General features: G+C 42.3%; 1 protein-coding gene across 1 annotated transcript; it reads left to right on the top strand.

Moving 5' to 3' along the window:
* The first annotated feature begins 30,037 nt into the window (after window positions 1–30,037).
* LOC139384652 (USP6 N-terminal-like protein) lies at window positions 30,038–68,412 on the top strand. The gene is made up of 15 exons (XM_071129466.1): window positions 30,038–30,247; window positions 36,811–36,884; window positions 37,501–37,588; window positions 51,277–51,362; window positions 51,458–51,497; window positions 52,163–52,243; window positions 52,439–52,546; window positions 56,276–56,385; window positions 60,378–60,426; window positions 60,648–60,768; window positions 61,033–61,127; window positions 61,556–61,621; window positions 62,438–62,537; window positions 62,713–62,865; window positions 63,185–68,412. The coding sequence occupies exons 2-15, from the start codon at window positions 36,877–36,879 to the stop codon at window positions 63,802–63,804; spliced, it is 1,725 nt and encodes a 574-aa protein (XP_070985567.1). The 5' UTR covers window positions 30,038–30,247; window positions 36,811–36,876; the 3' UTR covers window positions 63,805–68,412.
* The last annotated feature ends 3,677 nt before the right edge of the window (window positions 68,413–72,089 follow it).

Raw genomic sequence — 72,089 nt, 5'->3', positions numbered from 1 at the left:
TTTTAACAATCTTCTGCCATTATAATAAAGCTTCAGTGTGGGACAGGAACCCCCAATCAACCCTAAGGTCTTGACCAAATAAAACATTTTGTTTATGCTTAGAATTAAGACAGAGACTTCAGAATGGGACGGACACAGAGAATGAGTCTGGAGCTACCTGTCTGTTTTTAAGGATCAACAGTGTCCTGGCAACAAGCAGAGAGGTAAAATGCTGCTCAGGGTTAAGCGACCAACACAGCAGGGGAACACAACCGTCTGGGAGTGACGAACATCAAGGAACGGCTAGACCAAAGCCAAATTGGACCAATTCTACCAAACAGGCTGGGTGACTCAGCATGGAACAAAGAGATGGAAAGGTTGTCTACCTAAACAACAGAGAGGGACTCACAGGGCAAGCCTGTTGGGTGGGCGTATGTGTGTGTGTGTTCACGGGCCTGTACACGTGCCTGTGTGCAAGTGTGATGATGGTTCGGACACAACTAGAATAAAAAAAGGAGAAGACACACTTGGAGGCATTTAAAAACATTAAAACTGAGTGCGGGCAGCCGGGCAGACTCATAACCAACGAGTTCAGCCACTCAGTTTAATGTCAGGTCCTCTGGACCGACGCAATTGCTTGTAGAGTTTATTTTATTTCCGCTCTATCCAAGGTTTTTTGTTCCACGACAGCTTCCACGATCGCTTAATTTTTAAAAAACATTTTCCATCGCTCTTTATACAGTCAGAGTTCCAGGAATGAAAAGTGGCTAATTCGGTAAAAATAAAGTCAATAAAAGAAGAATCGTGTCAAGCATGGATGACTCTTACAAACAGGATCAATATACTCAAACTATAGGCTCTCGAATATAGATACAGGCACTCAGACCAAGAATTACAGGCCTGACAAAGGCAATGACATAAAACTATACAATCTGATACTTTCTAATTCTATCATCTTTCAAATATAGGTTAATCAACCTAACTAGGGTTTTCTGGGAACCTTACATAACCCAACACACTAAGCTACAATTTATTTGTATTTTTTTTACCTTTATTTAGCTAGGTAAGTCAGTTAAGAACAACTTCTTATTTTCCAATGACGGCCAAGGAACAGTGGGTTAACTGCCTGTTCAAGGGCAGAAGGGGATTTGAACTTGCAACCTTTCAGTTACTAGTCCAACGCTCTAACCACTAGGCTACCCTGCCGCCACTAAATGAGAAACCCTACAATGGAAAATGCACCAGGTGATACCCAATGAGGTCAACATAATGAGAATGGGATTGCAATAGAACATGGATCATAACCAGAGGAGGTTGGTGGGAGGAGTTATAGGAGGATGGGCTCATTGTAATGGCTGGAATAAATGGAACAGAGTCAAACACATTCCATTAATTCCATTGCAGGCATTACAATGAGCCCATCCTCCTATAACTCCTCCCACCAGCCTCCTCTGGTCATTACAGCTTTTGACAACTGACTTAATGCTGTCCTCATACTGTTGGCTTGTCTGAACATTGTTTAACCCCCCATGGTATCCTTAGGAAGGACAATCTGACCGCTATTGGGAACACTTTACCCCTTTCAGGAAAGATTTACCACTTTTGGTTTTGATTGAATGTACAACCCTGAATATAGCTTTAAAATGTGTCTGCACCCCACCAAGATATGACATAGAGCTAGGGGAAACACTGTGGTAACAAACTGTCATGACCCTTTCTGCACTTTTGTCTCCAACTCTGTCACTTCACTGAGCCTGTGCCAAAATTAAACCTAGTGTGTGTGGTATTCATGATGACGAACTCCCCCTGACCCCCCCGGCCCATCCCGCTAATGTGACAAAGTATATTAACATGTCCGACTCACTGGGGATGAGGAACTGAGATACACTGAGGGGATGAATCACACTAGAGCTGTTTCCCAAACCCCTGGTCGGGAGCCACTGGTGTATCACTCACAGCTAATTCCTACTGGCCCTGTGGCTTGCTGAAAGACTGTTTTGATTAACTGAACGGAGATAAGAAAACGTTAATGGCTTTAGGTTAGTCACAACATAAGAACATTAAAAGAGTTACATGCATGTGGGCAAAATGGACTGCTACGGATCGGGCTGTGAACAAACAACCAACCACAGTCACCAGAGATCAGGCATCGAATACCTCACAACCACCTAAAGAACACCCTCTGACAACATTAGCATAAACCTCAACACAAAGAGGGGGGTTAAGCATCAGAATATAATCAATCAGGTGGGGAGGTTTTTGTACAAGACAGTTTGTTCGGAATAACTTCCCTGGGTACACACGGGTTAAATGGATTTATTCTGACATCTCTGAATCCTCTGAATTGAAAATGCTCTGCATCTCCTATGCATGTTCCATTCGCAAGACAACACATACACACACAAACCACCAATATCAGCACAGGCCGACTACCATGGCTCAGACTTTACTTTTCAAATTACAGGGCATCAGAAAACATGGCAGAATCAAGTGATTTCCCCGAATGAACAAATGTCATACACCACTCTGGTTAAATAAACACATATACACACAGGGAGGGAAGGAAGGATGGTTGGTTGGAGAGGGAGGCAGGGCGGGATGGAGCACACAAGAAAGGGATGGAATACAGGAGTGAAGGTGAGAAAGAAGAAAATGGAGTTAGAGTAACAGAGAGAGGGAGAGAGAGAGAATGAGAAAGAGAGAAACAGAGACACAGAGGGAGAGAACGAGAGAGAGAGAACGAGCTAAACACAGCATTCTAAAAATGTACTTGAAATTGTCTCCCTGAGTCTTTGGGCTGGATGTGAATAAAGTAGTGTGATTTGAGCTTTGCCAGAGGAGATGACTATTTGAACATCCTGGCAGACATGCATTATAATGGAGCAGTTAGACCTCGGATCTGTCGCAGACAGCAACACACCCTTTATGTCCTGATAAACACACATCAAAATGCATCTGCAACAAACACTATGCATCTGCAACAAAACCCGCGATGGCTCAGTGGTTTGAATATTGCATTTATGGGTTTTATTCCCGCAAGGGCCACAAACTGAATGCTTTGTACAAAAGCTTTGTAATACATTGCCTGCTGGATGAGCATATGAATGTACAATACAACTAAATATCTAGTAAAAAAGAAAGGTCAAAATCTACATACGGCCATAGAAATGATTCAACTAAAGCAGTTTGCACACTGTTATTTTTGTGGAACTGTTACTGGGAGTGAAATTCCAGTTTTTAAAAAAAAAAGGTACACTACGCAGAAATCGCTCCGCCATTTCCTGGTTGCTAAAATTCTAATAGTTCATATTTCAGTTTATGACAAAACCAGCACGTGTAGTGTAGAGAATCATTGTACCATCTAAACCCCTGTGAAATATATTTTCCATAACCAAACATACTGTATTTTCAGCTGTTTGAAGCTGGTGTACAAAACCAAAAGTTTAAAAAAAAGACGCTAAAATATAGCCCACAAAGAACAGATTGACCGCTTCATAGACTTGCTTTCCAGCTCTTTATAACAGAGTTCTACATATATGAATTTGGTAGGGTCACCCAAAATGTTACATGTAGCAGCTTTAAGTGTCCCATTGAGTAATGCTCAAATGTTGTTGATTTGTACACTACCAATAATGAAGTCTTAAATAAGACTTAAATAAGTGCATGTGACATATGAGAAGATGAACAGTTTAGCAAAGGTGCTTCTGCACAATATTTTTGCCCACATTGAGCCCAAAAATCGTGTCATTGTGGGCATATTTACTGGGAAAAGATGGGCTCATTTCAGGCCATGTGAGGGCTGCCCTCTCCAGATATACTCTACCCTCAAAGGGGCACACTGGGCCTTAGGGGTCAACGTGGAGACGATGAGCAAAAGCGAAGTGGACTAATGTTGGCAGCCTCGATAGGGCCAATAATTTAGCCCACATCGTGCCAATGTGGGCATGTTTAATGGGTATAGAGCTATGTATGTTTGGTGCCTCATAGACCAGATTGTAGGAGCACGGTACTGGCAACACCATGGTGTAGTAGTACCTTGGTGTAGGACCATATGGAGCTATGGAGTGTTTAGTGCATCATAGATAAGTGCCCATATGGTTCAGTGGTTGGATTCCACTGGCATAACCATGGCAATGGGGAGAAGATATGCCCAGCAGAGCAGAATAAGCCATTGGCCAGGGATGGTGAAGGCAATAATGGATCAACTGAAACATGTACAGCTGATTAAACCTACATGGAGCTTATGGTCTATACCTGTGAAAGAGACATGGACAAGAGATTATGCGAGAGACAGGAGCAAGACACTGCCACTCAAAATGGCCGCCGGCCATTCACCTCGGAAGTGCCCAGATAATTAACCTGTGCTAGAGCACATGAGACACAAAACACACTACACATAATCTGGGTGGACCATTCAACACAGTGCTCACAACACTACACGGTAGTATACACCATCTGGATTGAAAATGTGTCTTAATATGGAAAACCTGGACAACTATGCATCATCTGGATTTACCAATGATCATATGACTGTATAAAGGACATAAAGCAAGAAAGAACTATCAAATATGCTAAATAGTTTGGGCAACTAACAAACTAACCTGCTTCTGGATAAACCCCACACAGACAGCATAGCTCAGATTAATCTCAGAAACACAAAACAAAAAATTGCTTAAAACCTCTTACTTCTACCCCCTCCTTTTTCGAACATTCTGTTAAAAATCGCGCAACTTTTCAGCGTCCTGCTACTCATGCCAGGAATATAGTATATGCATATGATTAGTATGTGTGGATAGAAAACACTCTGAAGTTTATAAAACTGGTTAAATCACGGCTGTGACTATAACAGATCGTGTGTTTCATTGAAAAACGCAAGAAAAACTGCTCTCTGAAAGCTAAAAATAATTTCCATAAGTCACTTCCACGAGTTGTTAAAAGTGAACAGAATTTAATATCGACCTGCCTGCAATTCATACAAATTCCACACGATGTCGCCATTGTCGTCATTTTCAATTGAATTAATTGTTGGAAAATCCATCTATCTGGCATCCATTTTCCCAGTCTTCACCCGGATGTAGTTGATGAAGACATTAGCAGCCATTGATTTGCAAGCGAAGACCTATTGAAAATACATCGCCCTGTAATCATTTTGATAGATTATAAATGTTTACTAATACCTAAAGTTGGATTACAAAAGGATTTCGAAGTGTTTTGTGAAAGTTTATCGTCGACTTTTTTAATTTAAAAAAATTACGCAGCGTTTAAAAACGATGTTTTTTTCTGAATGACACAGCTTCCATAGAAAGCTATTTTGGGTATATATGGACCGATTTAAACGAAAAAAAGACCCAATAGTGATGTTTATGGGGCATATAGGAGTGCCAAGAAAGAAGCTCGTCAAAGGTAATGAATGTTTTATATTTTATTTCTGCGTTTTGGGTAGCGCCGGCTACCGCAAAATCTGTTGTTTACGTGTCGTGCTGGCATTTTGGGGGGTGCATGCTATCAGATAATAGCTTCTCATGCTTTCGCCGAAAAGCATTTTAAAAATCTGACTTGCTGGCTAGGTTCACAACGAGTGTAGCTTTAATTCAATACCCTGCTTGTGAATTTTGATCAAAGATTGAGTTGTAACGAGTACATTTAGCATTTAGCGTAGCGCATTTGCATTTCCAGGGGCATACTTGAGACGTCTGCGTCTCAAGTATGGTCAAGAAGTTAATTGTGTCAGATACTCGATTAGGTTCTGGGAGATGTATGAGACAATATACTAACGAGACCACTCACCTAAACATAAATTGGTCCATGCTTAGGCTGAGAGTGTTCCCCGCTCCTTCTGAAATTCTAAAGATGCGAAACCTATTTTTCTCTCCCTGATCTGCTTTGGAGTTTGTGTTATTGAAGAATAACATCAACTGCTAACAAAATTATCAGTGACAAATTGCGACGCATCCCACTGTCTGTAGATGCTCTCTTGTTCACGAGAGGTGAATCTCTGAATGATTCCCTCCGCCCGATTGTATGATTCCCCCATACAGTTATGATTCAAGAACAGCAGGGGAAGGGTAGATCAGCCAATTACAGCTGGGCTCATGATGCCTCTCACATGTATTTTCCCACACACACACACACACACACACACAGGTAAAGCACCAAGAGTTGGCTGGCAAAGTTACATTGGCATGGTTAGGTTGGCATAGCCAAGTCTTCATTTTAACACTGGCAGGGGTATGCTGGCATGGTTGGCTGGCAGCTTGACACCTTTCAGTGTGCTGAGGAGTGAGAGTGTGTGAAGGCAGCAGTGTGGGCTCCTCACAGTGACCAATCATCTGTCACACGGTCACAATAACAGTCTGAGAAACACACAGACAGACACACACACAGCTTGTGTGTTGGTAGCAGGAAGGGTGTCCTGTTGTTGCTCCAGGTGGCTAGTGGAAAAAGCACAGACGCCTGGCTGACGCCATGGTAACACACAGACGTGGTTCATTGCCGTGCTACTGGTCATTTTTAGGTTGGTTAACATTTAGCACATAATGTCTGACTGAATCTGCAAAAGACAAGAGTCCATTTACAGAGACCCGTAGAGCACACGTGCACAGACTCATGCACGCGTACACACACACCCTTATATCATATTGATATTCTGGCTGGAGGGTGGTCGAATTCATCAAATAGTCAAAATAAACATTTTTCATTCTCCTGTGTTCAAGTATTATTTATTTGGCCAACATTAGTGGCCTGGCTATTTGGACAGGACAATTAGTCAGCGGGCTGTCAGATAAACGCAGCACAGCGAGCATAACCTTTAGCGCTGCTGTTGATTAAGAAGCTGGTCCACTGATGGGCTGCAGGAGGACCAGGGGGGAGACTTTTGTTTAGAATGTTTGCTCCTTTGTTTCCTCCTCATACCTTTTTAGTTACTGAAATATTTGACTATTTCAACATCAAAACCTGAAACACTGTTCACTTTAAAACTGCTCCGGGAGACTTCTCGGCTGCTCCTCGGAGAGTTGCGTGGCGTTAATTTCGGGACTATTTCTCTATGAATTTCAGAATGACATTTTTTAGTTCACTTCCTCAAGCGATTGAAATTAAAATGTTACAAAAATTTAATTGATCCCAACCAAGAAATATGGTCAGGACACTACCCTGTACCATTTGGAAAACCCTTTTTGGACACCACTCGCATTACAATAACATAGGGTGTCCACCAGAGTTTGGTGCTGGTCCCCTTACTGCTCATATATTATCGATTTCAATGTACACCACTGATCCGGTCTACATGCCACAGGTCCCTAGATCCTAACAGTGATGCGTGTTTCTCTGTTGCTATGGACACTGTGTTCAGACTAATGGGACATCGATATGAACAGCGGCAGAGGGCTTCCCACAAAATCAGAGAAATGCTAATGTTTTTCTGGGGGGGGTTCGGTGAGGGTATAGGGAGAGTTACATTATTTCGGAGAAAGCCTCTCCCCGTAGGAACAAGAGCGTTCCTGTTCTTCCATAATATGTTTTTCATGCAGGGAGCCTCATTAACAATGCAGATTCTTGTTTTGTCTTCCCTTTGTCTTCCCTCTGTTAGCAAAAGGCAAATTACTGGTGGACCTCAGAGCATGTGTCCTTACATGACTTTAGGATTTTAGAGGTACATCTGAAAACTTGGTTTTCCTCCCTTAAACCTTTGGACCACCATATATATAAAAAAAAAGGACTGAACTCTTACTTCCCTGTAAAGTTATTACCTCAGAGTTTCCTGTGCCTTAGAAACTAAGCATAGCATGTGAAGCCACTAGACACTAAAAGGATCGGAGGATCATTTAATCAGAGAAGGATCATTTGTCAAGCAGACTGACAAGCACACCTTAGTCAAAACCAACGACCAAATTACCATGTTTTCAATAGGCTGCCAGTCAGCTTAATACACGACACTCAGTTGGCACTTGCGTGGGGTTCCCAGCTCTATCTACTCAATTAGGAGACACACACACATACACTCGACACGGGCATGATTTAAGGCGCGCACACACAGACCCCAAATCAGGCCTGTCACACACACTCAGCTTCAGCACATCTATTTCGGTCCTGGACCAGGTGCGGAGAGAGGAGAGCAATTCTGTGGAATTGGTTTACGGAGATGCACTACAAAACACACACTCTTATACAGAAACACACACGTTGCACACACGGAGGCAAACAGAGGGGTACACACCCACTCACACAAACAGACAAATGTATGCATTCATACTAACACTGTCAAACACATCCACACAGAAGGAATGAGTAGGTGTGTTGGCCCCGGGCCCTTCCGTATCTATATCCATTTCCATTCTCATTATACTGGACTTGAAAAGAGAACAAGGAGAGTGGAGGCCTCCACGCTGGTACCAGTGAGAATGTGGAGGAGAAACATCCCTCAAGGGAGCCAACCACAGCCATAGTGTAACACAAAGGGAGAGAGAGACAGCTTTATATCAGTGAATTTCACCACAGAAACACAACAGCCATGCCAAGCCTACAGCCATGAGCCAAGATACAAAGAAGAAGCACACCAAGAAAAGACAAAAGATTTGACATTTCCCCTTTCTCTCAAAGACTGTCGCTTCAATGGCCAAACAAACGTACAATTTAAAAATAGACATCAGGCGAATGCTTGGCTCGCTCGGTTAATATTTTATCACTCCACTTAGATGAGCATCAATTATTCAGATAGAGGCGTTTACAATTAAAAGCTCTGCCAATCACAGCTGCCTCGTGGGATTCCGGTGTAGAGAGGAACCTCATTTTACACTACCACAGCTAGAGCTGATCGACACGATCACTTATCGCAGGCACTTTGCCGATGTCGTTCATTACGATAAGTAGCCTATGATAGAGAAACGTGAAATAAGTTTGCTAACATGGGTGATTCTTAATCCGGGGTCAATTCCACAGCAACAGGTGTTTCACTTTAAAAATGTATGCCAAACAAAAAAAAACATTGATTTCAAAGTTTAACAAACTCTATGCACAAGGACTACTTTGAAAAATGTACACAGATGCTAAATTTGGTATAAGAAATGCGGTTTGAGTTTTTTTTAATGGAGACCACGTTTTCCAAAAACTCTTAAAAAAATCTTCTCTGAATTAAGATTCAAATATGTCTGCAATGGGGTGTCAGCTATGACATGACACAACAAATAAGACATTTTTTATTTTGGTTATTGAAGTGGATTTACATCCGGTAACGGAATCACGGTCCCTGATCTGTATAGTACTACACAATTATGGATATTCATATCATTCTCTTCATGGCGATGTATCCTAAATAGGTACACAAAGGTAGAAATATGCAATATCCTTCTGTTGCATATTTGGCTATTATTCTACATATTGGCCATTATTCTAATGAGCTCTGCCCCCAAACGAGACCTCATTTGGTCCAGACCAGACCAAATCTGAACCAATCAGAGATGTCTATGTTTGGACATCACAGTACAGCAGAGCGGAGTTCAGTACAGTAGATATGTTCAGTACAGTATTATACATTATGCTGTACTTTACTCTAGGGTGCTCTACTGTACTCTACTGTGCTGTGCAAACTTGTGAAACAGACATCTATGATTAGTTCAGATTCGGTCCGACCAAATTTCAACTACTTTTCAACATCAGGTGTCAGTCGGTGGTCAGTGGGTGAGGATGCCTGTTACAGTAAACGGTAGGTGTCATGGTAGATGTCAGTAACATTAACTGGAGAGAAGGAGAGAGAGTGGCTGAGAGAGGGAGAGTGAGGGGAGGGGTATTCCAGACTTTTTTCACAGTCTTGCTTTGACCACCAGGGGGCAGAAAGAGAAAGTAAACAGTTACAAACTGAACATTAGTGGAAGGGAAGACAGAAGCAGGTGTCACATCGACTCCCGCTCCTCCCTCTTTGGCTCTTGACGTCGCTAGTCCACTAACCACCGGTCCTGGCAACCTTTGTTACGCACAGCTGCGCCTCATTAGGCACACCTGACTTCATCATCTCCCTGATTACTTCCCCTTTATATAGCACTCCATTGTTAATGTTTCCATGTTCAGACGCTTTTCTTGTTTTGTATCATTCATGTTCATCATTAAACTCACTAATTGCACTTGCTTGCTGACTCCCTGCGTCTACGTTACAGCGGGTGACCCAACTGTAGTTTATGACACCTACGATTTCCCATTGTAGCCAATTCAATTGCAGTAATTACGTTATAGATTTTTGGGGTAATTCCATTACCGATTTGGTAACAGAATTACACATTTTAATCACTTAATAATTCATAAACAAATTTGATATCAGTAAAAACACTTAGCAATGGTTACTGTAACTCTTCCTTTACTTGTTACTTCTGTGAACTATCATTATTCTCCCCCCTCGTGAAGGAGAGAAATGAGAAAATATCTTAAAGATGTGTTGCTTTTTGGTAATGGCATTACAAGGCATTGAATCATTTCTTAAATGAAATATGCTTTGATATTAGTTGGCAGGGATGTTCAACATTGTGTTTTGATGAATTTCTATTCCTTATGCCTTTTTCTGTTGGTTCAAAAAAAATCTAAGCCTTTTTTGTAGGATGGAAAATGGTTAAGTGTGTATATGCCTTAATCTAAAAAATGTTGACTCTAACAGTAGCTTTCATTTGACACTTGACATGCTCCTATGTACTTCCCATTCGTGCTCATGGGTCCATTTTGATGGAAATGCCCTGGGACAATTGATGGCGACAACAATCCAACTATACACTTTGCGCCGTTTTTACATTTCATTCATTGTTATGTTTAATGTGAACTATTTATGCGGTTTTCTTGGCCATGGTTCACTTGTAAATCTCAATGGTACTTCTCTGGTAAAAAAAATAAGTCAAATAAAAAAAAAGTCGTTTAAGGGTAATAAACACACTATGGTGCACATTAATGTTATAAACTTATCGTTATCGCATCAATTCAGGCAATTTATAGCGATATTGATTTTTGTCCGTATCGCCCAACTCTAACCACAGCAGAGGTCTGGGGAAAAAAAAATAAAAGGGGGGATCTTGGATGAGTTTATTCCTCCATTCATTTAGCACAGGCCTGGGCAATTAGTTGCCATGGAGGGCAACATTAGAATATATTTTTGCCATCGCGGGCCAGAGTCATATTATAGCTTTATACATGTGACTGTTGACAGAAATATCTACTAAATCATGTCCAGATATGCTACTTATTTGACTTTTTTAACATGCACAGAAATAAACCACATCCATGTTCTTCTTTTGGTAGGTATTTTCATTATTAAACATGCAATGAACTAAACGGAGGGAAAAGTACACTGTGCATTCAGCACCACGGACAGAACTCTTGTTAACGGGTATGCACAAAAACACGAGAGAGAGAGAGAGCTCAACATTACATTTATACTACTCAATCAGTGTGAGGAGTGAAGTCTGATGGGCATTGACTCGAGCGGTGAAGTCAGGCATAGTTTCTGATGTCGCTATGCACAGGATTGCTGAAAAGTTAGAGTCATTATTTTGACTAGTTCTCCAATCACTGCATCGGACTGAAGATCGATAAGCTCAAGTTGCAGGTCAGTGGGAGTGTTATCCACATTGAAGGTGAAAGGAGAGGAAACGAACAGCATGTCATTTTCCACTTTGAAATCATCAAAACGGCGAACAAAAACTCACTGTTCAAAGCACGCAGTAGCGATTTATTCTTCTGACTTCTCCCGCTGGTCATCTGATAGGGAACAGACTAGTAGTGTCGGAAGGTGGGTGAGATTGTTGGCTTCTACTTGGCGGGTCAGGAGGTGTAATTTTCCCTTGAAGGCTTTGACAAGGCTGCACATCTGATGTGCAAAAAGGCCCTTCCCTTGTAGTTTGGAATTCAGTTCATTCATGAGGGCCATGATGTCTATGGTGAAGGCAAAAAAAAAAATCAGTCAACCGTTCTTTATCTTGAGGGTTAACCACATTCTCCTTTCATTTGCCAAACTCAGTCGCAGCTTTGCCACACCCTTATTAGCCTCCAATAAATCTTTCCCTGTGGTTGTGCTCTTCATTGACTGCTCTGAAGCAAGCTCCTCTGTAATTTCAACGTCTGGGGTTATGACCTCGTAAGAATATCAACAACGGCGCCGTGTCACATGCGTCACTGCTCTCATCCAGGGCCACGGAGAAATAGGAGAAATCCTTTACCGGATGTTCCGTATTCTCTGCGACGTCCTCAACACGCCGTGTCACTTTTCATCTTGACAGGGAAACATTTTCAAACTGCTCTGTCGGGGCGAAGTATTGCTGCAGAGTCAATTAAACATTCTTTAATTACTTCATACTCAGCGAATGCCTTGCTATGCTTGCCAATGTTGTGGGACAGTACATAGCTAGCTCTCGCAATTCCGTCGTTTGCCGATTGCAGTTTTGTGAAAAGTCCTTGCTGCTTTTGCAACTGAGAAAGCTACTCTTTGCATTTACCCGCTGCTCAGAAGACACATTCATATATTTCTTTGCATCCCCCGTATGGAAGTGTTGGGACAAGTTGTAGTCTAGCTTCTATTTATGACCGACGTGTGTGTCAGTCTGTCAGTCACCGTCTGTCCTCCTGCAGTTGTTATTTACAGTGGTTGCTCAACTAAACGTTTTGAAATTATGCTGCAGGACTTAGAGGTAATTTGTGGTTTAGTACGGTACCCTGTGTCACTGCTTCATTGCTCCAGACCACCACAAGGGGGAGTTATAATCAGTGCTCTGCTTTTGGGTCCCAAGGCGCTAATGTGTCTAACTGACAATGACATAAACCAAATAGAAACTGATAATTGTACACAACTTCAAAATTGAATTTCATTGCAAGAGGCGTCACTACAGTCCCTGGTTCAAATCCAGGCTGTATCACATCCGACCGTGATTGGGAGTTCCATAGGGCTGTGCACAACTGGCCCAGCCAGTGTCATCCATGTTAGGGGAGATTTTGGCCAGCTGGGATGTCCCTGTCCAAAAAAAATAGGCATGGTGGACTTTTGGTTTCCCTCCCTCTATAAAACAGAAATAAATATGTTGGCCTTCATAAATATTATTCAGATTACCAAATCGCTCACTTTCGGTTATTTGAAAATTAAATAATTTTGAAAATAATATATATTTTTTTAAACAAAGCAATTTATTATTTTTATTATTAACTCATTTAGAATTATATAAAAGCCCCTTAGATATCCTCACAGACTATAGAAATTAATTTATAATCCTCCATTTCCTCAAAAATGTATTACTGGCGTCACGCCATAGATGTTTTATTATTTATATATTGTAGGTCTACCGTAGTCAACATGAGTCTCACTAGTGTTGAGTATTGTGCTGCTAAAAGTGGTGTAGGTCTTATTTATTTAAAAAGCATATTGAAGTTGGAAGCAATAGCCTGTGTGTCAACTATTTCCGCACAGTTGTGCTGCTCTGAGACAAGCATGGGGACTGGTCTTGATAAATCAATAAGATTTTATTTTCACTGAATCGTCACGTTGTACAGGGCCACATTTTCCTTACGGAAACCATGAGGGTTTGTTTTTTTCTTGGAATTACAGCCAATATTGAAGACCATCAAATGCTTCTCAAAGATGCCCTCTGGTGGTCAAACTAGCACTAACTAGCATTAATGGCAACAATGGCTGACAAATAACGTGCCATAGAATTCTGCAGCAGTATGACGTATAATGAATTATGCTGCAGTATGATGAAACTTTCACAAAATAAAAGTCCCATAAGTGGTGGGAGTTAAATCATTACACAAAGGCGAGTATTCATTGGGCTTTTAATTTGAATAACAAATATGTTTTTCAAAACTTTACTATTGCAAATTCTTTATGTGATCTGAGCATGATTCCGGGGGCCGTATTGAATCAGGTCATGGGCCGCATACACCCTCCGGGCCTGGCCTTTGCCCAGGCGTGATTTAGCAGATGGTGCCCGTATGTGAATGAGTTGGGGGAGGGGTGTGCATGGTGTCACACAGTATGGGGTGTGTGTGGGGGTCTCTTGAGCAGAGCCCGGCTAGGCGCCAGCCGAACTGAAGCATGCCGATGCCTTAAGTGTGCATTCGTGTATATAGAATGGATTCAGAAAGTATTCAGACCCCTTGACTTTTTCCACATTTTGTTACATTACAGCCTTATTCTAAAATGTATTAAATCGTCTTTACCCCTCAATCGACACACAATACCCCCATAATGACAAAGAAAAAAACTGCTTTTTAGAAATGTTTGCTAATGACACGAAGCTGCCTAGTGGGGAATCGTAGGGGGCTCGTTTCATCTCGTTGTACTGTATCTTGTTATTGATATGTCTTGTTTTGAGGCGTTTTGACTGATGTCATCTCTATGCTAACATGGCTAAAATTCACTAGCTGGCTAACCAACAACTGTAACTATATATTTAAGAGACGAGTGCTCATTATGCAAATGTGTGTATATATGTTTTCAATAAACATTGAGACAAAATATAGTCTACATGTTGACAAAAATCTAAGCCAACCCGGTCTGTTTTTCCCCACAGTTTCACACGCATTGGTTTTGTGCTAAACAATCAACCTGTTTATATAGTACTACATACAGGTCGCTGCCAAAATAATGGAAACACTTGAGTAAATGAAGGATACAAAGTGTATTGAAAGCAGGTGATTCCACACAGGTGTGGTTCCTTAGTTAATTAAGCAATTCATATCCCATCATGCTTAGGGTCATGTATAAAAACGCTGGGCAGACCATTATTTTGGCTACCATGTCTATGTCCCCATAGGATGACAATGCTACCATCCACAGGGCACGAGTCGTCACTGAATAATTTGATGAGCATGAAAACGAAATGCCATGGCCGTCTCAGTCAGCAGATCTCAACCCAATTGAACACTTTTGGGAGACTCTGGCGCAGCGCCTGAGACAGCGTTTTCCACCACCATCAACAAAACACCAAATGATGGAATTTCTTTTGAAAGAATGGTGTTGTTTCCCTCCAATAGAGTTCTAGACACTTGTAGAATATATGCTAAGGTGCATTGAAGCTGTTCTGGCTCGCCGTGGCCCAACGCCTTATTAAGACACTTTATGTTGGTGTTTCCTTTATTTTGGCAGTTACCTGTATGTGCGTGTTCTTCATCTGACAGACAAGCGAGGGAGCTTGGGTTAAGGAAATCAGGGGTCATAGTGAGTGATGGCTATGGCAGAGAGAGAGGGGATACGCACAGACAAACCGCACACAGAGGGTAGAAAGAGAGATTAAGAGAAAAAAAGAAAAGGGAGATACAGCAACACTTAGAGAAAAGAGAGATGAGAAATTAAATTTTTCATGTCTGTCAGTAAAGAAGAGTGATGACTAAAGCACACCTCCCTCTGATCATAAGCATGTGACAGAACCCTTGGAGACTGCAGGACTAAAACACCATAAAATCACTGAGGTCCATCAACCCCCCCCCCCCCCTCCCCATCAAAAAATGATATCCTTCATCCTTAAATTGACTGCTTTCTCAGACCCACAACCATAGCTCAACTTTAAATCTCCTAACCACCCCATCACAGCCCCCACCCTTACACACACTCCTGATATAACTCAGCCTTACAGAAAGTGTTAAAAAAGTGTTAAAAATAAAAATGGAAACAAAGTAACTAGATTAGATTTTTCCCTTGTGTAATCTTTGCCAAAAATATATTTCATTATATCTGCCTAAACCCTTTCCAGCAAGGCAGTTGGTTTTCATTCCAGGAATAACAGTAGAAGTATTGCAGCAGGTATTGACTGTGGTGGTCATCTAAAAAGAGCCGAGGTGCTTCATATATGCGATGATGACAAACAGAATGGTTGACATTGGCTCAGTAGGACTCCACACTAATATCTACACTGGCTTATGTCCAATACACATGCGCGCACACACACACACACACACACACACACCTGCAGACAAATAAAACACAGGCGAACAAGAAAACACACATTTCAATACAACAAACAATGACATGTCTGAACCCAGCTCGCCTCTCTCTCCTTGTTCCCCAGTGTTGAAATGGGTAAAGTATTGGATTTGCCCACAAAAGACTCAAAAATGGCCAATTCCAACTCTCGGAACGGCACAATAATAATACTACAACTGTTCCTTAAGTATGTATTTATATTTGATCACCTTCCCCAGCTCTTCTATATCTACTACATAAAACATGACTATTCTGGTAGATCTCCGACTCTGCAATCCAATTAAATGCAAATACTGAACAGCAACAACATGACCAGCTTCTATTCCTACAATTATTTGAACAGTATAAAATAAGTCAGTGTCTCTTTTCAATTCCCATGTGCTCCAGCTCTATGGATGGCTCTGGATTAGGCTAGTGTGGTTGATTCTATAGTTGTTGATTCTACCTAAAGTATGAGGCTAATTTGGGTAATGTATGCATCAACTAGTTGCTCACACAAAAATCCTCCCTCAAAGTTCTATGCACGAGTGCAACCATCAGAACATTCTCGTCAATAACACTGCGCTTCGTCATTTGCTAGCGAATAGCATACATCATAATAATATCACTAACCTGCGTACCTCTTGCTCTATCCTCAAATGACAGAACTGTTGCAATGGATATCCGTTGATGTACAGTATTTTCCCAAAATCCGGAGTACGATTATCCCCTTGACATGACTTGATCGATCGCTGTGATCAATGATTGGGTTTATCGAATCGATGCGCACTAGTCACGGGAAGACAGCTGTTCGCTTTCAACCAGTGACTATCATCGCACCGCGAGCCTTTCACTCACTTGCGCCCTGAGAGAGAAGAGAGTATTTTGCGAGTACACTACAACCCCAAATGTTCGCTAATTCAACAGACATTATGGCCCAGTCTCAAATCGAACCCTAGACCCAGTGGCGGTTCTAGTTTGTATGGCTCCCTTAAATTAATATTAACCATTTCACACAAACCAGAAAAAAATGCAACAATATGTCTGTGAAACTATATATTCACAGTATTAGGAATGAATTGTGGTTTATTTGGTAGCCTTTTGTAGTGTGACTGATTTTACTCATTGCATTAGTACAGTACAAAGTTAGAGGTGCACTATTTGATAGATTCCCCAGCTCCCCCTACCTCTGGCTTCCAGTGGGGAAACCTGAGGTCAACCTACCCCCTCCCCCATCTCATACTTCTGAGTGGGAGACCTTCCCAGGCAGTAGCCTGCCTAGCTCACAGACTAGAATCAGGAAGCCCACTCCGACAAGGTTAATTGACCCACAGCCCCACACGGTGACATGATATCATTGTCGTGAGGTGCAAATGAGCGATAGAAAACTGATCGCACAAATGTCACCATTTCAATTTTTTGGGTGCGGGCACCCCTGTGCAGTCTCCGGCAAGATGCCGCCATGGGTGGCTGCTCATGTCACCTAATGCCACCACTGCCTAAACCACAGGAGTCAAACTCACTCCACCGAGAGCGGAGTGTCTGCAGGTTTTCGCTCCTCCCTTGATTGATAAACTACCCAAACCTGGTTGTCTCTGACTTTGAATGGAAAAAAACTCAAACCTGCAGACATTAGACCCTTCATGTAATGAGTTTGACACCCCTGCCCTAAAACCTACACCCTATGCACCTGTGGAGATAAGGGTTTGAAAGGTGTAAGCAATATGGTAGTTAGCACCACTTGCTAACTGATGCGTCACCATGAGCCTTATTCAGTACATGCAATTATTCCTTGCTTTTCTTAAAGTGGCAATATGTAACGTTTTGGGTGACCTGACCAAACTCACAGAAATCAGAGTTATAGATCTATCACTCCTTGAAAGCAAGTCTGTGTACTATTTCTATGCTTCCCATTCTTAAGTTTTGTTTTTGCATCTTCTACTTTTGGATTCGTACATCAGCTTCAAACAGCTGAAACAACAATATTTTTGTTTATGAAAAATATATTTCACATCAGTTTAGATAGAACAACAATTCTCTACATTATTCTAGCTTATTTTGTCACATAAACTGAAAATGCTCAAACTATGAGTTTTAGCAACCAGGAAATAGCGAAGCGATTTCTGCGTAGTGCAACTTTAAGTCCACCAACCTTGCCAGCAGGCATGCCAGCTAAGAAAGCTGGACAAGCTAGCTACTCGTAACTTGATTGCTAGCTAGTTATGAGGTTGGGGGATTGGAAACCTATCTGGGCAAGCTAAAGCCAACTTCATAAAATTGCTAGGTGCCTAGTAGTATTACAGAGAAACAATAACAGGACCAATCTGACAGGGCACATGCCCCTGTGCCCCCTATGGGCAAGATTCCTCTGATCACATATATATTTATATTATGCATGGGAATACTTTGGAACAGATTTCCAGAATTAAAATCACACAGAGCTGATTTGCTGGCGTTTTAAAATAATTTTGTCCCCCCCAACTTAAAAAAAAATCATAAGTTTATATAAAATAGAATTTAAAAAAAAAAAAAAAATCATAAGTTTATATAAAATAGAATTAAAAAAAAAAAAAAAAAAAATCACCTGTGGGGCCTCCAGTTGGGGAACGCTCATCGTTGTAAGGAAGAGTGGACCAAAGCGCAGCGTGGAAAGTGCTCAGGATCTTTATTGTCAAGAATCACACAAACAAAAATAACAACTACAAACTCGCCAGCAACCAGTTCCATCAGACACTAAATGGAAAACAACACCCCACAAAACCCAAACGGAAAATGACAACTTATATATGATCCCCAATCAGGGACAACGATAAACAGCTGCCTCTGATTGGGAACCACACTAGGCAAAAACAACAAAGAAATAGACAACATAGAATGCCCACCCCAAATCACACCCTGATCTAACCAAATAGAGAAAAAAAAACGTCTCTCTAAGGTCAGGGCATGACACTAAGGGTCAATTTTGGGATTGGGTTTATAAAGCAATTATAGTATGAGGGTATTAGATCAGTGTGGCTTGCAAGGCTACTAGGCTATAGCCTATGTGGGTGAAATATGATTGTTGACTGTAGGCTATATTTCCAATTTGTCTAATTTGAAATAGGCTTTAGGTCCATTTGGTATGCACAGATATGATTGCAAATTAATATAGTGTAATGATCCTTGCTATATGAGCCATGTCGCAATTCCTTCTAAGTGAGTTAACCCTCATGCATAGGGTGATGCGTAAGGTGTTTGCCTTTCATGTCAGTGACCTGGTTTAACTTCCCTGCAGTGCTGTTTGCTAGTGGGATGGTGCCTGTGAGGCCATCAGAGAGATATGTGAGGGACTTTGTGTAGAGGATAGAGAGTCATGTAGTAACCTTAAACAACACCTAACGACCTCATCAAGAGGTTAAGTTGTTGGCTTGAAAGTCGCTGGACCAGGGTTCGAGTCCCGGTCAGGGCTACCCCTGAATTTGCTACAAGTGGAATGTTGGTCGTGGGCCTATCGGAACGCCCGGATGTGTGAGGGAGCTGAGTAGCATGGGGACTTGTCCTCTCGTTCCTTTCAATTTGAGGCTTGTTACAATTTTCAACAAGTTAACCCTATTGGTGAGATGCGTAGGGTGTTTGCATTTCACATCAGATAGTTAGGCCTAGGTTAGCATCCCTGACCTGTGTTCGCTACAACATTGTTAGCATCTTCTATTTTTGTCATTTTGATAGACCACTATGTAACAAAGTAACGTGTCTCACGGTCACAACAAGTATCTCCTATAACATTGAAAATGGTGGACGGGCAGACAGGTAGCTAACTATCAGCCGTCAACCCCTTCCTCTAGCTCTGAAGATCTGCAACAAACGAGCAATGTGCGAGGCTGGTTCAAAGCCGCATCGTCACACATTCATAGAAATCCTACAGTGAATGAAAAACAAAATGCACTTCACAAAAATAGTACATTTTGGACTCTATATTTATCTAGTGAACCCTACTGCAGAATTCACTGGTATCTCACAAAACCAGAGGGATAAACAGGCCATAGTTTCTGTGTAGATAGGCTATCTCTAATCCCAGCAACCTATGTGTAATATGGTTTGGATGAAGGTGGATTTGAAGAGATTAAGGGTGAAATTGTTTATATGAATGACATCTCAGTTGTGCTGTCTTCCTGTCAAATCCTCTTATGGAAGAACAGTGAGATAAAGAGGCTTGCTCCACATCCCTGAACTAAGTCCTGCTGTATAGGAGAGAATAGGTCATATCACAGCAGAGGGCATGGTATGTCAGTGTAGAGGCACCCTGTGAGGGGGTTGACAACAACCGAATGAACACGGTTTTCAGGGGAAATGGAAAGGGAGCCTGTGACACGACTTCCGCTTTTGGATGATACCAAAGGTGACACTCACTCTTAACTCCTTCACATTCACTGGATTGGTTGAACAGTGTAGAAGAGAACCTCCTCAACAGGTTTTTTCTTCTCCTTGACAGGATCAGAAAGAAACACTGCTCATGCATTCTGGAATGTGTCTGTGAGCTGGAAACACGCTCTCTCTTGCTCGCTCGCTCGCACACACACACACACACACACACACACACACACACACACACACACACACACACACACACACACACACAAACACAGCAGAAAGTGGATGATTTGTGATTGTGAGACAGGGATTCTTGTCTCTCCCCACATCCCACAACCTTCATCCTGTTCTAGACAGCCCACAAATCCACGCGCGTGTGCGCATGCTTGCATAAATGCATTTGTGAGCACACATGCTTGCATGCCTGTGTGTAGGTACCGCTACCGCTACCGCCCCCCACAATAACTTCCCAAATCTGCCAGGCCTTTTCCACTGGTGCTGAGAGATAACCTTTAACTGTTTTATTTTGGGGGGGGAGATAAATCTCTTATAATCTTTTTCCTCCTGAGTCCGATTCACCGTCACCTAGCAGTCCCAGAGCTGCAGACAAAGCCGGGCTCTAACATGGTTAGACCACTGTCTGTCTGCCTCTTTACTGCAGCAATAAAGTCAGATTGACAGGCTTTGGGGAACAGGAAGACTGAGCTAGTCACAGTTAGCCAACATTAGCCCCAATAGATAGGCCTCTGGTTTCCGTGGAAAGGCTTTAAGAGAATAAACAGAAAGTTCTCTGAATTATTCTGAAGTTGATTTGATTCCATAGGCCACACCTGCTTTCTACTGATCTCACTCTATTGAAATGTGTTCTGCTTTCCTGGGGCATTCTTAATGCACTTACTAATGCACTTCCATGCAGTTTTGGGGTTCAGTAAACATTGGAACAGCTGTGGTACACCTCTGTCCTCAACCTGACCCTTAACCCCATCCTCACCCCCTCTGTCCCCCACACCCTCAAGACTGATGCCGCTATTGTCCCGTTGGGAGAATAATGTGTGTGAATGATTGTATAAATCCTACACCGCTCTCCATAATTCATTAAAATCCTGCTCAAATAATCAACTGTATCCTGGAGTTTATTTAGACAAAAGTTTCACCTAACAATGCACACACACACACACACACACACACACACACACACACACACACACACACACACAGGAGTCCCCAGCCGTTCATAAGTCATAGTGCAATTTGGGCCAGCTCTCTCCCTGGTTAAGATGAATGTCTCTGCTCTGAGAGTAAATAAGATTCCTGGGCTGTGTTAATATTACCCAGCCGGCTGGAACTGAAACCAATGACTTCTGGGCGTTTTTCCTTCTTCTCATTTCTGTTTCATAGCACTGTGGAGGGTAATGTTATTGCTGTGCTAAATGGATAGTTTGTGAGGAGGCGAAAGAATGCTAAAAATAGAGAATCGACCCCCTGAGAGGGACACTGGCTTTGGGTAGAGAGAAAGAGCGAGGGAGGGAAGGGTGAAATAATGGAGGGAAGGATGGAGGGATAGAGCTCCTTGCTAGAATACCATTCCCTCCCTCCATGTACCAAAGCGACCCTCTCAATCAATGCAGGTCAATCTGTGAAAGCGTGTGCGTGCAGGAATTCAGATTTTCAGTCAATCAATTAACCCAATCAATCAATTAGTGCCCTATAGGTATTGACCTGTATGAATTATTCTAATGCGGGGATGGGCAACTTTGATGGGGGTGGGGCAACAAAAAGTTTGAACTCATCACACCCCACATTTTGCCATGGGGCGTAGAGAAAATGTTGCCATTTTAAAGCAAGTTTGCTGCAATTCTACACATTTTGCCAAGGGGCGGAGAGAGGATTTAGCAATTTTATAGCTAATTTCATGCAATTCTATTCATTTTTCCATGGGGCGGAGAGAGAAATGTGCAGTTTTACAGCTAATTTCTTGAAATTCTACACATTTTGCCATAGGATGGAAGCTAATGTTTGCAGTTTTTAATATGGTACCTGATGATCAATGGGTCCCACCCTGATCAGTTATTCAACCATGCTTAGATAGCTGACCGCTAGACTAATTTATCATTCTAAATAAATGTAGCTGACATGGACTAATTGAGTGACTGCTGATGCACAACCAAATATCGAAATGGCACCTTGAGTACTCTATTATTCGAGCTCTCAACAGTAAGTTGAAACCCCGACTGAGTTCCTCGCCCCCCCCCTACAAAAGGAAGTCCGCGGATCTACAAAAGGGGAGCCGCACGCCACCAGTTGCCCATCCCTGAGCTAGCTACGAGCTAGTTCAATTCCTCTCACGCTTAAAAAGCCAACCATTTACAACAAAAAAATAAAACAGCATATTATTGATCTGAAAGGTTAGCTGTGTTAGCCCAGTTGATAGCTTATTCAGGGGTCAGTGATGCACAGAACAACCATGTACTTTCTATCTCAGGAACAACTGCAGTTATTTTGCAAGCAACATTGCCAAAATGAACGAGATAAAATAAAATGAACTTCATTAAAATGTTATCTGTAATGCTCATCTCCTGTAGCCTAATTGTCATCTCCTTATTTTCATACTGTACCTAAATTACAACGGTTGGATATGCACTAAACTAAATGCACAGCATATATGTCAGCAGTTAAAAGGCATGTACAGCATCTGGTATATGGTTTGCCTCATATACATTGTTTACTGGTGTAAATTTTAAATTGAGAACATACACTGAGTGTACAAAACATGAAGGACACTTGCTCTTTCCCTGTCATAGACTGGCCAAGTGAATCCAGGTGGAAGCTATGATCCCTTATTGATGTCACTTATTAAATCCACTTCAATCAGTGTAGATAAAGGGGAGGAGACAGGTTAAAGAAGGATTTATAAGCCTTGAGACAATTGAGACATGACCTGTGTTCAAATACTCAAACTATCCACACTAACCATACGATTTGTGACATAAATTGAGTATGTAGTATGGTATGCTTATTGGTCATAATATGGTTATAGTAATTATGCCACATGTTCCTGGATGGGAACTTGACTACTAATACATTGAACGTGCCAGTACATTAACTATATGCTATCTAACTAACTACCTAACATATACTGACTTCATTATTCACTTAATTTTTAGCTTAGGTAAGTTAAATAGTCGCTGTGCATTGTCAATGGACATTATTAATTAAGTCGTAAGGTGTTTAGCTAGTAATATGTTATGTTAATAATCAATAAAATTGTAGACGGGGCAATCTGTATTCAATACATGAACGAAAAGAAACCAGCTCTGCTTTTCATGTCTTGCGCAACTCACAAAAGTGTCCCCAGTTCCGAGTTGGCCTACTTCTTCAATGCACAAAGGAATAACCTCAACCATATTCCAAAGACTGGCGACATCGTGTGGAAGCGGTAGGAACTGAAAATTGGTTCCTATTAAATATCCAATGGCAAAGACAATATAGTGAACAGAGATGAGAAAAAAATATAAAAAATCTGAACAGTTAGTCCTCGGGGTTTTGCCTGCTACATAAGTTCTGTTATACTCACAGACATGATTCAAACAGTTTTAGAAACTTCAGAGTGTTTTCTATCCAAATCTGAATAATATGCATATCTTATATTCTTGGCATGAGTAGCAGGAAGTTGAAATTGGGCACGCTATTTATCCAAAAGTGAAAATTCTGCCCCCTAGCTTTAAGAGGTTAACAATCTAGCAAGAAGTTACATAGTGACAGCATTAACTTCCGGTAGACAGGCGAAGCGCTAGTACACTCAACTTAAAGGATACCGTTTGTTTACAGTATACTAAAATGAACTATTAGTATGTAGTATGTAGTATGTAGTATATACACATTAAGTATGTAGTATACAGTATGTTAGTATGGGTATTCGAACACAGCTATGGATTGTGTATGTGTGCAACTCGGAGGGTGAATGGGCAAGACAAAATATTAAAGTGCCTTTGAACGGTGTATGGTGGTAGGTGCCAGGCGCACTGGTTTGTGTCAAGAACTGCAACACTGCTGGGTTTTTTGCACTCAACAGTTTCCTGTGTGTATCAAGAATGGTGGACCATCCAAAGGACATCCAGCCAACTTGACACAACTGTGGGAAGCATTGGAGTCAACATGGGCCAGCATCACTGTGGAACACTTGACACCTTGTAGAGTTCGTGCCCCGACGAATCGAGGCTGGTTTGAGGGTAATAGGGGGAGGGGGTGCAACTCAATATTTTGAAGGTATCCTTAATGTTTTGTACACTCAGTGTATAGCTCAACGTGTAAACAATGTATGAGTTAAGTTATTGAAATGTAATAGCCAATACAAATCTTGCCTCTGGGAGCCAGTGGACCATTAAAAACAAAACTAATTGTGGTGAGCTCCGGGGAACAATTAACAATGCCTGGGTTGTGGGTTTGATTCCCGGGACCACCTATAGGATAAAAGTGTCTGCTGAATGGAATATATTATATTTGTACCCTCTGTCATGGTCATAATGTTGTCTGTAATATAACATTGTTGAAAAACTCACTTGTATTGTCCAAAATGACAGCGTTTCGGTCAAAGACCTACTCTCCGTCATGGGCTTAGTCAAAGGCCAGGAGAACTGCCTGTTCCTCAATGTGTGGACCCCCACCCTTAAGCCTGAGGCTGGGCCACCTGTGATGGTGTGGAACCATGGTGGCTACCTCCACTTGCTAAGTAGGGGGAGAGGAGGAGTACTCCCCGAGAGAGGAGCTGGCAGCCATGACTGAGGTGGGGTACATCAGCTTCAACGACAGGTTCAACTCCCTGGGCTTCCTGACTCTGAAGCTGCTGGGAGAGTGCTCACCCACGTACACGTATACGTTCAGGTAGTTCCCGTTGTGTCCCTTTTGCTTCTAGTTGATGAACTCTGGTGAAGGAATAAAATGTATAATAACCTACAACAGTACAGCAACCATAAATCCGTGGTCGCAACATGCCAACGTGACAAACTGCAAAAGTCAGCGCCATGAAGAAAAATAGACGCTCTTCTTCTTGGCATTTTGCTGGCAAGTAATGTGCAAATAACCCTTGACATTCAGACATTAACAAAGACGATACATTTTCTATTCCTCGTGATATTCCCTGGTCCTTGCCCTCCCCCACAGTTTAAGGTTATGAGCAAGCGTAACTGCAAACTCCTGGCCCAAATCATTTAACACCAACTTAGCATTGCAAGCTCTCAATGTCTACAGCAGTTTTCTACCAGATTGCTCATGGTGTGTTCAAGTATGATAATGGAGGCGACGTAGCCATTTTACAAACTATTTACCGCTCTTAACAGAGCTTTACAATATTCATGGTATTTATATTTGTACTTCCGTCACATTGAATATTTTAACGTGTGTATACCTACCCATTAAGATGTGAATATTTAATGTGTCTTTGTCTTGTCTTGCTACCGATGCTAGGAGAAAAGGTGTTCTTTCTTGCAAGCTAACACACATACTGTACACACACACACACACACACGCACGCGCGCACACGCACATCTATGTGTGTAGTGAGCATGTAGAGCCTACATTCTTATAAGACTCACCTCAGCCCCAATATGATATGACCCGTTAAATTAAATTAAGCTTTTTCATGGTGTAGCTTTTTCATGGTGCAACAGTTTTAACTCTTGAGGAAGCCATACACGCACGCACACAAAAGAGGTGATCTAAATCCCCTGTCCCATGTCCTATATCCGTATCCTGATCTGAAAGTGTTGGGTATTGGCAGAAGCTTTCAGGTACCCTAGGTTAGTTGGAGATTCTGAAATAGGAACAAGGATATGGAACATAGAAAACGAGGCCATGTCAGAATGGGATTGAGCCAGGCTTCACTCATATCTAATTGGTGTCCCGCCTTTTTGTGTCCCCCAGGAATCTACGTCTTCATGGACCAGATAGCAGCGCTGAAGTGGGTCCAGAGGAACATCCATGTGTTTGGAGGAGACCCCAATCAGGTCACCATATTTGGGCAGAGCTCAAGTAACGTGGGGTGTTAAAGAATTCACTTTTATCTGTGAGACAGACATGGAGAGTTTTGTCGAGTCACTTTAGAGATTTAGCGTGAGTACTACAGTCAGTGTGTTGATAGAACTTCGGTTGCATTTTCCACAAATTTGCTTTGTTAAAATCACCAGCTACAATAAGTGCGGCCTCAGGATATGTGGTTTCCAGTTTGCATGAAGTCCACTGAAGTTCTTTGAGGGACGTCGTGGTATCAGCTTGGGGGGGAATATACACAGCTGTGAATATAACTGGTAAACACACATATACACACTCTCACATGCACATACACACACACAAGCTTGCACACATACACAATCCACCAGACAGATACTATCGGTATACTGGATTCACACAGTGATTTTAAAGTCAACCTACTTTAACTGTAACTGCCAACATAAAGGAAACACTAACAATAGTGTCTTAATAGGGTGCCAGAACATCTTCAATGCACCTTGGCATAGATTCTACAAGTGTCTGGAACTCTATTGGAGGGAAGCGACAACATTCTTCCATGAGAAATTCCATTGTTTGGTATTTTATTAATGGTAGTGAAAAACACTATCTCAGGCGCCGCTCCAGAATCTCCCATAACTGTGTCAATTCGTTAGTAGGCAAACGGAAGACAGTCCTCCCCTCCTCGATAGCCTTCTTTTGGTGAGGAAGCACAAGTGTATCCTATCGCATAAGAGTTTTGCTGTCTGCCACACCCGATTTGAATAAGCTGTTGTATTGTCTGAGGAAAAAAGCGTGCACACGTTTACAAACGATATGATACTTTTACCTTTAATCTATAAAATGTCTTGCACAACTAACTTAATTTGTTTTAATCAAATCTTTACACATATATTTTGGGATCCACCCCTGTAAATGTAATTTGCTTGAGGATGCGTGAGTAGAGAAGGAGACTCTCATTTCACACAAGCTGATTTTCGTAGACATTCACTCTCTACGCCGCCGCTCTTCGATTACCTTTGACCTTTTTCAAAAAGAGGATGAGAGTGGACAGAGGAGAGAAGATGCAGGAGTTGAGCAAATGTAATTGAGAAAATGCCATTGTATCCCTAGTTTACTTGTGTTTCTATTATTTAGGCAGTTACCTGCATTCTTTTCATGGCATTATCTTTCCACCAGATGGCAACTGTGCACCGTACAACGTATAGAATAGAATAGAGAGTAACTGTCACTATCTTGCTCTCTTTCTCTGTCCCTGCCAGGCCATTCCATGGAAGGAGTAACCGTCGTGGAGGCCAGATAACCTCGTACACCTGCCAACGAAGGGGAGCTTGGTGGTGGACGGTCACGTGGAGGAAAGAGGTGACAACAATGATGTTCCCTTCCTAATAGGAACCACAAAGCAGGAGACTGACTTCAAGTGAGTATTAATGGGCTCTGTTCCATTACTCCTAAATGTAGCCTCTCTTCCTCTCTTCCTTAAAGTTGATCTGACATGAGTGGATTGGTTTAAGCAAGCTCGATTTTGCATTGTATCCAACCCTTATTTAAAGGGCCATGGCTATGGAAACCTCTGTCTTATAGCCAATTCATGCTTGCACCAGCAATGCGTCCGGAGGCTCCGTACAGAGGGTGTGATGCAATTGCGGAGACTCGGGAGGCCAAATCGAGCTCCGTACCACATTGCGATGCGCCTCCCAAATTTTGTGAAATTATCTGCATGGTCAATCCGACTTCTACAGTGGCCATTTAGCATTTACTGCAATACGGCCTCCGCAGAAGTCAGAGAATTCCTACTTTAAAATAAAGGAGCTGAGCTGTTGTGAAGGAAGTTGTCACGGAAGTGAGTTTGTGTTTATACAGGACCTCCCGCCCCCACCTACCGTCAACCAATCATGTCAAAACAAATTGAGGCGCACGGCGATGCGGTACGGAGCTCCACATGGCCTCCGCAAGCTCCCGGAAGCTCCGCAATTGCTCAAACCCTCCATATGGAGCCTCCGGATGCATAGCCAGAGCAAGCATAAATTCGCTTCAACAATGCAGAGGGCTCCATATAGCTCCGCATTGACATGACTGGTTGACAGAAAGTGGGGGCGGGAGGTCTTGTATAAACACAAACTCACTTCCTTCACAACTTCCTTCACAACAGCTTTGCTGTTGATTTTGGCCTGTGGAATGTTGTCCCAATGTTGTCCCATTTGAACACTCTGTCATACACGTCGATCCAGAGTATCCCAAACATGCTCAATGGGTGTCATGTCTAGTGAGTATACAGGGCATGGAATAACTGGGACATTTTCAACTTCCAGGAATTGTGTACAGATCCTTGCAACATCACGCTTATCAACGCTGAAACATGAGGTGATGGTGGTGGATGAATGGCATGACAATGAACCTCAGGATCTCATCACGGTATATCTGTGCATTCAAATTGTCATTGATAATATGCAATTATGTTTGTAGTCCATAGCTTATGCCTGCCCATACCATAACCCCACCGCCACCATATGGCACTCTATTCACAATGTTGACATCAGCAAATCGCTTGCCCACACGACGCCATACACGTGGTCTGCGGTTGTTGGACATACTGCCAATTTCTCTAAAACGACGTTGGAGATGGCTTATGATAGAGCATTCAGCTCTGGTGGACATCCCTGCATTCAGCATGCCAATTGCACGCTCCCTCAACTTGAGACATCTGTGGCATTGTGTTATGTGACAAAACGGCACATTTTAGAGTGGCTTTTATTGTCCCCAGCACAAGGTGCACCTGTGTAGTGATCATGCTGTTTAATCAGCTTCTTGATATGCCACACCTGTCAGGTGGATGGATTATCTTGGTAAAGGAAAAATGCTTACTAACAGGGATGTAAAACAGGGATGTAAACAAATGTGGGCATAAGCTTTTTGTTCATTATTTCAGCTCATGAAACATGAGACCATCACTTTACATGTTGTGTTTATATTTCTGCTTAGTGTAATAATAAGCTAAATTTATCAATCTGACTCCAATATTATGTGAATAAATGCTACAGCTCAGTTAGCAATGAGAAATCGGGAGGCCGGCATCCTTCCAGAGCTTGTTTGTCCATTGCCTAATTCACGGGGCGCCCGCGATAATGCAGCTTGTGCATATCATACAAAACATATCATACAAAATGGGTGATGGACATCCACAAATTAATACATATCATACTTAATGGAGTGACTCGGCTTCACATACAGAATCATACGAAATGCTCTGAGACCAGGTTGCCTTATCAGTCATTGACCAATTCTTACGTAGTACCACTGCAATGTGTGGAATTATAATAATTTGTTTTTTTATGTTTAGTTTTCAAAATATAAAATCATTCTCACTTGCTTGTTTTGTACCCCGGTGGTATGCTGAGCATCATGCCATATTATGCCATGGACTAAAATACAAGGTATATTGCAATCAGTGATCGATGATGCTAATAAACACCCTGGGTGTATGTTTATAGTCTTTATTGACACAAATATAATAATATAAAGTCTTACTTATTTTGTAGCCCTGAAGAACAATACTACACCTTGGTTGGTGTAAAGCTGCAGTCCAGCCATGAGAGGGCGCCAAAAGCACATAATATACTTCACATCAGCCTCCACTGCAGTGTACATGAGGTGAGTCGGTCCGTAAAAATAGGACTGTAACGCAGGAGGACTGTACCTTTTTAAGTCATCATCATACAGCATGCATATTTCTGTCACGCATGCCACGCTGCTGCGCCTGCTCAGTGCACCAACCACAGACTGTTCAGTGACAAATGAACCACTATCCCGTTAGGAGTAGGTAGCCCGTGTGCTCCAGTATGGACCCACTGTAGACGTCGCGGCTATTGTTGCGATTCCGCGATTTGGGTGACAGCTCCCGTGGATCTAAAATTCCAGGAGCGAGGGGATAATGAGAAGAGGGAATTATAATATTTATACTGCAGGGATAGCGCAGAGAGATATCCACAATAAAAGGTAAATCATCTATATATTTAATTTATTGTTTTCTCGTGTAGAATTCTCCTGCTGGCATAACGCTACGTTATAGGCTATGAAAATGCTGGTGAATGCCACAACACCTACTCGTGTGGTTTGGTTTAGCCTTTTGTGCGTTGCCTGTATTGCTTTTGAATAGGCTATAGTTTTGCGTCTCCACAACCTTGCAGTTAAACTCTGGCACAGTGATCATATAGCAAATACATTATAGGTATAGTTATAGTTACTATTTTCTTGTAATTTTCCCGATGAATGATGGAAGGTTTGCATTAATCTTCTTTTTCAGAACAGTCTATTTCGTCATTCTGTGCTGAAAACACCCCATTAATATAATTATAAGCTATGAATGTCATTACATTTGATCCACAACAGGCAAAATCCCCTTGATTTCAATGTAGCCTTTCTCTGTAGCATGGCGAATATGGTTATAAACACCACAGTAACTTGATTTCCAGCTTAGGATAAGATTCAATAGATGGATTTGCATAGGTTGCCCGACGTGAAATACACAGGAACACTTATTTCCTTCCTTTTTTTTTTGTTTTAAGTTCCGGAAAAATAGTATCTTTATTGTTTTACAATACTATATACAGTGCCTTGCGAAAGTATTCGGTCCCCTTGAACTTTGCGACCTTTTGCCACATTTCAGGCTTCAAACATAAAGATATAAAACTGTATTTTTTTGTGAAGAATCAACAACAAGTGGGACACAATCATGAAGTGGAACGACATTTATTGGATATTTCAAACTTTTTTAACAAATCAAAAACTGAAAAATTGGGCGTGCAAAATTATTCAGCCCCCTTAAGTTAATACTTTGTAGCGCCACCTTTTGCTGCGATTACAGCTGTAAGTCGCTTGGGGTATGTCTCTATCACAGCTGTAAGTCGCTTGGGGTATGTCTCTATCAGTTTTGCACATCGAGAGACTGACATTTTTTCCCATTCCTCCTTGCAAAACAGCTCGAGCTCAGTGAGGTTGGATGGAGAGCATTTGTGAACAGCAGTTTTCAGTTTTTTTCCACAGATTCTCGATTGGATTCAGGTCTGGACTTTGACTTGGCCATTCTAACACCTGGATATGTTTATTTTTGAACCATTCCATTGTAGATTTTGCTTTAGGTTTTGGATCATTGTCTTGTTGGAAGACAAATCTCCGTCCCAGTCTCAGGTCTTTTGCAGACTCCATCAGGTTTTCTTCCAGAATGGTCCTGTATTTGGCTCCATCCATCTTCCCATCAATTTTAACCATCTTCCCTGTCCCTGCTGAAGAAAAGCAGGCCCAAACCAAGATGCTGCCACCACCATGTTTGACAGTGGGGATGGTGTGTTCAGCTGTGTTGCTTTTACCCCAAACATAACGTTTTGCATTGTTGCCAAAAAGTTCAATTTTGGTTTCATCTGACCAGAGCACCTTCTTCCACATGTTTGGTGTGTCTCCCAGGTGGCTTGTGGCAAACTTTAAACGACACTTTTTATGGATATCTTTAAGAAATGGCTTTCTTCTTGACAGATTTGTGCAATATACGACTGATTGTTGTCCTATGGACAGAGTCTCCCACCTCAGCTGTAGATCTCTGCAGTTCATCCAGAGTGATCATGGGCCTCTTGGCTGCATATCTGATCAGTCTTCTCCTTGTATGAGCTGAAAGTTTAGAGGGACGGCCAGGTCTTGGTAGATTTCCAGTGGTCTGATACTCCTTCCATTTCAATATTATCGCTTGCACAGTGCTCCTTGGGATGTTTAAAGCTTGGGAAATCTTTTTGTATCCAAATCCGGCTTTAAACTTCTTCACAACAGTATCTCGGACCTGCCTGGTGTGTTCCTTGTTCTTCATGATGCTCTCTGCGCTTTTGACGGACCTCTGAGACTATCACAGTGCAGGTGCATTTATACGGAGACTTGATTACACACAGGTGGATTGTATTTATCATCATTAGTCATTTAGGTCAACATTGGATCATTCAGAGATCCTCACTGAACTTCTGGAGAGAGTTTGCTGCACTGAAAGTAAAGGGGCTGAATAATTTTGCACGCCCAATTTTTCAGTTTTTGATTTGTTAAAAAAGTTTGAAATATCCAATAAATGTCGTTCCACTTCATGATTGTGTCCCACTTGTTGTTGATTCTTCACAAAAAAATACAGTTTTATATCTTTATGTTTGAAGCCTGAAATGTGGAAAAAGGTCGCAAAGTTCAAGGGGGCCGAATACTTTCGCAAGGCACTGTATGTGCTATCAATCGTTGTGGTCATGCACAATTAGTTATGTGTTATTTTTTTTCATGCATGTGCTTGTGTTCTTGTGCATGTGCATCTGTTCGTGACTCATTCCCTTTGTATCTATGTATGTGTGTGCGTGGGTCAACTTCCTCTGGACCAGATGTATAGTCAATCAGTTGGGGCACAACCGGCTACTTAAACCCTCTCTGGTCTCTCTTCCGGCCTCTGCCCTGCTTACAGCGACATTCTCAGTAACTCCATATGCCTGCTAGGATTTCAGACCACTGACCACATGGCAGTTTCAGCCAGATGCTTGGAATAGTATGCAGCACATGCAGCGCTTTATAATAGCGAGGATCACCGTCGCCTGTGTTCCCTCTTCTGAGTTTGTTGTTCTGAAAGTAAGATCAGAGATAAAGAGGTGAAGCTGTTACTGACCATCAGCAGCCAACCATATTGACATTGATGTGTCCCGAACTGAGACCTCTGTTCCTTTGGTTAGGAGGGGTGTGTTGTCACTTTTCTTTTTACCCGTTAAAGAAAACCAAGCAAATGTTAGGCCACACAGTGGAGGCCAGGAGGGTCAAATGTCTTTCTCCTTGTGGTCACTGATTGGACAGACATCAGTATCTGCTGACCATGAAGTTCCAGGTAGACTGTGTAGACTTCAGCCGTAGCCTTCAGTCATCTCCCCTGCTGTGTTTTATTTGTGCCAATGAGTGACCACCATCTGTCTGGCAGACATGTGCTTCATCCTCTACCTCACTGAATTATTCAGTAGGTCTAGCCTACATTCACGTTCTAGACATTCAGTCCTGTCTGTGTTACCCTAAAGCACTCTTTGTAATTGTATTTTTAAATCATTACTGTATTTCTAATAAATCACTGTGTGTGTTTTATATGAATGAAAATAACTCCAAAATATATTTTTTTATAATTTATTTCCCTGAACTTCCTTGAAATGCTCAGTCTGATCGTGTGGGCATAGGAAACAAATGTTAAGATATTTACATACACAGCCCTGATTGACTGATAGGATGGTCTTGAGCTCACCCCTTACCCAGATGCACAGTCATTGGTCTATATAATCAGATCACATTGTGATGTCATGATCTGGTCCAAAAGTTCCATCCCACCTGAACAGGCTGATATGCCAGGTATTTTTTTTAACTGATCTTACACAAAAATGACATTATTATAATTTTCACAATTTCAGTGTTATTTCGACCTCATGGAAATATATAAATGGAAAATCACGTTTAACTGCACTGCCCCTTTAAGTTGGCTCCAACGGCCCAGTGTGTGTGTGTGTGTTTGTGCAGGGTTTTGTTCCAGCCCAGCATTGACAAACCTGATTGAAACAATTGTGATCCTCAGGTTAGATCACGGTTAGCTCAATTGGGTGTTTTAGGGCCAGGCTGGAACAAATCAAATGTTATTTGTCACATGGACCAAATACCGTGAAATGCTTACTTACAAGCCCTTAGCCAACAATGCAGTTCAAGAAATATAGTTAATAAAATATTTACTAAATAAACTAAAGTTAAAATATATATACTGTATGTATATAAAATAGCACAATAAATGTACATAACAATAATGAGGCTATATAAAGGGGGTACCGGTACCGAATCAATGTGCGGGGCTACAGGTTAGTCGAGGTCATTTGTAAAGTGACTATACATAGATAATAAACAGCGAGTAGCAGCAGTGTAAAAACAAAGGGGGGGGGGGTTAAAGTAAGTAGTCCGGGTGGCCATTTGATGAATTGTTCAGCAGACTTATGGCTTGGGGGTAGAAGCTGTTAAGGAGCCTCTTGGTACTAGACTTGGCGCTCTGTGCGGTAGCAGAGAGGGCCAAGTGTCTTTGACACTCTCTGCTACCGCACAGAGCGCCAAGTCTAGTACCAAGAGGCTCCTTAACAGCTTCTACCCCCAAGCCTATGACTTGGGTGACTGGAGTCTTTGACAATTTTTTTGTGGCCTTCCTCTGGCACCGGCCCCAGTGACGTACTCCCTGTAGCGCCTTATGGCCAGATGCCAAGGAATTGCCATACCAGGTGGTGATGCAATCGGCCAGGATGCTGTTGATGGTGCAGCTGTATAACGTTTTAAGAATCTGCGGACACATGCCAAATCTTTTCAGTCTCCTTGAGGGGGAAAGGGTGTTGTCGTGCCCTCTTCACAACTGTCTTGGTGTGTCTGGAACGTGATAGTTTGTTGGTGATGTGGACACCAAGGAACATGAAACTCTCGACCCGCTCCACTTCAGTCCCGATGTTAATGGGGGCCTGTTCGGCGCTCCGTTTCCTTTCGTCCACGATCAGCTCCTTTGTCTTGCTCACATTGAGAGGTTGCCTCCCCACACTGTCTCCGACCCTGTTCTAGCTGCCTGTGCCTGACTGTCGGTGCCTGACTGCCGGTGCCTGACTGCCGGTGCTTGAGGGATGTGTGCAGGGTCTACATATGTCCAGTATGTGCCCCCTCAAAATGAATACCATAAACAATACAGTTATCTTTCATTAGACTTGTGCCATGCTCCTGTTGCATGTAGTTGCAAACAACGTTATGGAAACGTCTCCACTCGGTGGCTGAAAGCCAGTCACATAACCTAAATTAAGAGATACCAGAGTGATGGAATTACATTTCCTTTTTTACCGAAGCTGCCTTTCAATCAAGTTGGAAAATAACAACTATTGGTTGTGTAATCCTGGTCTCAAGGATAGTGATGAGATGTGTCCTGCTGTGGTCCAGATTACGACTGATCTGGAACCAGGACACTGGTAATGATGCAGCCCATAGAAAGTGTGGATTAACTGGGATTAGGCCCATCCCGCTGTTTTGTTTTGGAGAGCACAGTATTAACATTCTTGTACTGTAGGGATCCCACTGATGTGGTCTGTTCACATGATGGATTGAGTCATAACCTGTGCTTGTGGTGTGTAGCACCACAGAGGCATAGGCATAAACATGCTACACTCTGCCACGTGTGAACAGGTAAACTCAGTGAGGGCAGAAAGCTTTGAAACGGGTTGGGAGGGCGGTGAAATCAATATTCACTTCTCGAACCAAAGCAAACTTCTGTAGGCCTACACTGGCTATCCATGTTCTCAAACAGGCCTACACAACGTACAGTTGAGGACCCTTGAACTGGTTGCCTTCATACTTTTTGGAGGATTAGCGTTACGTAATTTCATTGTGCACAGACGTGTGCGTGTGTGAGGTAGATTCCTGTGTAGGAGGGTGAAGAGAGAGAGAGGGGAAGGGAGCAGGAAGGTGGGGGTAGTGGTTCTAAATAAACAGAGTAAAAAAAACTCAGGGACGCTTAATAAAGCTCAATCCAAGTTTATTCACCCGTTGGGTCATACAGCTGATTAAACAACAAAAAACGTATTCACACAAGCACTGGTATTTAACCCTTTCTCCTATGCTGAGTCTTCTCATACACCTCTGTTGCTAGACAGAAACTTTGTGACATCTGTCCTTCCTCACTTCATCTAACCTGACCTCGACCCCAAATTGCTCACTCCTCCTCAACTCATGGCTGTTGCCTTGCACCAGACTGTCTCTTCTCCCATAGGATCCCCGATGGCTAACAATAACATATCCTGACAGAATGTAAACCTTCTACGTTTTTCTCTCTCCCTCAGCGACATATTTCACATTTTCACGTTTAAAAGCCAGCTCCCAACAGCAGGTACTGTCAGCCAAACATTGGCAGGACTCTTGGTTCCCAGGGGGCTTGTATTACAGGTCCACCGAACAGACAGACACCCTGACGTCCTCCTCACACACTGCCAACATACTGTACATCCACATGGCTCTCTGCTTCTCAAACCTGTGTTCTGTTTACCTTTCACCCATTCAAATCTGCAAGTTTTGCTAGGTTTTTTTATTATCTTCCTCAATAGACACCACGTTTTCAACTATCCCACTACGGAAGGCATGTGAAGTGCATTCAGCCGTAGTGTGACACTGTGTCAACACTGAGCTGAGGAGCGGACACATGCTGGTCAGGGCTCTGTAGGCACAGAGGCAGGAGACGGTTACAGGCTTATGATCAACAATAGAGTGAATTTACCAACTGAATGGACAAATACAACATCACCTCCTCTTTTTGCAGACATAGCCACCTTCTTGTTTTAAATTCATCACCCATGTGTATCCAGTAGTCAGTTAGACCGACATCTGGGGTTGGCTTGCTGGCATGCTGTAAAATTAAGAGCATGTCTGTTATATTTTTGCCAACAAATTTGCCCACAACCATGCAAACCAAAGCATCTCGGATTTGACACGGTTTGTTTTTTTATTTTCCTTTTCAGATATTGACATGAAGAAAGACATTGAGACGTGGATAGCAGAGGAACGCGCTGACATCATCTTGAAATATGATACGGTGGGTGGCGTTCAACAAATACACTGTTCAGAGGGTTTTTAGGATGCTGTAAACTGTTTTCAAAGCTCTAAAATTGCCATGTGCACTCCCACCGTAGTTATTGCTCAATTACCCGATGACCAAAATATCCCAAGCGACCTGTCCAACAAAAGCCTCTCCAGTTAGAGAACTAGATAAGGTTTGAAAGCTCACAGACATCAGTCATTACAAAGTTCCAGTAATAGTCATTTTAGTCACATAGCATAGCATAGCATAGCATAGCATAGCGTAGCAATAGCGCTGTTTTGCCCCAGGCCTGCATTGATGTATCCATGAATAAGTTAGTCTAAGACTGGTCTGCTTATGTAGGTAGACTGCACCACCTCCATCACCTTCCATAAACAAGGAAATAGATCACCCACACTAGTCAAAACCAAACAGCAGAGCTGTTGTTGTGTCCACGCGAGTGCCGTTTGTAATGCACGTCCTTGATGATCAGATGTTAATTCACTTTGGCCTGAGTTTGTACTTTAAACAAACATGCATTCCATCTTCCCGTACATGTCATGGAGTTATATCCCGTCTGACTGTACCACATGTCCTCTCTGTCTGCGTGTTGTCCATCTGGTTCACACAGGAGGAAGAGTTCGCACTTCTTTGAGCGTGTTGTTAAAAAGAGTGACCGTCGCTCTAAGAGGGAGAAGAAAGAGAAGCCGAATTTGAATGTGTGTATGTGTGTTGCTAAGCAATGTGTGTGTGGGTTGATGAAGAAGCCTAATAGCATGCTTGTGGTTTGTTGTGCAACAGAAAATGATTATATAATATGGAGGAGATTTAGACACACATATGCAGCTAAAACAGTGACAGTTGCCAGGCAAACACAATCATACTGTACGAGTGATTACATAGGCCTATATGTGCATGTATGTTGTTAATTCTATAAAACCTATCGAAGTATACGTTATAAAATGATAGATTATGCAGTCTGTTTAGTACAAACTGGAGGTCATGACCTTCAAGCGATCCAAATTACCCTAGCAATATCTGTCTGACAGTGTCCCCTCTTCAAATGTGTGTCAGCAGACACACTGACACTGGAAAGTGCAAGAGGGAGGGAGAGCGAGAGAGGGAGAACTACAGCGAATGAGATAGAGTTGACACTCAAAATAGCAAGAGAGAGCGAGTGGGAATGAGACAGAGACTGGAAAGTGCAAGAGGGAGGGAGAGCGAGAGAGGGAGAACTACAGCGAATGAGATAGAGTTGACACTCAAAATAGCAAGAGAGAGCGAGTGGGAATGAGACAGAGTTAAATTTAGCTCACAGGCAACAAGACATGAGAACATACTGTACATAGGATCTGCATTTGAGCCAGTTTGCTACAGAAGGAAAATAATCCTGTAGCCACAAAAAAAATTGTAGGGTTGATACATATTTTTGTAAGAGAAAATTAAGTCTGATATTTCAAAGTCGAAATACAAACTTTAGAAGCCTTCTTTTTAAAACCCTAAATACACTAAAAGTAAAACATATATGTTGCATTGCAGGAAAGTTATCCCGCAATAGGGTGATCAAATTAAGATCCTACATCTGTAGAGGGGACCCTGTCTGGCCTTAGCAACACCTGTGACAACGGCCACAGCTAGACCATAGCAATCAATTACACCGTGGTCTCTCTCAGCTACTGAACCATACCAGAAATCAGCTGATTTCTGTCTGTCCGTAGGATTCTACTGTCTATGTGGTATTTGACTTCTGAACAGAAGAAGCACACACTGTCTCAGACCTCTCAGGTGGTGACAGTACAGACACCAGGTTTCTAGTGCAATTCACCATGGGTGTTCTGTTTAATGTAAGGTGCAGATGGCTTAATCAGGTTGCCATTTCTGTTTCTGTTTGGCAAAGACAACAACTTGGCTGCCCTTTGATGATGTCTTGCCAAACAAGGTTATTACGTATTATAAACTGGGTGGTTCAAGCCCTGAATGCTGATTGGCTAACAGCCGTGGAATATCAGACCATATACCACGGGTATGACAAAACATTTATTTTTACTGGTCTAATTACGTTGGTAACCATTTTATAATAGCAATATGGCACCTCTGGGGTTTGTGGTATATGGTCAATATCACACGGCTAATGGCTGTGTCCAGGCACTCTGTGATGCCTAAGAACAACCTTAGCCATGGTATCTTGGCCATATACCACACCCCCTCATGCCTTATTGCTTAATTATACAACGGGTGGGTCTAATCCTGAATGCTGATTGGTTAAAACTGCATTCCAGCCGGTGTCTATTCCATAAGTTAAATCTATGACTTTAAAATGCCTATTTACTCTGTTCCATCTGACTGCACAATCCACTGTCTCATTAGCCCAGCCAGGCAATTTATAAACTTTATCTCCACAATAAAAAAAACATGTAAGACTTTATCTTGCATTTCTTTTAGACTAACATTTAGTTTTCAACAGCAGAGATTTGTATAAACATTGCTGTCTGTCTCTCTGACATTTGCAACATTGTTTCAGTATGCAAATTTGATCTCCAGCTGTCGCATAGTAATGAACGTGTCAGGAGTTGGAAGTCGGGATGAGACAGACAGACAGGCAGCTTTTCTCAGCCAGTCGAAATCATGAATCAGCATCAGTTTTATGGATATATATACAAATAAATATAAATAAAAAAACGGTCAAATGAAACAATAACAGCTAGTTTGCAGTATTTTTCCAGTTTCAGTTTGAAGTGATTGTGTTAGCTGTGTTGTTGGCTAGCTCCTCTGACCAACAGTGTCCTGACGAGAGAGCACATTTTCTATGCCAGGTGAAATCGTGCCTCATTAACTCATTGCTATGGATGTATCCAAATAAATGTCACTAGAAAACAGCTTGAACAAAATGTAATCCGGCCATCACATCTGTTGCAAAGGGGTAAGGATGTTAGGCACAATATAGGATGAATCACAATAATTGTTTGCTAAAATAATAATTGCTTGACATACATGTTATGCAATGGCAAACCTGGTTATAGGTAACAATCCTTTGCACAAAATGCTGACATTATTACGCATATTCATTGTAAATGAGGGAAATTAAAGATACACAAGATATTTGAATATATATCTTTTTCCGTAATAGCTATATATATATAAAGCAAATTGAGGTGAGAGCGATGGAAATACTTTTAGCTGTTAATCTGCTTCTGTTCTGCGGGTGGCACTGTGTGCTCTTTTCGAAGGATGGGTCCTGGCTTATCAGGGGCCTAGAGATCCGGGGGACGGGGATGGTCTGCCGGTCACTGGGATGACAACCCAACTTGGTAGGGGCTTTGGCGGGTGGAGTAGTGGAGAACAATTGGAGGGTTACTTAGTAGCAATGCAAATATCATGGTACAGCTATATGGCCACTCAATCACTATGGTACTTTAATACATTGAATAAATATATATATATATATTTAACCTTTATTTACAAAGCAAGTCAGTTAAGAACAAAATCTTATTTACAATGACGGCCAAACCCGGATAACGCTAGGACAATTGTGCACCGCCCTATGGGACTCCCAATCACGGCCAGATGTGATGCAGCCAGGATTCGAACCAGGGACTGCAGTGACGCCTCTTGCACTGAGATGTGTATACTACAAGTGTACACGAAAAGTGTTGATGATGAATAGATTTGAAACTTGTATCTCATTATGGTGAAATGGTGAAATAAGTAGGGCCAGTTAGAATTGTAATGGCTTAGCAGATAATAAGAAAAGAAGAACAATATTTACCAGGCTCAAAGAAAGGGAATATAAACTCATTCAACATTTTAGATGAAGGTGAGTGGAAAATGGACTGGGGAGGTTGAAATACAGTTGTACGTTTACATACACTTATGTTAGAGTCATTAACATTTGTTTTTCAACCACTCCACAAACTATAGTTTTGGCAAGTCGGTTAGGACATGTACTTTGTGCAGGACACAAGTAATCTTTCCAACAATTGTTTACAGACAGATTATTTCACTTATAACTCACTGTATCACAATTCCAGTGGGTCATAAGTTTACATACACTATGTTGAATGTGCCTTTAAACAGCTTGGAAAATTACATAAAAATATGTCATGACTTTATAAGCTTCTGATAGGCTAATTGACAAAATTTGAGTCAATTGGAGGTGTAACTGTGGATGTATTTCAAGGTCTACCTTTAAACTCAGTGCCTCTTTGCTTGACATCGTGGGAAAATCAAAAGAAATCAGCCAAGACCTCAAAAAAAAAATTGTAGGCCTGGTTCTACCTTGGGAGCAGTGAAACGAGTCCTATATCGACATAACCTGAAAGGCTGCTCAGCAAGGAAGAAGCCACTGCTCCAAAACCTCCATAAAAAAGCCAGACTTCGGTTTGCAACTGCACATGGGGGCAGAGATTGTACTTTTTGGAGAAATGTCCTCTGGTCTGATGAAACAAAAATAGAACTGTTTGACCATAATGACCATTGTTATGTTTGGAGGAAAAAGGGGGAGGCTTGCGAGCCAAAGAATACCATCCCAACCGTGAAGCACGGGGGTGGCAGCATCATGTTGTGGGGATGCTTTGCTGCAGGAGGGACTGGTGCATTTCACAAAATAGATGGCATCGTGAGAAGGAAATTATGTGGATATATTGAAGCAACATCTCAAGACAGTCACGAAGTTAAAGCTTGGTCAAAATGGGTCTTCCAATGACCCCAAGCTTACTTCCAAATTTGTGGCAAAATGGCTTAAGGACAACAAAATCAAGGTATTGGAGTGGCCATCACAAAACCCTGACCTCAACCCTACAGAAAATTTGTGTGCAAGAACTGAAAAAACGTGTGCGAGCAAGGAGGCTTTACAAACCTGACTCAGTTACACCAGCTCTGTCAGGAGGAATCGACCAAAATTCACCCAACTTATTGCGGGAAGCTTGTGGAAGGCTACCCGAAAAGTTTGACCCAAGTTAAACAATTTAAAGGCAATGCTACCAAATACTAAACGTCTGGCCCACCGGGAATGTGATAAAATAAATAAAAGCTGAAATAAATCATTCTCTCTGCTATTATTCTGACATTTCACATTCTTAAAATAAAGTGGTGATCCCAACTGACCTAAGACAGGGAATTTTTACTAGGATTAAATGTTGTTGTGAAAAACTGAGTTTAAATGTATTTGGCTAAGGTGTATGTAAACTTCCGACTTCAACTGTATACTTCTCCCATGGGAAAAGAAACTCAGAAGGGGTGATGATATTAATTAACAGTTCTTTTGATACTGTCCAAACAGCAAGGTAGAGGGATGATCTAAAATATGTTATTGGACCATCAACAGATATGGCTCAAATAATGATGATCCATGCTTCTTTGTAAATACTGTATATAAACTCGGCAAAAAAAGAAACATCCTCTGACTGTCAACTGCATTTATTTTCAGCAAACTTAACATGTGTAAATATGTGTATGAACATAACAAGATCCAACAACTGAGACATAAACTGAACAAGTTCCACAGACATGTGACTAACAGAAATTGAATAATATGTCCCTGAACAAACAGGGGGTGGGGGGGGGTCAAAATCCAAAGTAACAGTCAGTATCTGGTGTGGCCACCAGCTGCATTAAGTACTGCAGTGCCTCCTCATGGACTGAACCAAATTTGCCAGTTATTGCTGTGAGATGTTACACCACCCTTCCACCAAGGCACCTGCAAGTTCCCAGACATTTCTGGGGGGAATGGCCCTAGCCCTCACACTCCGATCCAACCGGTCCCAGATGTGCTCAATGGGATTGAGATCCGGGCTCTTCGCTGACCATGGCAGAACACTGACATTCCTGTCTTGCAGGAAATCACGCACACAACGATCAGTATGGCTGGTGGTGGCATTGTCATGCTGGAGGGTCATGTCAGGAGGAGCCTGCAAGAAGGGTACCACTTGAGGGAGGAACATGTCTTCCCTGAAACGCACAGCATTGAGGTTGCCTGCAATGACAACAAGCTCAGTCCGATGATGCTGTGACACACTGACGGAGGGATTGTGCGTTCCTGGTGTAACTCTGGCAGTTGTTGTTGCCATCCGGTACCTGTCCCGCAGGTGTGATGTTCAGATGTACCAATCCTGTGCAGGTGTTGTTACACATGGTCTGCCACTGCGAGGACAATCAGCTGTCCGTCCTGTCTCCCTGTAGCGCTGTCTTAGGCATCTCATAGTACGGACATTGCAATTTATTGCCCTGGCCACATCTGCAGTCCTCATGCCTCCTTGTAGCATGCCTAAGGCACGTTCACACAGATAAGCAGGGACCCTGGGCATCTTTCTTTTGATGTTTTTCAGAGTCAGTATAAAGGCCTCTTTAGTGTAAGCTGTTCGTGTCTTAACGACCGTTCCACAGGTGCATGTTCATTAATTGTTCATGGTTCATTGAACAGGCATGAGAAACAGTGTTTAAACACTTTGCAATAAAGGTCTATGTAGTTATTTGGATTTTTACAAATAATCTTTGAAAGACAGGGTCCTGAAAAAGGGCGTTTCATTTTTTGCTGAGTTTATAATAAATGATCACCCCTGCAAGCAATACAAGCCTCTATTATTATGGTGGGAGATTATAATACTGTTTTAAATACCTCAATGGAGCGTAAAGGAAATCACATGACAAAATATCACCCTCATGCTCTTCAGGACGTCATGAATGTCATGAATACATTGGAACTAGTGAATATATGGAGCCTTAAATATCCTAATGATATATATTTGCCGGAGGCTCAATCAAGCTAGTCGTCTTGACTTCTTTCTTATGTCATTCTCGTTGGCACCAAAAGTGAAAAAAGTGTTGATAGGGGATATATACATTACCCTTACTGAATTTCCATGTGGGCGAAGATATTGAAAATTCAATCAAAGCCTATTGGATAATAACTTGTTTTTAACTAGAGGATGCATTTTTAACTGCATTTTTTCAACATATCATAGGTACAGCATATATTATTTTATGGGACACATTTAAATGTGGCGTTAGAGGCCATGCAATTCAGTACTCATGTCACGCCCTGACCTTAGTTTTCTTAGTTTTCTTTATTATTTTGGTTAGGTCAGGGTGTGACGAAGGTGGTATGTATGTTTTTGTCTTGTCTAGGGTTTTTTGTATATCCATGGGGTTGTGGTTTGTCTAGGTAAATGTAGGTCTATGGTGGCCTGAATTGGTTCCCAATCAGAGGCAGCTGTTTATCGTTGTCTCTGATTGGGGATCCTATTTAGGTTGCCATTTCCATTTTGGTTTTGTGGGTTATTGTCTATGTGTAGTTACATGGCAGCACTTGGTTTGTCATAGCGGTTTATTAGTTTGTTTAGTGTTCTTTGTTTAAATAAAGAAGAATGTATTCTTATCACGCTGTGCCTTGGTCTCATCATTACGACGAACATGACAACTCATCTCTAAAACAAAAGCAATTTAAGTCAAAGGAGTCCATACTAACAAAGGACATAGAAGGTCTAACAGAAAAGATAGATAGCAATACAAATTGTACGATATAAGCATAAGTTAGAGGAAAAACAAAAAGAAATGGAGGAACTTATTCAAGAAAGTTAAAGTGGAATATATTATATTAATAATGCAAATTGGATGGAATATGTGGAAAAATGCACCAAATTCTTTTTAAATCTTCAACATAGAAATGCTACCAGAAATAATTGACTGAAACTTGTTACAAATGACGGAGTTACCCATGATTCACCTAATTATATTTTGAGGAGGAGGAAGAGGAAGCAAAGTACTTTAAGCGTATGTTTTTGTTTCAGTCTCCATCTCCTCTAACCAAAGCTAATTGTATGGATTGTTTTCTATTAATACTGTAACATTAACAGCCGTACAGAAAGACTTGTGATGGTGAAATGAAAGAGGAGGAACTTCTTGATGCAATTAAAGCCTTTAAGGCCGGGAAAACTCCAGGGCTGGATGGCATACCAGTTGAGGTAAACCAAACCTTTGTTGAAATACTCAGAGGACCATTATTAGCATGTTTTAATCACTCCTATATAAATTGTAGATTATCAGACACTCACCAAGAATGTCTGATTTCATTATTACTGAAACAGGATACAAGTGGGAAATATAAAGATCCAGTCCATTTAAAAAAAATTGGAGGCCCCTTACACTTCAGTGTTGTGGTGCAAAAAGTCTAGCAAAATGTATAGCGCATAGAATTGAAAAGGAATTGTCCGACATTATTCACTCTAATTAGACAGGTTGTTGACATGGATGATACAGTACATTGGAGATAATATAAGGCAAGTACTGGAAACAATAGAACACTCTGAAAAATTTAGAAACCAGGCTATTTATAGCGGACTTTGAAAATTATTTTGATAAAGTACGACTAGAGTTTATATACACTGCTCCAAAAAATAAAGGGAACACTTAAACAACACAATGTAACTCCAAGTCAATCACACTTCTGTGAAATCAAACTGTCCACTTAGGAAGCAACACTGATTGACAATAAATTTCACATGCTGTTGTGCAAATGGAATAGACAACAGGTGGAAATGATAGGCAGTTAGCAAGATACCCCAAATAAAGGAGTGGTTCTGCAGGTGGTGACCACAGACCACTTCTCAGTTCCTATGCTTCCTGGCTGATGTTTTGGTCACTTTTGAATGCTGGTGGTGCTTTCACTCTAGTGGTAGCATGAGACGGAATCTACAACCCACACAAGTGGCTCAGGTAGTGCAGCTCATCTAGGATGGCACATCAATGCGAGCTGTGGCAAGAAGGTTTTCTGTGTCTGTCAGTGTAGTGTCCAGAGCATGAAGGCGCTACCAGGACACAGGCCAGTACATCAGGAGACGTGGAGGAGGCCGTAGGAGGGCAACAACCCAGCAGCAGGCCCGCCATCTCCGCCTTTGTGCAAGGAGGAGCAGGAGGAGCACTGCCAGAGCCCTGCAAAATTACCTCCAGCAGGCCACAAATGTGCATGTGTCTGCTCAAACGGTCAGAAACAGACTCCATGGGGGTGGTATGAGGGCCCGACGTCCACAGGTGGGGGTTGTGCTTACAGCCCAACACCGTGCAGGATGTTTGGCATTTGCCAGAAAACACTAAGATTGGCAAATTCGCCACTGGCGCCCTGTGCTCTTCACAGATGAAAGCAGGTTCACACTGAGCACATGTGACAGACGTGACAGAGTCTGGAGACGCCGTGGAGAACCTGCCTGCAACATCCTCCAGCATGACCGGTTTGGCGGTGGGTCAGTCATGGTGTGGGGTGGCATTTCTTTGGGTGGCCGCACAGCCCTCCATGTGCTCGCCAGAGGTAAACTGACTGCCATTAGGTACCGAGATGAGATCCTCAGACCCCTTGTGAGACCCCTTGTTGGCTCTGGGTTCCTCAGACCCCTTGTTGGCCCTGGGTTCCTCCTAATGCAAGACAATGCTAGACCTCATGTGGCTGGAGTGTGTCAGCAGTTCCTGCAAGAGGAAGGCATTGATGCTATGGACTGGCCCGCCCGTTCCCCAGACCTGGATCCAATTGAGCACATCTGGGACATCATGTCCCGCTCCATCCACCAACGCCACGTTGCACCACAGACTGTCCAGGAGTTGGCGGATGCTTTAGTCCAGGTGAGATCTCTCAGGAGACCATCCGCCACCTCATCAGGAGCATGCCCAGGCGTTGTAGGGAGGTCATACAGGCACGTGGAGGCCACACACACTACAGAGCCTCATTTTGACTTGTTTTAAGGACATTACATCAAAGTTGGATCAGCCTGTAGTGTGGTTTTCCACTTTCATTTTGAGTGTGACTCCAAATCCAGACCTCCATGGGTTGATACATTTGATTTCCATTAATCATTTTTGTGTGATTTTGTTGTCAGCACATTCAACTAAGTAAAAAAAAAAGTATTTAATAAGAATATTTCATTCATTCAGATCTAGGATGTTTTATTTTAGTGTTCCCTTTATTTTTTGAGCAGTGTATAAATGCCTGGACCATTTACATTTTGGAGAATCTCTTATAAAATGGGTTAAAATTCTGCATAAAAAATATTTACCAAATAAACTAAAGTAAATAATTAGAAAAAGTAACACAATAATATAACAATAACGAGTCTATATCAGGGGGTACTGGTTCCGAATGTGCAGGGGGGGGGGGGGGGGGGTTCAGGTTAGTTGAGGTAATTTGTAAATGTAGGTAGGATTAAAGTGATAAATAGATAATAAACAGTGAGTAGCAGCAGTGTACATAACAAATGGAGGGGAGGGAGGGAGCAGTCAATGTAAATAGTCCAGTGGACATTTGATTAATTGTTCAGCAGTCTTATGGTTTGGGGGTAGAAGCTATTAAGGAGCCTTTTGGTCCTAGACTTGGCGCTCCGGTCCCACTTGCCATGCGGTAGCAGAGAAAACAGTTTATGACTTGGGTGACTGGAGTCTCTGACAATTTTGTGGGCTTTCCTTTGACTCCGCCTATTATATAGGTCCTGGATGGCAGGAAGCTTGGCCCCAATGATGTACTGGGCCATACGCACTACCCTCTGTAGCGCCTTATGGTCAGATGCATAGCAGTTGCCATACCCAGCGGTGATGCAACCGGTCAGGATGCTCTCGATGGTGCTGTAGAAACTTTTGAGGATCTGGGGACCCATGCAAAATCTTTTCAGTCTCCTGAGGTGGAAAATGTTTTGTTGTGCCCTCTTCACAATTGTCTTGGTATGTTTGTACCATGAGAGTTCATTGATGATGTGGACACCAAGGAACTTGAAACTCTCGACCCGCTCCACTACAGCCCTGTCGATGGTAATAGGGGGCTGTTCGGCCCTCCTTTTCCTGTAGTCCACGTTCAGCTCCTTTGTCTTGCTCACATTGAGGGAGAGGTTGTTGTCCTGGCATCACACTGCCAGTTCTCTGAACTCTTCCCTATAGGATGTCTCATCGTTGTCGGTGATCAGGCCTACCACTGTTGTGTGGTCAACAAGCTTAATGATGGTGTTGGAGTCGTGTTTGGCCACGCAGTCGTGGGTGAGCAGGGAGTACAGGAGGGGACTAAGTACACACCCCTGAGGGGCCCCAGTTTTGAGGATCAGCGTGGCAGACGTATTGTTGCCTATCCTTACCACCTGGGGTGCGGCCCAGCAGAAAGTCCAGGATCCGGTTGAAGAGGGAGGTGTTTAGTCCCAGGGTTCTTAGCTTAGTGATGAGCTTTGTGGGCACTATGGTGTTGAACGCTGAGCTGTAGTCAATGAACAGCATTCTCACATAGGTGTTCCTTTTGTCCAGGTGGGAAAGGGCAGTGTGGAGTGAGATTGAGATTTGTTGATCTGTTGGGGAAGTATGCAAATTGGAGTGGGTCTAGGGTTTCTGGGAGGATGCTGTTGATGTGAGCCATGACCAGCTTTTCAAAGCACTTCATGTCTTCCGACGTGAGTTTACTTATTTGCTTATGGTCTTGCCAACACCTAGCAAACAGTTTTTGAAATTATATTACAAAAAAATATTCAATTTTATTTGGAACGGCAAGCCAGACAAAATTAAACTATAATGAATATTAATTCAGAGGGCAGAAATGATTACATTTTAAAGCATTAGACCTCTCACGAAAGGCTTCAGTCATACAAAAGTTATATTTAAATCCGAACTGGTTCTCTATCAAATTAGTAAGAATATCTCGCCCTGTTCAAGAAAGGCCTTTTTTTCCCTTTATTCAGATTGCAACTTCTCACTTTCAGTTATAAGGAAATCATCTCCCAATTATCGCTATTTTTAAAACAAGCCATAGAAAGTTGGTTCAATTTAATCCACCAGAAAAGACAGAACAAATAATACAACAAATACTGTGGTTAAACTGAAATATACTAATTGATAAAAAAAAAAAACATAATTTAAAAAGAAAATGTTTAAAAAGGTTTAATCTTTGTAAATGACATCATAAAAACGACTGGTGGAGTTATGTCATACATGCAGCTAACTAAAACATATGGAAATCTCTGCTTTACCAAAAATTACAACCAACTAATTGCAGCATTACTGCAAAAATGTGGCACCTGACCACATGACTGAACAGTAGTCCAGGTGCGACAAAACTAGGGCCTGTAGGACCTGCCTTGTTGATAGTGCTGTTAAGAACAGAGCAGCACTTTATTATGGATAGACTTCTCCCCATTTTAGCTACTGTATCAACATGTTTTGACCATGACAGTTTAAAATCCAGAGTTTTGCCAAGCAGTTTAGTCACCTGAATTTTCTAAATTTCCACATGATTTATTACAGGATTTAGTTGAGGTTTAGGGTTTAGTGAATGATGTGTCCCAAAAACAATTATTTTAGTTTTGGAAATATTTAGCACTAACTTATTCCTTGTCACACATTCTGAAACTACCTGCAGCTCTTTGTTGAGTGTTAGTCATTTCAGTTGCTGTAGTAGTTGATGTGTATAGTGTTGAGACATCACACACATAGACGCATTGGCTTTAATCAAAGTAAAGATTGAAAAAAGTAAGGGGCCTAGACAGCTGCCCTAGGGAATTCCTTATTCTACCTGGATTATGTTGGAGAGGCTTCCATTAAATAACACCCTCTGTGTTCTGTTAGACAGTTAACTCTTTATTCACAATATAGCAGGGGGATGTAAAACCGTAACACATACTTTTTTCAGCAGCAGACTGATTGATAATGTCAAAAGCTGCACTGAAGTCTAACAAAACCTTTTGATCATCATTTGTGTAAATGCTGTGCTTGTTGAATGTCCTTCCTTATAAGCGTGCTGAAAGTCTGGCGTCAATTTGTTTTCTGTAAAATAGCATTGTATCTGGTTACACATTTTTTTAAGGTTACTATGTTTACCAACGGGCTGATTGGTCGGCTATTTAAGCTAGTGAAGTGGGCTTTACTATCCTTGGCTCGTGGAATTACTTTTGCTTCCCTCGAGCCCTGAGGGCACACACTTTCTAGTAGGCTTAGATTGAAGATGTGGCAATATTGTCTGCTATTATCCCCAGTAATTATCCATCCAAGTTGTCAGACCCCAGTGGCTTGTCATTGTTAATAGGCAATAATCCTTTTTTTGCCTCTTTCACACTCACTTTACGGAATAAAAAATTACAACACTTGTCTTTCAGAATTTGGTCTGTTATACTTGGATGTGTAGTGTCGGCGGTTCTTGCTGGCATGTCATGCCTAAACATGCTCAAACTCGACACGTGTACTTGTCCTCTTGCTCAGTTGTGCACCGGGGCCTCCCACTCCTCTTTCTATTCTGGTTAGTGCGGAGTTTGCACTGTTCTGTACACAGCGTTGTACGAGATCTTCAGTTTCTTGGCAATTTCTCAGAAAAATAATAGATTCACAAGTTTCAGAAGATATTTCTTTGTTTCTGGCCATTTTGAGTCTATAATAGAACCCACAAACAATGATGCTCCAGATACTTAACTAGTCTAATTAGCCTTTTAAAATTATGAACTTGGATTAGCTAACGCAACGTGCCATTGGAACAAAGGAGTGATGGTTGCTGATAATGGGCCTCTGTGCGCCTATGTAGATATTCCATAAGAAATCTGCCGTTTACAACATTAGCAATGTCTACACTGTATTTCTGAGCAATTTGATGTTGTATTTATCGACAAAAAAAACGTGTTTTTCTTTTAAAAACAAGGACATTTCTAAGTGACCAAACTTTTGAACGATAGTGTATGCATGGACGAACATTACGAAGTCCAAGCATGTTCTCTGACCATGTGTCTCTCTCTCCCTCTCCAGCTTTCCACACATTCCTTCTCATCTCCCTTTCACTGCTTAACTATATCCATCTCCCCCTTTCCTCTCTCTGCGTTCTCCACCCCAAATGACATCCGCCAGGACCTATTTTTTAGCCCTCACTTTCTCACACTTTTTAGCCCTCACTTTCCCACACTTGACACCATTTGCAGTCTACCCTCAGGGAGCCATCGCTGTGATCGTTCGTCTGTGGTGACATGGTTTGGTTTCTGTGGTTTCTGTAGGCTGAATGTATCGACCCTCTCTCTCTTTGACCGCAACCTGCTTTCTGATTGTTTTCTATGCTTTCTAATAGCTAGCCACATCTATGTAGTCCATTGACTAGTCCTGAGAGAAAATTGTCCTCTGCCCCTTGGGCAATATCTGCGCCACAATGTACACATGGCAATGGTATTTTTTGTTCTAATGGCCGCGATTTAACACAGCATAGATAGACACAATGCATCCATTTGTTTCATCATTGAGACAGGCACAGCGATGTGATGCGCTTGTACTAAAATCAAATGCATTGTTCTAGAGAGCAGCATGTGTTGTGTTTTTCCCAGTGGCCCAAAGTCTGACTTGAATTAACTATTTAAAAGCAACAGGCCAACTTACTGCATGTTTTCCCTTGGCTGTGTGCTGTTTCTGATTTGTCTGTGTGTTATTCCAGGGCAGACAGGAGGGGGTGGTGATTGACTCCTGGGAGGATGCAGACTACAGTATTTACAGAGTCACCGACCGTTTCGGATTTCTGCAGTAAGTCAAACTGGGTTTGTGTGTACAGTATTGTACACATTACTTGACTGGCAGAATCTGACTGATGTTGTGTCCCCCCCCCCCCCCCCCCACAGTGACAAGGAGCTGCCAACCCCTAGTGCACATGAGGAGAAGGTAAGAAGAGGAAATGTAACATATGCATCAACAGGGTCAAAGAGACACACTACAGTTTCTGTTATGCGGTATATTGAAGCCACTAACTAACCTTTCAAGTGTGACCTCTAACATATAGAGGTGTAAGGTTCCTTGTGCAGCTGTTGTGTGTGTGTGTGTGTGTGTGTGTGTGTCAATGCTTAGTGCGTGCTCTGTGTATGTGTATTAGCCAATCCATGCCGCCCTCCCGCTAACTTAGGGCCACATCCATCTAAGGCGAAGCCGATCCTTAGGCATCTCACTCACTCCTGGAATGGGAGCTACGCTTCCTCTCACCATAGAACCGGTCATGTGGTCGTGATTGATTCAATTAATACAACATTTAACCTTGGGCAGAATTGGATAAACTCTCCTCAATTTTAAATGTCAATGCAGTACAAACCAGCACATGCCCAATCATAGCAGTGGGGTCAGGACACCAGGTTCTCAAGTCAAGTGATATTTTATATGATCCCACAAAGGGAGTTAATTTGGTTGTAGTTTTAGAAGAAACATTGTAAGTACTGTGTTTATTACTGTACTATACTGTATAGCGTAAATGCGCCTTATTCATGTACATGTGTTTTCATCTTGCATACATAACATTTCACCTAGTTTACAATGTGTTTTCTGTTTCGCCCTGACAGAAAAATAACCTGGAAATTGAAAGGGTGGAGAAATGGCTGAAGATGGTGAAGAAATGGGATAAATACAGGAACAGTGACAGGGTGAGAATCTCTCTCACACACACAGACACAGACAGACACACTCCACATCCTTTCCATGTGTTTATAAATGTTTATATTAGCCTGAAATGCTCACTCAACATTTACACTCCTGCCTCAACCCCCCCATTTGTTCATCCCCTGACTCCCCCTGTCTAACCCCTGTCTCCCCTGTGTGTACCACTGCTCTCCCCTCAGATGGTAAAGCGTGTGTATAAGGGTATCCCACTGCAGCTGAGAGGCCAGGTCTGGGCCCTGATGCTGGATGTGGAGAAGGTGAAGAATGAGAACGAGGGGAAGTATGAGGTAAGAGAGTACCCAGTATCTAACACGCACGCACGCACACATACACACACTGTTGGTTCATCAAGCATCTACTCTAAACATTGGGATTTGATATCGTGATCCAACCAGCACGTTGCAGTCTAAAGCCAGTGGTCACTCAGGACCACTAAACCATGTTGTTATGATTTGAAGGCGACTGCTACTTCAGGTCTCAGGAAAGTGATGTCATTGTGCTAGGCTACGCTATCAGTAACCAGGTTCACTACATGGGCAGAGTTCATGAAAAAAAAAAACTTTTCAACATTACTGAATACCCTATACCTGTGATTGTCTTCAGAAATGTCTTCACACCCCTTGACATTTTCCACATTTTGTCCTGTTACAGAGTGGGATTAAAATGTATTTAATTGTCATTTTTTGTCAACGATGTACACAAAATTCTCTGTAATGTCAAAGTATTTACGGAACATAAAACACTGAGATATTTTGATTAGATACGTAAGTATTCAGCCACCTGAGCAATACATCTTAGTATCACGTTTGGCAGTGATTACAGCTGTAAGTCTTTCTGGGCAAGTCTCTGTATAATATTTGCCCATTCATTATTTATTTTTTTATTCTTCAAGCGCTGTCAGGTTGGTTGTTGATCATTGGTGTACAGTACAGCTATTTTGAAGTCTTGCCATGGATTTTCAAGACGATTTAAGTCAAAACGGTAACTAGGCCACTCGGGAACATTCAATGTTGTCTTGGTAAGTATCTCCAGTGTATATTTGGCCTTGCGATTTAGGTTATTGTCCTGCTCAAAAGGTGGATTTGTCTGCCATTGTCTGTTGAAAAGCAGACTGAACCAGGTTTTCCTCTAGGGCTTTGCCTGTGCTTAGCTCTATTCCTTTTATTTTTTATCCAAAACAACAAAATCCCTAGCCCTTGCCAATGACAAGCATACCCATAACATGATGCAGCTACCGCCATGCTTGGAAATATGAAGAGTGGTACTCAGCGATGTGTTGTGTTGGATTGCCCCAAACATAATGCTTTGTATTCAGGAACAAAAGTTACTTTCTTTGCCATATTGTTTGCAGTATTACTTTAGTGTTTATCTATCCTCAGTTTTATCCTATCACAGCCATTTTAACTCTGTAACTGGTTGAAAATCACTATTGGCCTCATGGTGAAATCCCTGAGTGGTTTCCTTCCTCTCCGTCATCTTGGTAGTGATTGGGTGTATTGCTACACCATACAAAGTGTAATGAATCATTTCAACATGTTCAAAGGGATATTCAATTATTTTTGCTTTACCCATCTACCAGTAGGTGCCTTTCTTTGCGAGGCATTGGAAAACATCCCTGCTCACTGTGGTTGAGTCTGTGTTTGAAATTCCCTGCTCGACTGAGATAATTGTATGTGTAGGGTACAGAGGTGGGGTAGTCATGAAAAAAGAATGACACACACCATTAATGCACATAGAGTTAGTCCATGCAACATAGTATCTGGCTGGTTAAGCTAATCTTTAGTCCTGAAGTTATTTAGGCTTGACAAAGGTGTTGAATACTTATTGACTCAAGACATTTCAGCTTTTTCTTTTTTTATAAATGTGTAAAAAAATCTATAAAATCTTAATTCCACTTTGACATTATGGGGAATTGTGTGTCGATCAGTGACACAAAATACAAATGTAACCTATTTAGCTGTAACACAGCAGAATGTGGGAAAAGTCCAGGGGTGTGAATACTTTCTGATGGCAGTTAGACAGCACATGAACATACATAGAAGTGTGCTAATCTTCCCACATATTGCAGCCTGAAGCCAGCGTGCTGAACACAAAATATTGTAATGTTATACACCAAGACCATTTCATGTTTATAGGACCATCATTTTTCACAACTACCCCCAATCCCATCCACCCCTTGCTACATTCAGCAGGATTAATTATAGGGACTGGCAGGTGTCTTCACTGACATTTTCAACATGTCCCTGAGTCTGTAATACCAACATGTTTCTAGCAGACCACCATAGTCCCTGTGCCCAAGAACATGAAAGCAACCTGCCTAAATGACTACAGACCCGTAGCACTCATGTCCGTAGCCATGAAGTGCTTTGAAAGGCTGGTAATGGCTCACATCAACACTATTATCCCAGAAACCCTAGACACACTCCAATTTGCATACCGCCCCAACAGATCCACAGATGATGCGATCTCTATTGCACTCTACACTGCCCTTTCCCACCTGGACAAAAGGAACACCTATGTGAGAATGCTATTCATTTACTACAGCGCAGCGTTCAACACCCTCAAAGTTCATCACTAAGCTAAGGATCCTGGGACTAAACACCTCCCTCTGCAACTGGATCCTGGACTTCCTGACGGGCTGCCCCCAGGTGGTGAGGGTAGGTAGCAACACATCTGCTACGCTGATCCTCAACACTGGAGCCCCTCAGGGGTGCGTGCTCAGTTCACTTGCGACTGCATGGCCATGCACGACTCCAACACCATCATTAAGTTTGCAGACGACACAACAGTGGTAGGCCTGATTACCGACAACGATGAGTCAGCCTATAGAGAGGAGGTCAGAGACCTGGCCGGGTGGTGCCAGGATAACAACCTATACCTCAACATATCCACGACTAAGGAGATGATTGTGGACTACAGGAAAAGGAGGACCGAACACGCCCCCCATTCTCATCGACAGGGCTGTAGTGGAGCAGGTTGAGAGCTTCAAGTTCCTTGGTGTCCACATCACCGACAAACTAGAATGGTCCAAACACACCAAGACAGTCATGAAGAGGGTACGACAAAGCCTATTCCCCCTCAGGAAACTAAAAAGATTTGGCATGGTTGCATCACTGCCTGGTATGGCTATTGCTCGGCCTCCAACCGCAAGGCGCTACAAAGGGTAGTGCTTCCGGCCCAGTACATCACTGGGAATAAGCTGCCTGCCATCCAGGACCTCTATACCAGGCGTTGTCAGAGGAAGGCCCTAGTCATAGACTGTTCTCTCTACTACCGCATGGCAAGCAGTGCCGGAGTGCCAAGTCAAGGACAAAAAGGCTTCTCAACAGTTTTTACCCGCAAGCCATAAGACTCCTGAACAGGTAATCGAATGGCTACCCAGACTATTTGCATTGTGTTCCCCCCCCAACCCCTCTTTTACACTACTGCTATCATATATGCATAGTCACTTTAGCCATATCTACATGTATATACTACCTCAATCAGCCCGACTAACCAGCTACTGTTATTTTTCACTGTATTTTTACTGTTTTTTATTTCTTTATTTACCTATTGTTCACCTAATACAATTTTTGCACTGTTGGTTAGAGCCCGTCAGTAAGCATTTCACTGTAAGAGTTACACCTTTTGTATTCGGCGCAGGTGACAAATAAACTTGATTTGATTTGACATAGTTTTTGATTGATTGTTGGGTGCGGCTCCAAAAAGAGAGAGGATTATGTTACTGTATGTAGGATGAAAACAGGCAAATGGCATTGAGATGGAGATACAAAGATCACACGCACATCACACAATAACAGAGGTTTACTGACAGGGATTTATGGCTTTTGATACAAAGTTAATATAATAATATATTGCCTATATGCTATAGAATCTATGATTTTGAGAAGAAAAAAGATTTGGGGAAAGATTTTTTTACCAAGACAGTGTACTGTTGCTGTTCATTAATTTCTAATATGTTTGAAGTGTGCAAGGGATTTAGAAAATGTATATATTGTTTTAATTGACTTTTTCAGAGGATGAAGGAACAAGCCAGAATCTTCTCCCAGGAAATCAAACAGATAGATCTGGACGTGAATAGGACATTTAGAAACCACATCATGTTCATGGATCGATTCGGAGTCAAGTAAGTTGGCAGCTGTATTCTACCATAAGGGTGGCTGTTCATGTACAGTGGCAAGAAAAAGTATGTGAACCCTTTGGAATTATCTGGATTTCTGCGTAAATTGGTCATCAAATCAAAATCCCTATTAGTGGCCGTCCTGCAAAATGACTGCAAGAGCATGGCGCAGAATGCTCAATGAGCTTAAGAAGAATCTTCAAGTGTCAGCTAAAGGCTTAAAGAAATCTCTGGAACATGCTGACATCTCTGTTGACGAGTCTACGATACGTAAAAAATTAAACAAGAATGGTGTTCATGGGAGGACACCACGGAAGAAGCCACTGCTGTCCAAAAAAAACATTGCTGCGTGTCTGAAGTTCGTAAAAGAGCATCTGGATGTTCCACAGCACAACTTGTGAAATATTCTGTGGACAGATGAAACTAAAGTTGAGTTGTGTGGAGAAAAAAGGCACACCATCATCAAAACCTCATCCCAACTGTAAAGTATGGTGAAGGGAGCATCATGGTTTGGAGCCGTTTTGCTGCCTCAGGGCCCGGACAGCTTGCTATCATCAACGGAAAACTACATTTAGCAGGAGAATGTAAGGCTATCTGTCCTCCATTTGAAGCTCAACAGAAGTTGAGTGATGCAACAGTACAACGACCCAAAACACAGAAGTAAATCAACAACAGAATGGCTTCAACAGAAGAAAATACGCCTTCTGGAGTGGCCCAGTCATAGTGCTGACCTCAACCCGATTGAGATGCTGTGGCATGACCTCAAGAGAGCGGTTCACACCAGACATCCCAAGAATATTGCTGAACTGAAACAGTTTTGCAAAGAGGAATGGTCCAAAATTCCTCCTGACCGTCTGATCTGCAACTACAGAAAACGTTTGGTTGAGGTTATTGCTGCCAAAGGAGGGTCAACCAGTTATTATATCCAAGGGTTCACATACTTTTCCCATACTGCATTGTGAATGTTTACACGGTGTGTTCAATAGAGACATCAAAATGTACAATTGTTTGTGTTATTAGTTTAAGCAGACTGTGTTTGTCTATTGTTGTGATTTAGATGAAGATCAGATCAAATGTTATGACCAATTCATGCAGAAATCCAAATATTTGCAAAGGGTTCACATACTTTTTCTTGCCACTGAATGTCTCAGTGCTGATCTAAGATCAGATCTCCCAGTCTATTTAATATTAGAGTGGCTCCGGTTTCGGATATTCTGGAACTCGTGGTGCTATTTATACATAGATTTGTACGTAGCTGCTGCCTACTTAGCTCTCACTGTTCGCTGCTGCTTCCCCCTCATTGATATGGAGGAGGAAACTTCATGCTGTACACAAAATACATGATCAACATGTTCGTACAGTCTTTGTTGTCTGTTGTAACAGTATTGCAAACATAAACACAACACAGAGGCAGTCTATTTCATGTATTTAGGCGAGTACACGACGTGACCAAAAGTATGTGGACACCTGCTCGTCGAACATCTCATTCCAAAATCATGGGCATTTAATATGGAGTTGGTCACCCCTTTGCTGCTACAACAGCCTCCACTCTTCTGGGAAGGTGTTCCACTCCGTCAAACCCAGATTATTTTGTCGGACTGCCAGATGGTGAAGCGTGATTCATCACTCCAGAGAATGTGTTTCCACTACTCCAGAGTCCAGTGGTGGCGAGCTTTACACTACTCCAGCCGACGCTTGGCGATCTTAGGCTTGTGTGCAGCTGCTCGGCCATGGAAACCCGTTTCATGAAGCTCTTGACATTGCTTTCAGAGGCAGTTTGGAAGTCGGTAGTGAGTGCTGCAACCGAGGACAGACTATTTTTACGCGCTACGCTCTTCATCACCTGGCGGTCCCATTCGGTGAGCTTGTGTGGCTTACCACTTTGCAGCTGAGCTGTTGTTGCTCCTAGACTTTTCCACTTCACAATAACAGCACTTACAGTCGACCGGGGCAGCTCTTGCAGGGCAGAAATTTCACGAACTGACATGTTGGATAGGTGACATCCTATGACGGTGACACGTTGAAAGCCACTGAGCTCTTCAGCAAGGCCATTCTACTGCCAATGTTTGTTTATGCAGATTACATGGCTGTGTGCTCGATTTTATATACCTGTCGGCAACGGGTGTGGCTGAAATAGCCAAATTCACTCATTTGAAGGGGTGTCTACATACTTTGGATACATAATGTATATATATCACAAGCAAGACACAGACAGTCAGTCAAAAAAAGTGATTATTTTCTCATCATTGCAAACATTGGCTAGTTTTTTTTTTTTACATCATACTCTCACTACGATAACTATGAAGATTAGCATCACAAGTAGTAGGCAGTCTAAAGCACTAGTTAAGTGCAATTACCATGGAAATGAATGTTGAAAGTTACATTTATATTCCTAAAACTTGACACTATGCAAAGGCCACACGGAATCTTGAAATAACCTATACATGCTGTGACATTATATTGATTTCGGAGGGCTGCAAAAGGGAACAAAACACTTTTTTTGTTAGGTTCAACGAATCACGACCCGCCATGGGTTATCAACAGTGCTATTGATGAGATAGTTTGACTGTCAAGTCCGTGTATTGGTGTGTGGCCCGTGACTTTTATTAAAATACTTTTATTGAGAAAGAAAATGATAGCTGCCCTCTAAGTCCTGCGACCCCCAGCGTGTTTGACCAAATCAACAGTACAAAACCAAAGATATTGATCTGTTTTAAGCAATTGTGTCATCGTGTTGACCATAAACATATATACTAACGTCACCAATCTGAGGTAAAAAAGGACGTGTAATCCCCCCCAATTCAATGCGGTCAAAACGTCAGCTTGTGTAATGTTGTCCACACGGTCAAAACGTCAGCTTGTGTAATGTTGTCCACACAACATATTGTCCACACATCATGGAAAGTAGCGTAATTAACCAAATTTCTATTTAGCTAAATAATCCAAAACACAAATGGATTAATAGTCTCAATTGCTTTACTGACAGTAATGCAATATTAAACTAACTCAGATGTTCCAATCTACACATGTTTGATATTTAACATTAGCTACAGGGGGTAGTCGTTGAAAGTCCAGCATAGATGAACAGCCGGCGTGTTGATGATGCAATTTAGCTACTCTAAAAGGGCAAAGGTGATGCAGTAGCACGGGAGTGCGCAGTCTTCTCAAATGTGAAATGTATGCGTTCTCCACACTCTCGTCCGAATAAGAACCTACTCGAGAATGCCCTCGAAGAACTCACTCAGAGCATGGGAGTATGCATGTTGAGAATCACCCACAGGCACGTCTAATTAGAAATGTGATGTTATTTTTTCATCGTCATTCCCGAACAAATAAAATAAAAAAAAACATTTGTCACATGCTTGGTAAACAACAGGTGTAGACTAACAGCGAAATGCTTACTTACAGGCCCTTCCCAACAATGTAGAGAGAAAGATTTTTTTGAAATGATAGAAAATAATTATAACACAAGGAATAAATACACTACTTATTAGTAAATAGACAGCTACGAAAAATATAGATGAAAACTGCATTAGTAAATAGTATGGTCTGCAGCTTATCATGAGATATTGTAACTCGGGGCGAGCAAAAACATGGGACTTAACATTCGAGATCGTGCACCGGATGTTGTTTACAAAGAAACTCACCCCTCCCCCCCTCATCTTTTCAGTTAATTTATTTAAATCACAAAGCTCATATGCCTTTACTGTGGCGCAGGGACATTCTCAGCAACAAAAGAGTGATCAAATTCAGATCCTACATATGTACAGTATATAAAAGGTATGATGTGTTAACAACGTGCTTCTACACCTGCATTGCTTGCTGTTTGGGGTTTTAGGCTGGGTTTCTGTACAGCACTTTGAGATATCAGCTGACGTACGAAGGGCTATATAAATACATGTGATTTGATTTGATGTGAAAGTTGCCTGAACCATAGCAATTACCCTTCTCTGTCTCTGAATGACTGACCTCCCTCTCTCCTCTCTGCATCTACAAAGGCAGCAGTCTTTATTTCATGTCCTGTCTGCCTATTCGGTCTACAACACGGTGAGTTTGTTTTAGTCTTCCCTCAGTCATAAATAATGTGAATATTTACGTAATGTTTGCATCAGGATTCAGCCCAATGTTCAGAAATGAACTGCTTTTTAACACTAAAAATAGTGGCAACTGAGCTGCCTCCAACTTTAAGAAGACGAAACCTACATCAGGACAAATTTAGCCTGGTGATCAATGTGACATTGTTGGACCTCTAACCTCTGACCCTATAGGAGGTGAGCTACTGCCAGGGCATGAGCCAGGTTGCCGCCTTGCTGCTGATGTACATGAACGAGGAAGACGCCTTCTGGGCCCTGTCACAGCTACTGACCAATCAGAAGCATGCCATGCACGGTGAGCTGACCAATAAGATACCCCGTAAACATTGATTCAACCAATCAGATATGTCATGCATGGTGGTCCGACCAATCAATGAAAGGAACCAGCTACATTACCAGTGGAATAATATATGAATATGTAATAAAATCTTAATAAAGAAATGGAATTGACTAGTCAGTACATTCTGTTATGGAGTTCTAGCCACAAGATGTACCTGTGTGTTTACACAAGTTAATAAAGCAGTCGAATCATACACTTCCCTCTCCTTCTCCCTCTAAGGTTTCTTTATTCCTGGGTTTCCCAAACTGCAGCGCTTCCAGGCGCACCACGATCAAATTCTCTCCAAACTCATCCCCAAACTGAAGAAACATCTGGTTAGATCAGTTTTTAAATGTTTTATTAACCCATCGACTACCCCCCCCCCCCCTCTTCCGAGGACACATATCTTGTTTGTTTTTTACAGCTTTTCTGCTACACATTCATACGTTTTACACAGACATTTCTCATACATTATTTGACATAGATCACTGTTTAGGTTGCCTTCATGCACACAACCACACGCACACACACACACACACACACACACACAACGTAATGGCATTATGTTTCATAATAGTGAGATTATTACAGTAATTGCATATAGTTACATTGAAATGTGTGTTACTGTGTAGAACTGACCGTCGTTCTTTCTACCCGTCCACCATCTCTTTCTCCTCTCTCTCCCTCTTTTTCTCTTTCTTCCTCCATCCCCTCTCTCTTATTTTTCCTCTCCCTCCATCCCTGCCTCCCTCTGTCTCTCTAGGACAGGGAACAGATGTCCTGTGGGATCTACAGCACTAAATGGTTCCTGCAGTGTTTCATTGACAGGGTGAGAGAAAGTGTGTTTTAAAGGACCGTTGCCATTTTTAGCCGATTTAAAGCATTCTTCCTTTTTATTGGCCCGTGACAACCAAGAACTCTTCTCCTTAAAAGGTACAATCTGGGATTTGGGATTGCTGACAAACGATTGGCATATTATAACTTTTAGCAGAGGAGAAAGTAGACAAAGAATTGATGCCGTGAACCCCATATTCACCAACAATAATAGCAGAATTGCAATTGTATTCATGGACGTTCATTAATTTCACATGATTACAACTCCAAGCAGGGTGAACTTACAAAGTAAAACATATTTCAGCATTTATTAGCGTTGTTAACTGCGTATAAAGGGAACATAACATATGCATAATCACGAGGCTTAATAACTACTCAGTGTGTCCTCGACTTTGTTCATACACACAATCCTGTGGCTCTGGTAGTTTGGAGAGAGACAAGCTGCTGTCTGCGCTTCTCAGTCCCGCTGGGGCCCACCACAGAGATGGGGCTATGGGCTGGGGCTGTGGGTTAGGAGGGACGCCACCAATCCCCCCTCACTACCACTGGACTTGAGGCAGGAGGGGAGGGAGGGAGTGAAAGAGAAAGATGAAGACAAACAAAGACTTAGCCTAGTAATCAATGATTATGTCATGGATCGATAATGGTCATTTTGGGGATGATAAGCCTATGTGTTTACAGATAGGAAAACAATCTTACTAATGTATAGTGTGTGAACTCGTGACTTCTGATTACAAGAATAGTTTTACCGCTTTGTGAATGGGAAATTATGTTTCTTGGAAGTCAGATCTTTTTTTCCCTCTCTTCAAAGACCCCATTCACCCTGACTCTACGTCTGTGGGACATCTACATTCTGGAAGGAGAGACAATCCTTACCGCCATGTCCTACACAATCCTTCGAATATTTAAGAGTAAGGAGTGCATCTACCTTTAACAAGTAGCCTTTTAGCTACTTTAGCCTATTAGCTATTAGCTACTCATTACATAAGTCTTTGCCAATACAATATTGCTTGTGTCTCTGTTAGAGCAGCTATAATTCCAATGATGTTGACATCTGTCCTGTTTGCTGTATCTGTGTGTCATCAGAGCGTCTCCTGAAGATGAATCTGGAGGACCTGAGAGAGTTCCTTCAGGACAAGATCGGCCTGTCGTTCCTCTACAGCGATGACGTCATCATCGATCAGCTGCAGGCCTCCATGGCGGAACTACGGAAGATGAAGCTGGACCTTCCACCCCCAGGTAGCACACTGCTTAACTGATTTATGTGCTGTTGGACAAGGCTAACAATTTAACATCAGTAGAAAATGCAGATGCCAAACATCTCATGAGTGCTTGTGAATGAGCTTTCCCTTGTGGAAAGAAATTAGGTCATAGAATGACCATTTGATACTGGTTAGTTAGTTGTGGGGTATTTTCGAAAGTTGGTACCCATAATAACCATTTAATGTTTCAGCATAAACCAGGTAAACACTTAATTACCAACTGAAACAGAACTGTAAAGCAAAGCACAGTTCCTGTAATTTACCTCAGTTTTAATGTTCCTGTGTTTTATTTCTAGCCAAGCCAGAGGAACTGCCACGGAAGGTCCTGGGTTTGGAGCTACCTGTTCTGCTCACCCCTCTCAAGCCCCCCAGGGGAGTCACCTCTGACCCGGGTACCAAACGACCAGGAGCAGGGCCTCTGGGTCTCCACATCATCACCCACCAGCCAGATGTCATCTCCCAAGACAACAGCCCCTCTAAGGAGGCAAGGAAGGACAAGGAAGCTCTAAATAGGGATGAAGAGGAAGATGAGGAAGTCCCTCTTCCATCTCCAGACCCCATTCTCATCCACACCATCCAAGCTCAAGTGACCCCCGATGGGCCTCCCCAGGCTGGGGCTGGGCCACCACCTTATGAGCCACCAGGGAGCAATAAGCACAATGTTATGGGACAGCCTGCCATTATTATGCCACTCCACAAAGAAATAAGTGTTAAGAGCTCATCTGGTCCAGTGGCTTTACCAGAGACACAGGCCGTAGTTCAACAGGGTACAAACACACCTCCACAAATCCCCATGGAGGAGCCGACCCTGACTCCCCCAGTTGCCCCTTCATCCCTTAGCCCTCCACAGCCACCCTGCAGGGTCCCCCGGACTCAGTCAGCACCCTTAGCCCAGGCTTCCCAGCGGCCTATGTGAGAGTGAGAGCCTATCGGTGGGGGTGGGGGAGAGGGCGGAGGATGGGTACCTGGCCGGGCTTCTGGAGCAGGCCTTGGCTCTGCCTAAAACACAGTGCCCAGACAGGAGACAAAGGAGAGCCAGAAGGGCCAGTTCGATTCTAGAGCATTGCAAAGCATTCTAAGTTCCCCCCTGTTGTCTACCAAACAGACATTGCAGAAAAATGGTGTCATGTTGTAGGAGAAGCTGCCATAGTGGAGTTCCAAAGGACAGTGCCACATTCTCTCCCATCATAGTGAAAGCATTACAGCTTACTTAATTTGAGTAGTTTTGTAATATTTTAACAATGGACATTATGTTTGCTTAGATAGCCTCTGTAAAATATTTTCTAATATAGTCTTATTTTAGTATAGTTTTATATTTGTATGTGGACACCTGCTTGTCGAACATCTCATTCCAAAATCATGGGCATTAAATAAATATGGAGTTGGTCCCCCCCTTTGCTGCTAAAACAGCCTCCACTCTTCTGGGAAGGCTTTCCAATATACACTGCTCAAAAAAATAATGGGAACACTTAAACAACACAATGTAACTCCAAGTCAATCACACTTCTGTGAAATCAAACTGTCCACTTAGGAAGCAACACTGATTGACAATACATTTCACATGCTGTTGTGCAAATGGAATAGACAACAGGTGGAAATTATAGGCAATTAGCAAGACACCCCCAATAAAGGAGTGGTTCTGCAGGTGGTGACCACAGACCACTTCTCAGTTCCTATGCTTCCTGGCTGATGTTTCGGTCACTTTTGAATGCTGGCGGTGCTTTCACTCTAGTGGTAGCATGAGACGGAGTCTACAACCCACACAAGTGGCTCAGGTAGTGCAGCTCATCCAGGATGGCACACCAATGCGAGCTGTGGCAAGAAGGTTTGCTGTGTCTGTCAGCGTAGTGTCCAGAGCATGAAGGCGCTACCAGGAGACAGGCCAGGCCTTAGGAGGGCAACAACCCAGCAGCAGGACCGCTACCTGCACCTTTGTGCAAGGAGGAGCACTGCCAGAGCCCTGCAAAATGACCTCCAGCAGGCCACAAATGTGCATGTGTCTGCTCAAACGGTCAGAAACAGACTCCATGAGGGTGGTATGAGGGCCCGACGTCCACAGGTGGGGGTTGTGCTTACAGCCCAACACCGTGCAGGACGTTTGGCATTTGCCAGAGAACACCAAGATTGGCAAATTCGCCACTGGTGCCCTGTGCTCTTCACAGATGAAAGCAGGTTCACACTGAGCACGTGACAGATGTGACAGAGTCTGGAGATGCCGTGGAGAACGTTCTGCTACAACATCCTCCAGCATGACCGGTTTGGCGGTGGGTCAGTCATGGTGTGGGGTGGCATTTCTTTGGGGGGGCCGCACAGCCCTCCAGGTACCGAGATGAGATCCTCAGACCCCTTATGAGACCATATGCTGGTACGGTTGGCCCTGGGTTCCTCCGAATGCAAGACAATGCTAGACCTCATGTGGCTGGAGTGTGTCAGCAGTTCCTGCAAGAGGAAGGCATTGATGCTATGGACTGGCTCGCCCGTTCCCCAGACCTGAATCCAATTGAGCACATCTGGGACATCATGTCTCGCTCCATCCACCACAGACTGTCCAGGAGTTGGCGGATGCTTTAGTCCAGGTCTGGGAGACCATCCATCACCTCATCAGAAGCATGCCCAGGCGTTGTAGGGAGGTCATACAGGCACGTGGAGGCCACACACACTACTGAGCCTAATTTTGACTTGATTTAAGGACATTACATCAAAGTTGGATCCGCCTGTAGTGTGGTTTTCCACTTTAATTTGGAGTGTGACTCCAAATCCAGACCTCCATGGGTTGATAAATTTGATTTCCATTGATCATTTTTGTGTGATTTTGTTGTCAGCACATTCAACTATGTAAAGAAAAAAGTATTTAATAAGAATATTTCATTCATTCAGATCTAGGTTGTGTTATTTTAGTGTTCCCTTTATTTGTTTGAGCCGTGTATGTTGGAACATTGCTGCGGGGACTTGCTTCCCTTCAGCCATAAGAGCACTGATGTTTGGCGGTTAGCCCTGGCTCGCAGTCAGTGTTCCAATTCATCCCAAAGATGTTTGATGGGTTTGAGGTCAGGGCTCTGTGCAGGCCAGTCAAATTCTTCCACACCGATCTTGACAAACCATTTCTGTATGGACCTCACTTTGTTCACAGGGCTATTGTCATGCTGAAACAGAAAAGGGTCTTCCCCAAACTGTTGCCACAACGTTAGAAGCACAGAATCATCTAGAATGTCATTGTATGCTGTAGCGTTATGATTTCCCTTCACTGGAACTAAGGGGCCTAGCACAAACCATGAAATATAGACCCGGACCATTAATCCTCCTCCACCAAACTTTACAGTTGGCACTATGCATTTGGGCAGGTAGCGTTCTCCTGGCATCCGCCAAAACCAGATTCGGACTGCCAGATGGTGAAGCGTGATTCATCACTCCAGATAATGCATTTCCACTGCTCCAGAGTCCAATGGTGGCAAGTTTCACACCACTCCAGCCAACGCTTGGCATTGCGCATGGTGATTTTAGGCATGTGTGCGACTGCTCGGCCATGGAAACCCATTTCATGAAGCTCCTGATGAACAGTTATTGTGCTGATGTTGCTTCCAGAGGCAGTTTGGAACTCGGTATTGAGTGTTTCAACCAAGGACAGAAGATTTTTTACGCGCTATACACTTCAGCACTTGGCAGTCCTGTTCTGTGAGCTTGTGTGGCCTATCACATCGCGACTGAGACGTAGTTGTTCATAGATGTTTCCACTTCACAATAACAGCACTTACAGTTGACTGGGGCAGCTCTAGCAGGGCAGAAATGTGATGAACTGACTTGTTGGAAAGGTGGCATCCTATGACGGTGCCACATTGAAAGTCTCTGAGCTCATCAATACGGGCCATTCTACTGCCAATATTTGTCTATGGAGATTGCATGGATGTGTGCTCTAATGTATACACCTGCCAGCAACGGGTAAGTCTGAAATAGCCAAATCCACGATGTTGAAGGGGTGTCCACATTCTTTTGGGCATTTAGTGTATCTTTGCTTCTAGAGCAAATGCCTTAATTTAATCTGTACCATCAGTGCTGCAATTAGAATCATGCTGGCTTGGTAACAGGAGATGTATTGTAAATGTAAAGTGAAGTGAAGTGTCATTGAAAAGGTCATTACAAAACAGAAAGGACAGCAATTGCTCATGGTTTCAAATGACGGAACCTGACACACTGGGCGAGTTCGTTTTGCATGGCCAGGTGCCCCGGGTGGGCAGAGTTTGCACACTTTCCATTGGTCCTTAAGGGAAATCTCCATCCACCCGGGGCACCGGGCCATGCAAAACGAACTGGCCCAATGTGTGCAAGGTACTTCATAATAAAGAGTGAGCTGGCTCACTGATCATTTGGATTGTAAACAACAACAACATTAAGAGCGGGATTCAATCTGAGCACGCTTTGTCAGCAATACAGGTTTCGCAGGGACCACATTCACGGTAAATGCTGCATATGTCGGCTCAATCTGAAATCTCAATCTGAACTTTAAATTGTGCATTGTCCAAATCTGCAACAGGATTGAATCCCAGCCTAATATTAGTATACCAGGTGTTCAGTACTTCACAAGGCTGCAGGGGGCCGCATTTCTTAGTCCATTAATTGAGGTCACTTGAGGCCAAATGCTTGATATTTTAGCTGTAAGCCTAGTGTCGATGGATTTTGTACTGGTCATCCACAACAACAACAAAAACAGCATAGGCGAAGGCAATTGGGGCTATGTGTGACTTGTCATTTAGCAAGAATAATTCATATTTAAATCTAATTTTCTATTTTTGTTATGTTTAAGCTTAAAATTAAAACAGGTTTTGTGTTTTCTTGGCTTATCATTGACCTAGCAAAATGTATTTTCAGAATATTGGATCTTTGCTGTAATATATTATAAAGATGATTTGTATTTGTAAGAAGAGCATGTGTTGATATTTGTACTCATTGTGTTGTAGAAGAAACACACGGAAGTTTTAAATACTGGCTATAGAGATGCTGTAGTAGTAAATAGCCTAATTACGATGTTGAAGTAGCCCTTAACATCTTTCAAAATGGTTAGTGGTCGATTGTACTTGAGCACCAAGTGATTTTCTTACTTTACTGACATCTAGTGAACAATTTGCGTATGGCATTTAATTTGTCCACTGGCACGTTGGTTGGTTAAATGAAGACAAAGTTTCATCATAAGCCAAAATATTATAATCATCAATCATAAGAGTGTTGTTAAATAAATGGATCAAGTGCTCCACTGCAGAAGCCCAGTATTTATTTACCTGCATAGGTCCACAGCAATTTCAATGGTAATGTCTTGCACTTTGCTCTTTATCGACAGAAAAACAGGCTAAGGAAGAAAAGTTTTGTATGAGTTCTAAATTCATGTTTGTACATTGATATGCCTTATTTTTTAAGGTGTTGACAGTCAAAGCCAAACATATGTGGTTATAATTAGTGTGTATAATCTATGCTATGATCCCCTGAGACTGTTCAATAATGATTTGTCAAATACAGCACCTGTTTTCTAAATTGTTATTGTTTCCCTCTTTGTCTCTTTGTCGAGAACCAAAATGTTACATCTGTGTTGAGTACGATCTTCAAATCAACCTACATGTGACGGTCTGCAGGAGTGTTTTAGTATAGTGGTTCCCAAACTTTTTCAGTTTCTGTACCACCAATTAAATTTTGCTCTGCCCGGAGTACCCCTGAGGTTCCCCCTCATGTGCATTTTACCAGTAGGCCTATGGTCTCATGAGTCTTCTCAAGTACCCCATGTGATATGCTAAGTACCAACAGGGGTCCTAGTAACCTAGCAAAATGGAGGTTTGTAGGCCTCCTTGCTTGCACACGCTTTTTCAGTTCTGCCCACAAATTTTCTATAGGATTGAGGTCAGGGCTTTGTGATGGCCACTCCACTACCTTGACTTTGTTGTCCTTAAGCCATTTTGGCTCAACTTTGGAAGTATGCTTGGGGTCATTGTCCATTTGGAAGACCCATTTGTGACCAAGCTTTAACTTTCTGACTGATGTCTTGAGATGGGGTCATTGTCCATTTGGAAGACCCATTTGCGACCAAGCTTTAACTTTCTGACTGATGTCTTGAGATGTGGTCATTGTCCATTTGGAAGACCCATTTGCGACCAAGCTTTAACTTTCTGACTGATGTCTTGAGATGTTGCTTCAATATATCCACGTAACTTTCCTTCCTCATGACGCCATCTATTATGTTAAGTGCACCAGTCCATCCTGCAGCAAGCATCCCCACAACATGATGCTGCCATCCCCGTGCTTCACGGTTGGGATGGTGCAAGACTCCCCCTTTTTCCTCCAAACATAACGATGGTCACTATGGCCAAACAGTTCTATTTTTGTTTCATCAGACCAGAGGCCATTTCTCTAAAAAGTACGATATTTGTCCCCATGTGCAGCTGCAAACCGGCTTTTTATGGCGGTTTTGGAGCAGTGGCTTCTTCCTTGCTGAGTGGCCTTTCAGGTTATGTCAATATAGGATTCGTTTTACTGTGGATATACATACTTTTGTACATGTTTCCTCCAGCATCTTCACAAGGTCCTTTGCTGTTGTTCTAGAATTGATTTGCACCTTTAGCACCAAAGTACGTTTATCTCTAGGAGACAGAACGCGTCTCCTTCCTGAGCGGTATGACAGTTGCGTGGTCTCATGGTGTTTATACTTGTGCACTATTGTTTGTACAATTTATTTTCTGAGGTCTTGTCTGATGTCTTTTGATTTTCCCATGATGTCAAGCAAAGAGGCACCGAGTTTGAAGGTAGGCCTTGAAATACACCCACAAGTACACCCCCAATTGACTCAAATTATGTCAATTAGCCTATCAGAAGCTTCTAAAGCCATTACATAATTTTCTGGAATTTTCCAAGCTGTTTAAAGGCACAGTCAACTTAGTGTATGTAAACTTCTGACCCACTGGAATTGTGATACAGTGAATTATAAGTTAAATAATCTGTCTGTAAACAATTGTTTGAAAAATGACTTAGATGTCCTAACAGACTTGCCAAAAGTATGGTTTGTTAACGAGGAATGTGTGGAGTGGTTGAAAAACGAGTTTTAATGACTCCAACCTAAGTGTATGTAAACTTCCGACTTCAACTGTATGTGTTGTGATAATTCCGTTTTTGGCTCCATAACCTGTTAGTTCATATGCATTGCCACAGTGATATAGAGGCCTAAGGTTGAGACAATAAGAAGACAACCACACCTTTGTTTCATCACAAAACTGCAGAGCATATTGCATGTAACAAACAGTTGTGTATGGAGTAAAAATTACATAATTTTCTTTAGGAATGTAGTGAATTAAAAGTAGTGAAAAATGTAAAATAGTAAAGTACAGCTGCCCCAATAATCTACTTAAGTAGTACTTTAAAGTATTTTTACCTAAGTACTTTACACCACTGGTTACATAAACTACAGCATGGTCAATCAAGTTAACATTTCCATCATTTTCAGACTACTAAACAGCTATTGATTTAGAACACTGTGAAGTTACCAAAAGTAGCAAAGAGAATAGGTGCTGCCTCCTCTATTCCAGGACCATTTCATCTTCAACATTTCAACATCATTAAGCCACCTATGCTTATTAGTCCACTAAAACAATTTAGTCCAATCAACGTAAGCTAAATATCATTTTGCTGTCCATGGTACTGATTTGTGTGTGTGTGTGTGTGTGTGTAAGTAGACAAAACAAGTTGAGTCACCCTACTTGTAGAGAAACGCCAAGGACATCTTCCTCTCATGATGCCGAAACGGTCATACAGTACACACTTTTAGTTTTTGTTGTTCTGGGCTACCTGGCTAAAATGCTTGCTCGCTAGTGAGTCAAAATAGGTCCCTGCGTGTTGGACATATGCAATACAACACAGGCTCTCCTCAGAGATGTGTTTTGTCCCCACTCCTGTACATCTTGTACACTAATAGTTGTACTAGTTCCCATCCTGACAGACACCTCGTTTAAGTTCGCTGATGACACTGCCTTGATCAGCCTGTTGCATGATGACGAGGAACATCATGGCCCGGTCCTAGATGACTTTGTAGAGTGGTGTGAGGAATCACACTTGGTCCTCAATACCAACAAGACCAAAGAGATGTGCATAGACTTCAGGAAGTGTACAACACCTACCTCTGCAACATCTATCAGAGGACAGAACATAGAGATTGTAGAGGAATACACATACCTGGGTGTCCTCTTGGACAATAAACTTCAGTGGAGTAAATGTACAGACCTGATCTACAAAAAGAGCCAACAGAGACTGTACTTTCTGTACTATACTGACTCTGTTTTACAAATCTTTCATTGAGAGTATTTCAAATGTTTGTATTGTTTGTTGGTTTGGCAATGCCACTGTCAGCCAGAGAAACATGCTGAGATGGATTATCACCACAGCAATCAAGGTACTTGGAGTCAAACAGACAGGCCTGGATGAGATCTTTAAGGTCAAGGCCCTCCGCAAGGCTCACAATAATTTTAGACCCAAGCCACCCCCTGTACCCGGACTTCGAACTACTCCCCTCTGGGTGCAAGTATAGGGCACCCCTCAGCAGGAAAAATAGAACTAGACAATAATTTGTGCCAGGTGTGATATCCCTCCTAAATAGCTCGGGCTCATGTTCCTATCGACTCAGTCAGGCCAGCAGGCTAGTCTTTTTTTCTTTAAAAAAATGTGTTTTATTGGTATGGAACTGTTATGAAAGTTTTATTGTCAATTTTGTTTTGTATTTAAACGCCACTTTAAACGTGTACATGACACTGCAACAAAACTTCCCCATGGGGACAATAAAGTCAGTAAGTATATAACCCCTCATAAGCATTTTACCAGTAAGCCTATGGTCTCATGAGTCTTCTCATATTCTCACATTTTTTTATTTAACTAGACAAGTCAGTTAAGAACAAATTCTTATTTACAATGTCGGCCTACCCCGGCCAAACCCGAAAGACACTGGGCCAATTGTGTGCCGCCCTATGGGACTCCCAATTACGGCCGGATGTGATACACCCTGGATAGCTACCCCCAGGGGTCCTAGTACCCATGGTTGGGAACCACTACTGTAAACACTACATACACGATCTCTGTAGCAGCAGGCTCGTACTGCCTCTTGCACCATAGCATCTCTAGATGTATCATCTTATATGCCTCGTTGTCATTCCAGAGTAGAGGTTATCCCTTTATAGTATTGAC

Source organism: Oncorhynchus clarkii, chromosome 26 (genome assembly GCF_045791955.1).
Source record: "Oncorhynchus clarkii lewisi isolate Uvic-CL-2024 chromosome 26, UVic_Ocla_1.0, whole genome shotgun sequence".
Lineage (NCBI taxonomy): Eukaryota > Metazoa > Chordata > Actinopteri > Salmoniformes > Salmonidae > Oncorhynchus > Oncorhynchus clarkii.
Note: the sequence above shows the minus strand (reverse complement) of the source record. Positions and strands in the feature narration are given on the sequence as shown.

Excerpts from the sequence above, each read along its gene's own strand:
- LOC139384652 (XM_071129466.1), top strand. Across the intron at positions 37,589-51,276 it reads AAGAGAAGCCGAATTTGAAT|GGCAGACAGGAGGGGGTGGT; the intron begins GTGTGTATGTGT and ends GTGTTATTCCAG. Across the intron at positions 60,769-61,032 it reads TCAGAAGCATGCCATGCACG|GTTTCTTTATTCCTGGGTTT; the intron begins GTGAGCTGACCA and ends TCTCCCTCTAAG.